Here is a 72089-nt window from a genome sequence, read left to right on the forward strand (position 1 = left end):
CAATGCAGGAGAGCTGGGTTTGATCTCTGGGTTGGGAAGATCCCCTGGAGAAGGGATGGCTACCCACTCCAGTATTCTTTCCTGGAGAATTCCATGAATAGAGGAGGCTGGCAGGCTGTAGCGCTACATTACATTTAATTAATGTAAAAGTTAGTTAATTTTTAAAATCAAAGGCAAGGTGCTGGTCATATTATTATTTCTATCTCCATGCCTCTGCTGTTGTGGTTTACCTTTCCTGAAACACATGTTCATTTTCTCTCTATTCCTCAATCATACCTGTCCTTAAAATCCTAGACTAAACCTTACCTCTACCACTGATCCTTTAACTACTGTATCACTCATGGCCTGCAAGACCCAGATTAATATTTTAATACTTACTGGCTAGTATTATTAATTGTTTTCTGAGTGTTACTTCCCTAACTAAATAAATTATAAGCCACTGGAGATAAAGAAGAATTCTTATACTCTAATACTCCACGTGTCCTTGGACAACATATTCAATCTCTTGACCTCAGTATCTGCCCATGTAAGATGTCATTATGCCAACTCACAGAGCTGTTGTGAGGGATTTTTTTTTTTTTTTAAAGAGCAGAATTTTGTCAATAAGTAGCAAACAACCTAATTTCTTTTCTAAAAAATGGTGCAAAATGTAAACAGTTACTTCAGAAAAGAAGATATCAAAAAAGCCAGTGAAAAGGTGCTGAATCTCATTAGAGTACCAGGTAAGTGAAGGTTAAACCACAGTGAAAACCACTCACACATGCCAATGTCTGAGATTAAAAAGTGATGATATCAAGAGCATGCAAAAAGACAGAGCAACTAGAATTCTCACATCAGTAGCAGGAGAATAAATAAATATAACAATCATTTTGGAGAACTGTAGGGCAATACTGACTAAAGCTGAACATACGCAAACCGTCTGGCCAAGTAATTCCATCCCAAGTATACAACTGAACAGAAATGTACCAAAAGACAAATTCAAAAGTATTCACAGTAGCATCATTTATAACAGCCCCAAAGAGAAGATAAACCAAAGATCCACCAACTAAGAATGAACCAGTAATTTGCACTATATTCACATAAAGGACTTTTATACAGTGAGAACAGTAAAAGAACTACAGCCAGTAATGCGCAACATAGTGACTATAGTTAATAATACAGTATTGTACATTTGAAAGTTGCTTAGATAGTATATCTTAAAAGTTCTCATCACAAGAAAAAATTTTGTAATTATGTGTGGTGATGGGACTTATGGTGATCAGTTCAGTTCAGTTCAGTCACTCAGTCGTGTCCAACTCTTTGCGACCCCATGAACCGCAGCATGCCAGGCCTTCCTGTCCATCACCAACTCGTAGAGTCCACCCAAACCCATGTCCATTGAGTTGGTGATGCCATCCAACCATCTCATCCTCTGTCATCCCCTTCTCCTCCTGCCCTCAACCTTTCCCAGCATCAGGGTCTTTTCAAATGAGTCAGCTCTTCGCAACAGGTGGCCAAAATATTGGAGTTTCAGCTTCAACATCAGTCCTTCCAATGAACACCCAGGGCTGATCTCCTTCAGAATGGACTGGTTGGATATCCTTGCAGTCCAAGGGACTCTCAAGAGTCTTCTCCAACACCACAGTTCAAAAGCATCAATTCTTCGGCACTCAGCTTTCTTTATAGTCCAACTCTCACATCCATACACAACCACTGGAAAACCCATAGCCTTGACTAGACGAACCTTTGTTGACAAAATAATATCTCCGCTTTTTAATATGCTGTCTAGGTTGGTCATAACTTTCCTTCCAAGGAGTAAGCGTCTTTTAATTTCATGGCTGCAATCACCATCTGCAGTGATTTTGGAGCCCAGAAAAATAAAGTCAGACACTGTTTCCCCTTTTATTTGCCATGAAGTGATGGGACCAGATGCCATAACCTTAGTTTTCTGAATGTTGAGCTTTAAGCCAGCTTTTTAACTCTCCTCTTTCAATTTCATCAAGAGTCTCTTTAGTTCTTCTTCACTTTCTGCCATAAGAGTGGTGTCATCTGCATATCTGAGGTTATTGATATTTCTCCCAGCAATCTTGATTCCAGCTTGTGCTTCCTCCAGCCCAGCGTTTCTCATGATGTACTCTGCATATAAGTTAAATAAGCAGGGTGACAATATACAGCCTTGACGTACTCCTTTTCCTATTTGGAACCAGTCTGTTGTTCCATGTCCAGTTCTAACTGTTGCTTCCTGACCTGCATACAGGTTTCTCAAGAGGCAGGTCATTTTACAATATACAAATATCAAGTCATTATATATATATAAAACTAATATAATGCTATGTATCAATTATTCCTCAACAACAAAAAATTATTGCAACAGAATTTCTTAAGTTTGGTAATTTTTAATTATATATTTTATTGAAGTACAGTTGATTAACAATGTTTCAGGTGTACAGCAAAGTGAGTCAGTTATACATACACACATATATTATTTTTCAGATTATTTTCCATTATAGGTTACTACAAGATATTGAATACAATCCCCCATGCTATACAGTAAGCCCATGTTGCTTGTTGTGTATCTATTTTATATTTAGTAGTATTTATCTGTTAATCCCATACTCCTAATTTATCTCTATCCACTCTTTCCCCTTTGGTAGCCATAAGGTTGCTTTCTATGTTAGTAAGTCTATTTCTGTTTTATAAATAAGTTCCCTTGTATCATTACTTTAGATTCCACATGTAAGTGATATCATATGCTATTTATCTTTCTCTGTGGGACTTACTTCACTCAGTATGATCTCTAGGTCTATTCATGTTGCTGCAAATCACATTATTTCATTCTTTTTATTGCTAAGTAATATTGCATTATATATATATATATATATATATATATATATACACACACACACACATCATCTTCTGTATCCATTCATCTGTCCATGGACATCTAGGTTGCTTCCATGTTTTGGCTAAATAGTGCTGCAATGAACATTGGGATGCATGTATTTTTTTGAATTAGTTTTGGTCTTTTTCTGAATACATGCCCAGGAATGGGGTTGCTGGATCACATGTCACTGTATTTTCAGTTTTTAAAGGAACCTCCATATGGTTCTCCATAGTGGCTACACCAATTTATATTCCCTCCAATAGTGTATGAGGATTCCCAAGCATAGAAGAATTTTATAAGCATGATGTCAAGTAAATTAAGGCCAGACACAAAAAATTCATACTAAATGACTGTATTTACATAAAGTTCAAATAGTAGGAAAACTAATCTAAGGTACTAGAAGTCAGGATAATGGTACTACTAGAGAGGAGGGAGGGGCTGAATATGGGCAAGAGAGTAACTTCTAGGGCACTGTGTGTGCTCAATCACAGTTGTGTCCAACTCTTTGTGGCCCCATGGCTACAACCCACAAGGCTCATCTGTCCATGGAACTTTCTAGTCAAGAATATTGGATTGGCTGCCACTTCCAACTCCAGTCTAAGGCATTGGTTATGCTCTATTTCTTGATTTGGGTGGTGGTTACATGGGAGTGTCTACTTGTGATAATTCATCAAGTACACACTTATGACTTAGATGTTATACTTCAGTGAGAAGGTTTGTTTGAAAAGCATAAATGGAATAATATGCATGAAAGTGCCCAGCAAACCACCTGCCATTAGTAAGTACTCAATACATGTGTGTTAGTTACTATTTGTCATTGGATTCACAGTAGTCCAAATCCATAGGAGGCACTTTGTTCATCTGTGAAGTCTATAATTAATCACCTACTGAACTATGTATACAGGGTACAGAATGATGAGCAAAACAGACATAATTCTTGACCTCAGAGAGTGTAGAGTCTGACAGAGGAAGAGAGTCATTTTAAAAATTGACACAAAACAATGCATAATTACAAACTGCAATGAGTGCTATAAGAAAAAAATCAATAGGGAGAAGTACTTTAAATTGAGGGGTCTCTGAGAGAGTGGCATACCTTCATGAGTGATTACTGAATCCTAGGACAGCAAGTCTTCCCCACAAAGCACTTGAAAATGTCTCTATACCAATCAAGGTGCATTACTCCTACTAGTTATTATGGGAAAGGTCAATAAAAATCCACACTTCTTCCTCAAAATACCAGGAAAAAAGTATCTAAGAAGTGAGGAAAGTGAAAGTGAAAGAAGCTCAGTCGTGTCCAACCCTTTGTGACCCCATGGACTATACAGTCCATGGAATTCTCCAGGCCAGAATACTAGAGTGGGTAGCCTTTCCCTTCCCCAGGGGATATTATCAACCCAGGGTTCGAACCCAGGTCTCCCGCACTGCAGGCTGATTCTTTGCCAGCTGAGCCACAAGGGAGCCCAAAAATACTGGAGTGGGTAGCCTATCCCTTCTCCAGTGGATCTTCCTGACCCAGGAATCGAACTGGGGTCTCCTGCATTGAAGGCAGATTCTTTACCAACTGAGCAATCAGGGAAGCTCAAGAAGTGAGAAAATGAAGGATAAAGGCAGAAAGGCATGTGGTTAAGAATATGGACTCAGGAGTCAGACTATGTCCAGGTAACAATCAACCCTAGGTCTGCCACTTACTTACAGTGTGTTCTTGGGCAAGTTACTTAACCACTCCATGCTTCTGTTTATGCCTCTGTTAAAAATGTTGCATAGGGACTTCCCTAGTGGTCCCAAGGCTAAGACTCTGGGCTCTCAACACTCTGGGGCCTGGGTTCAATCCCTGGTCAGGGAACTAGATCCCACATGCAATAACTGAGAGTTGGCATGCTGGAACTAAAGATCCCACATGCTGCAACCAAGAACTGGTGCAGCAAAATAAATTTTTTTTAAGTTGCATAAAATATCAGGAAGTTCACCAACTAGTCCTGCACACAGGTTAGGAACTCCTTTCTAGGGATTCCTTACCCTCAGACAAAAAGGTCAGCTCATAGTCTGTAGAAAGGTTGAGTGAGACCAAGCAAAGTATAATGACTTTTCCAAGGTCACTTAGCTCCTGTTAGGAAAGGCAATCTTGGCCACACAGTCTTTCAACCTCCACTCAGCTACACAAGAACAGACCTTGGGCCTTGAAACACTTCATTACCAAGAGATAAACAGCCCACAAGCCTGTGCTGGACTTATTATCCTGTGTGGGACCATCTTCCCCTGTTTCAGACTCAATGCATACTCCTTGGTTCTGCTTAAGTATGTTCATCATATGATATCTGGCCCACTGCTATATCTGTCCCCTGCAAGGACAGATACAAGGTTCTTCATTCTGTGGCACAGGAGGGGTACATGTGGACCAATGGCCCTATGTCAGCTGCCACTGGCTTCCTGACCTCCCACTCTGAGCTCCTCCCAAATCTGTGATTTTGGCTCCCTAGGCATAGAATCCTGCCTCCTGAGAAATGTGTATGCAGGTCAAGAAAAATAGAACTGGACATGGAACAACAGACTGGTTCCAAATTGGGAAAGAAGTACGTCAAGGCTATATATTGTCACCCTGCTTTTTTAACTTATATGCAGAGTACCTCATGAGAAATGCCAGGCTGGATGAAGCACAAGCTGGAATCAAGATTGCCGGGAGAAATATCAATAACCTCAGATACGCAGATGACACCACCCTTATGGCAGAAAGCAAAAAGCCTCTTGATGAAAATAAAAGAGGAGAGTGAAAAAGTTGGCTTAAAACTCAACATTCAGAAAACTAAGATCATGGCATGCCATAGTCCCATCACTTCAAGGCAAATAGATAGGGAAACAATGGAAACAGTGACAGACTTACTCTGGGAGGCCAAAATCACTGCAGATGGTGACTGCAGCCAAGAAATTGAAAGATGCTTGCTCCTTGGAAGAAAAGCTATGACCAGCCTAAACAGCATATTAAAAAGCAGAGACATTACTTTCCCAACAAAGGTCCGTCTAGTCAAAGCTACAGTTTTTCCAGTAGTCATGTATGGATATGAGAGTTGGACTATAAAGAAAGCTGAGCACCAAAGAATTGATGCTTTGGAACAGTGATGTTGGACAAGACTCTTGAGAATCCCATGGACTGCAAGGAGATCAAACCAGTCAATGTTAAAGAAAATCAGTCCTGAATATTCATTGGAAGGACTGATGCTGAGGCTAAAACTCCAATACTTTGACCACCTGATGTGAAGAACTGACTCACTGGAAAAGACCCTGATGCTGGGAAAGATTGAAGGCAGGAGGAGAAGGGGACGACAGAGGATGAGATGGTTGGATGGCATCACTGACTCGATGGACATGAGTTTGAGCGAGCTCTGGTAGTTGGTAAAGGACAGGGAAGCCTGGCGTGCTGCAGTCCATGGGGTCGCAGAGAGTCAGACATGACTGAGCAACTGAACTGATGAGGCACAGAATACATCAACTTACTTCATTGTTAAATCCCTGGGAGACCATTCAGGTCTGAATCCATAAATCTAAATGGTACACAAATCAAAACACAGAGTAACCTAAAGATTCAGCACCACCCCAGGACACACCGTGCTGAGTCATGACTGCACCTAGGTGCTGCCAGGAATTGAGGATCCACTGAAGGTGCCCAAGCCTTGAATAGTGGTCCGGAACAAAGCCTTCAATAGAGAAGAAGGGCCAGTTTCCCAAAACCAGTCAGAATCACCTTGTAATTAAGTCTAATACCCATTCTACTTGTCCCACTGATCCACAGGAAAGTGCAAGCTGCCTTCAGTCATCCTGACACTGATGACAGACTGCAGTAGCTCAAGGATTCTACTAATTAAGAGAAAAGTGCCCTTATAGACCATCTCCCTGTAGAAATGTGTGGTCTTTATCCAGGTGAGAAGATGGCTTTGGCACCTTGTTTTATGGTAACATCATCCTGCCTGACATCTGTCCTCTGGTTTGTAGTATGAAGCTCCACCACTCTTAGCGTTGCCAAGAACCAGCGTGCTGGGCTCATCCAGGACACTCCTGCCAGCAATGATGTTGGCAGATAATTGTGTTATTGTTCAGTCACTCAGTTGTGTCCGACTCTTTGAGACCCCATGGACTGAAGCATGCCAGGCTTCCCTGTCCTTCACTATCTCCCAGAGTTTGTTCAAACTCATGTCCATTGAGTCAGTGATTTCATCTAACCCATCTCATCCTCTGTTCTCCCTTTCTCCTCCTGCCCTCAATCTTTCCCAGCATCAGAATCTTTTCCAATGAATTGGCTCTTTGCATCAGGCAGCCAAAGTATTGGAGCTTCAGCTTCAACATCAGTCCTTCCCATGAATATTCAGTATTGATTTCCTTTAGAATGGACTGGTTGGATCTCCTTACAGCCCAAGGGACTCTCAAGAGTCTTCTCCAGCACTACAGTTCAAAAGCATCAATTCTTCAGTGCTCAGCCTTCTTTATGGTCAATTGTGAAGCACTAATTCCCACTCCTCAATTAGCACAAATTCTACCCCTGGCCTAAGGTAAATCTCACAAAGGCCATATAAGGAAACCACATTCATCTATGCTTCAGAATTGCCCTCACTGAGTTATGTTTTAAAGTCACATGCCCAATTTTTTAATACCCATCAAATAATAACTCCCACTCACATCCTCAATTTTGGTCAAAACTGCAAGAAACAGACACGTGGGGGGAAAAAAATCACTGCTTTGGCTGTCAAAACGCAGTTGAGAATTTTGTCCATTTCATCATGAAGTGAACACCTTTATAAAGTCCCACATGAGATGTATTTTTTTTAGAATTTAAATCTAAGAAATGCTTTATTTTCTCATAAAATGAATGACAGTTTTTGACAGTGGATGACAGTTTACAATCATGAGGACCATATTTTGAAACTGACACCAGAAAGCCTCAAGTATAATAACAGCAATTGCACTGTTGGTGTCTTTGAATTCTTCTTCTTCTTTAGTTCTAATTTTCTACCTTAAAAAATTACTAGTTTATTCTTTATGTGTTTTATTACAAACAGCTTTAAATCTGTCTGAGGAAACAGTGGAAACAGTGTCAGACTTTATTTTTGGGGGCTCCAAAATCACTGCAGATGGTGATTGCAGCCATGAAATTAAAAGACGCTTACTCCTTGGAAGGAAAGTTATGACCAACCTAGATAACATATTCAAAAGCAGAAACATTACTTTGCCAACAAAGGTCCGTCTAGTCAAGGCTATGGTTTTTCCAGTGGTCATGTATAGATGTGAGAGTTGGACTGTGAAGAAAGCTGAGCGCCAATGAATTGATGCTTTTGAACTGTGGTGTTGGAGAAGACTCTTGAGAGTCCCTTGGACTGCAAGGAGATCCAACCAGTCCATCCTAAAGGAGATCAGTCCTGGGTGTTCATTGGAAGGACTGACACTGAAGCTGAAACTCCCGTACTTTGGCCACCTCATGCAAAGAGTTGACTCATTGGAAAAGACCCTGATGCTGGGAGGGACTTGGGGCAGGAGGAGAAGGGGATGACAGAGGATGAGATGGCTGGATGGCATCACCAACTCAATGAACATGGGTTTGGGTGAACTCCAGGAGTTGGTGATGGACAGGGAGGCCTGGCATGCTGAGATTCATGGGGTCACAAAGAGTCAGACACGACTGAGTGACTGAACTGAACTAAAGAGGTTACACAAAAATAAATACACTTAAAAGGGAAGAATAATTTTCTCTCAAAGATTATAAATAGAGAAAAAAGACATACTCATACATATATATATAGTGATATATATTTCCAATTTTACAACCACTCAGTAACAGGAATATGTTAATCAAAACTTAGATTAGGATGGAGGAAGGAAGATCCAATGACACTGAGACATCAGTCAAAGATGTCACCCTGCTTCAAGCAGGAGCCTGGATTTCACATAAAGGACCCAAATGCAACTTCCAACAGCTAAATCCATTCTGTTCTTAGGGTCAATTCAACCCTAGATGGGGAAACAGTGGGAACAGTGTCAGACTTTATTTTTTTTTTGCATGGCATCACCGACTTGATGGAGATGAGTTTGGGTGAACTCTGGGAGTTGGTGATGGACAGGGAGGCCTGGTATGCTGCAATTCATGGGGTCGCAAAGAGTCGGACTGAGCGACTGAACTGAACCCCACCAGGAGCTGCAATCCTGATCAGTCAGTCAATAAGCAGTTGTTGACTACACACTATGGCTCTGCATTCAACAACTTTCAATCCTTTTGTGGAACAAGAGTATGGAAAAACAAATGAATAATTAGTGAGGGAATTCAACACCATTTCAAGTGTTGAGTCATTAAAAACAACAAAATTTGGCTTCTAAACCCAAGAAGCTGACAATATAATTCAGGAGATAAGATGTACTCAGGAAACAGCTAGAAAATACGCAGTGATGAAGGTCCAGATAAGGCACCATCATTCAAGTTTTGCCAAGTGCCTTAGCACAGGCCTGGCTACACACAACACAGACAGTTGGTATAGACATCATTAACAAGGGCAAGATCATGATACTTAAAAGCACTGCCATAGTTAGATTTGCCTCATGTAATCAGAAACCCCTAGCCATATTTTTTCTATTTAACCCAGATTTTTAGATCTCACATGGCACTGATTTTTACATAATAATGTCTTTAATAAGAAGGAAAAAAAATCACTAATTTAGTCATTCAATAAATATCTGCTGCATGTGTCTACAACCAGTAGGCACTTTCTAGGTGTTGGGAATAGAGCAATGAGCAAAACAGACCAAGTCATGCCCTCACGGAGCCTATATTCTAGGCAGAAAAATAGAAAATAAATAAGCAACTATATAGTACGTTAGATGGGATCAGTGTTAGGGAGAGTAGAGAGCAGAGTGGGGGAGTGGGCAGGAAAAATGAGAGTGTTGTCATAAGCACGGGGTTGGGGGGCGGGAGTTGTAGGAGGTGAGGAAGGGAAGCAGGCTATGGTCACTAGGGGAACAGAATGCCAGTGGAGGGAACAGTGCATGCTAAGGCCCTGAGATGGGCTTGCCTAGCATGTTCAAGGAGCAACAAGGAAAGCAATTTGGCAGGAAGAGGGAGCAATACTAGACACAGTGGAAGATGAGGCCAAAGGCAGTGCAGTCTCAATCAACCATATCACCAGGGAATGGTCCCAGGGAGAAAATGGAGTTCAGGCAGAAGGAAAGTCAGCTCATGCTCTCAGGTCAAAGGGAGCACTGTGAACAAAGGCTGGGAGGCAGGGAAGAGCGCAGGGAGCATGTGTAGCCCTGAGAGCCTCGTGTGTGAAGTCAGTCAGATTCCAGATGTGATGTGTAAAGTATATGGCTAGTGGTAAGCTGCTATATAGGACAGGGAGCTCAGCTTGGTGCTCTGTGATGACCTAAAGGGGTGGGATGGAGAGGGTGGGAGGAAGGCTCAAGAGGGAGGGAATATATGTATACACACAGCTTCCCTGGTGGCTCAGATGGTAAAGAATCTGCCTGCAATGTGGGAGACCTGGGTTTGATCCCTGGGTTGGGAAGTTTCCCCAGGAGGAGGGCATGGCAACCCACTCCAGTGTTCTTGCCTGGAAAATATCTTGATTTCTTGGGCTTCCCTGGTAGCTCAGATGGTAAAGAATCTGCCTGCAATGTGGGAGACCTGGGTTCAATCCCTGGTTTGGGAAGTTTCCCCAGGAGGAGGGCATGGCAACCCACTCCAATGTTCTTGCCTGGAAAATATTTTGATTTCTTGGGCTTCCCTGGTAGCTCAGATGATAAAGAATCTGCCTGCAATGCAAGAAACCCAAGTTCGATCCCTGGGTCGGAAAATTCCCTGGAGAAGAAAATGGCAACTCACTCTAGTATTCTTGCCTAGAGAATTCCATGGATGGAGGAGCCTGAGAGGCTACAGTCCATAGGGTTGCAAAGAGTCAGACACGACTGAGCAACTAACACACACATAGCCAATTCACTTTGTTGTACAGCAGAAACTAATACAACATTGTAAAGCAATTATGGTGGTGGTTTAGTTGCTAAGTCATGTCCAACTCTTGCAACCCCATGGCCTGTAGCCTGCCAGGCTCCTCTGTCCATGGGATTCTCCAGGCAAGAATACTGGATTAAACTCCAATTAAAAAATTAAATTTTAAAAGTTTTCAGATGCAAGTAAACATGAGAGAAGTTTGAATGGTGGGCAGGGGCCTGTGATGAGAACCAGACTCAAGCCTTATTTCTCGGGAGCTTTTCAGAAAGCACACAGGCAGGAGTAGCAGCCCCAGCAGTCATCTCCACTGGGACCCGAGAGGGGCTCCTCTCCAGGCACTGCTTGGGAAAAGAAAAAAAAGTAGAAAGAATACAGAATGGTTTGATGAAAAGACAGAATTCTTCCATATGTGTTTGGTGGCACATATTGCCTATAGGAGCAATGAGGGTCCCAAAAAATGTTAAGGCTGTTCCTGAAACTTCCAGGAAACATCACAAAGATTTTCCTCTGCTCTCTATAAACCACGAAGGAGAAACTGAGGAAGGCTTCAGAGCCCAAGCTGAGATTAGCTGACTAGGTGCTACCACCTCTAAAGGGACAACTCCTTCCGGGAAAGCAGAACACGGGAACACCGAGAGGCAGGGACAGTGTGGCATAGGGCAGGTGAAGAGGCAACACAAAGGCTCTTTTCATCACAATGCTTCAGTTCTTTGAAGAGAGTCTGAATATATGTTAATTCCTTTGGATTAAGCTTAAAGCTTTAAGTATTGTCAAAATCCAGGAGAGAATAGTTCAGTTTCCCACTGGGTGAGGAGCAGTAGTTTTGAAACAGAGAACCTGATCTGTTCCTAACTTTGTAACTAACTCTACTGCAGTAAAACGCCATATAATCATTTCTCTCAAACAATAAGATTTTAGTTAACTATTCCTCACCAACACACACATACACACACACACACACAACCGTATAGGCTTGCAGGGAGGGGGAGTCAGATCAAACAGAAGATATCGTTTCTGGTTCAAGAAGCATACAATCTGCTTCAGGAGACAAGGCTAAACCATAGGGGGAAATATGTGGAGACCTGTATCCACATCCTTCTTGGTTTCCTCTATCCATAAAGATGAACAGGCAAATATATATATATGAAAGAAAAACACCAAACTGATCACAGTTTTTACCCCTGAGAAGGGAGAAATAGGGCCAGGAGGAATAGTACTTTCAAATAAGTCTTAGAATGAATAAGTAATGTTTTCAAGAATCAAGAATTTATACATTGTGTTTAAATAAAAATTACTTTGAGCCTTCTACCATGTGAGGACACAGCAAGAAGATGGGCATCCAAAAACCAGGAAGCAGGTCCTCACCAGACACCAAATCTGCCCATGCCTTGATCTTAAGACTTCCCAGTCTCTAGAACTGTCAGAAATAAACTTACGTTGTTTATGAACAAATACATTTACTTTTAGATCTGCAATGACATCAACATGTTTAAACCATGAAAAAGAAAATCATACCCCTTACTGATTTGTTTTAAAATCCTTAACAATCATAGTTTCAGAAATAGGTCCTCAAATATAAGAAGGGTATCAAAAAGCAGAGACATCACTTTGCCAAAGGTCTGTATAATCAAAGCTATGGTTTTTCCAGTAGTCATGTACAGATGTGAGAGTTGGATCATAAAGAAGGCTGAGCACTGAAGAAGTGACGCTTTCAAATTGTGCTGCTGGAGAAGATTCTTGAGAGTCCCTTGGACTACAAGGAGATCAAACCAGTCAGTCCTAAAGGAAATCGACCCTGAATATTCACTGGAAGGACTGATGTTGAAGCTGAAATTCCAGTACTTTGGCCACCTGATGGGAAGAGCTGACTCATTGGAAAAGACCCTAATTCTGGGAAGGACTGAAGGCAAAAGAAGAAGGGGACAACAGAGGATGAGATGGTTAGACAGTATCACCGACTCAGTGGACATGAATTTGAGCAAACTCTGGGGGATAGTGGAGAACAGAGGAGTCTGGCATGCTGTCATCCACGAGGCTGCAAAGAGTCAGAAACGACTTAGCGACTGAACAACAACATAAGGAAAGTCAGTTAAATGTACCTATTGTTTGGTCACTGAGTTTATGATCTTCTATCAAGAAAGACCCAAGGATAAGGATTTTCTGGCTTTTCCATTTTCTGATCAAGAAAAGTTTGTCTCAGCTGAGCAAGGGCACATCAGGAATCTCGGCACCCCCCTCATTCTCCCAGTTCATTCCTAATTGTGAACATGTTTGGGGAAGTCTGAAATTCTGTAATTACTGGCCCAAGTGTATTTAAAGGAGCCTCATTTAGATGGAACAAAAGCTTGACATTTCATCATGCCAAACCCCATATTTAACATAATAACTGGGATTTGTATGAGCTTTTCCTCAGAGGAGCTTAAACCACACCACAATACAGCATTCCCTTGAGCCGCAAGGTACCCTGGGGACACACCCAGGAAGTGATGACCACTTGATCTTGCTGCTGAGCTTCAGAGAGATTTCCTAAGTTGTCAGACATAGCATAGCAGGCAAGGTTAGAATGGGACCTAGGGTCTCAGGAGGCATTTAGAGACCTCAGTGGCAGGGGGCATGACCATATCGCCATAAGTTTGTCACAGGAAGAGCTATGCTTACATTGGACCATGGACTCTGGGTCAAAAAATGTTGTCTCCATAGAGGCAGGGTGGGGTAGAATGGAGGAGCACGGACCCTGGCAGGAAGTAGTCCTGGGCTGAAGACCAGCTCCCCTGCTGTGTGACGGGCTGTCTCCCCCTGGGCACTCAGTAAACGTCACTGTCCTTTCTGATAGCAAGAACCAGATATGTCAGTTAACATGTGCTTTGCTTTTATTTTCCCTGATAGAAAATAATAAATTTTTGATCAAGAGGATGAAAGAGAAGACCAACATGAATGGAGATTTCAAATATTCTGGAATGAATAGGGTGGGAATGGGGAGATGGAAGAGACAGAAGATAAATAAGGAAAGGAGAAACAACAACAACAACAAAAAAAAAAAACAGAAAAAGATTGAAAGGTTGAAAGGAGGGGAAGCCAAAAGGAAGACAGAAAAGAGACCATCAGAGTATGAGAAAGATGGAGAAAGGAGGAAAGCAAGAAGACTCCAGGCAGGGACTTCCTTGATGGCCCAGTGATTAAGAATCTGCCGCCCACAGTACACTCTTTGACATAAATCACAGCAAGATTCTCTCTGACCCACTTCCTAGATTAATGGAAATAAAAACAAAAATAAACAAAAGGGACATAATAAAACTTAAAAGCTTTAGCACAGCAAACTATAAACAAAATGAAAAGACAACCCTCAGAATGGGAGAAAATAATTGCAAGTGAAGCAACTGGCAAACGGTTACTCTCCAAAATATAAAAGCAGTTCATACATCTCAATATGAGAAAAACAAACAATCTAATCAAAAAATGGGCAGAAGGCCTAAACAGACACTTCTGTAAAGAAAACATACAGATGGTAAATAAACACACGAAAAGATGCTCAACATCACTAATTATTAGAGAAATGCAAATCAAAACTACAATGAGGTATCACCTCACAGCCAACATCAAAAAATCTACAAACAATAAGTGCTGGAGAGGATGTGGAGAAAAGAGGGAACCTTCTTACACTGTTGGTGGGAATGTAAACTGATACAGCCCTTATTGAAAACAGTACGGAGATTCCTTTAAAAACTAGGAATAAATCTACCACATGACTCAGCAATCCCACTACTGAGCATATACCCTGAAAAGTGTTAGTCACTCAGTCATGTCCGACTCTTTGTGATCCCATGGACTGTAGCCAGCCAGGCTTATCTGACCATGGAATTCTCCAGCAAGAATATTGGAGTGGGTAGTCATTTCCTTCTCTAAAGGATCTTCCTGACACAGAGCCTAAAACTGGATCTTCCCACGTGGCAGGCAGATTCTATACCATCTGAGCCACCAGGGAAGCCCTGAGGAAACCACAATTCTAAAAGGCACACGTATACTATTGTTCATTGCAGCAATATTTACAATAGCCAGGGCATGGAAGCAACTTAGATGTCCATCGACAGATGAATGGATAAAGAAGTTGTGATACATATATACAATGGAATACTACTCAGCCATAAAAAGGAACTAGTTTGAGCCAGTTGTAGTGAGATGGATGAACACAGAGCCTCTTAGAGTGAAACAAGTCAGAAAGAGAAAAAACAAATATAGTATATTAACACATATATATGGAATCTAGAAAAATGGTACTAATGAAGCTAGTAGAGAACAGATTTGTGGACACAGCAAGGGAAGATGAGGGTGGAACAAATTGAGAAAGTGGCATTGACATATATACACTACCATGTGTAAAATAGTTAGTGGGAAGTTGCTCAATAACATAGGGAGCCCAGCCTGGCACACTGTGACCTAAAGGGGGAGGATAGAGGGAGGGGAAAGAGGTTCAGGAGGGAAGAGTGTATATATATAATTATGACTGATTTTCTCATTGTTGTAGGACAGAAACCACTGTGAACTTGTAAAGCAATTTTCCACCAATTAAAAAAATAAAAATTTTTTTTGAAATAAATAAAATCTGTCTTCCAATGCATGGAACAGGGTTTTTATCCCTGGTCAGGGCACAGCCAATAAATAAATGAATCCACTTCCCAGAATTTCCATTAAAAAAAGAGAGAAAGACAACCCCAGGCATAAGATAATCCAAACTCAGAAGCGAAGGCGGTTAGAGCACATGCAGCAGCACCAGCAGCCCCAAGACCACACACAAAACCCAGAGGCAGATGCTGGATGCTTGGGGCTGGTGCGCTGGGAAGGCCCAGGGGGATGGTATGGGGAGGTTGGGAGGGAGGAGGGTTCAGGATGGGGAGCATGAAAAAAATAAAAAATAAAATAAAAAAATAAAAAAAACCCAGAGGCAGCATGCCTGGCTGCCGAAGGCTGACTTGCCAAGAGGGTGGGAAGATGTTTACACAAGGAAGTTCCTTCAAGCGCAAGAAATATTTGTATTACTGTTATTAATCACCTCAACAATGGTAACTCACGGCCACAGGAAGCACGCTCAGCAGATCCCTGCCCTTTACACACACAGGGTCAGCAGCTTCTCCACAGTCATGTGGGGAACATGGCCTGTGTGAGACTGGGGGGTCCAGCCACCCCCTCATCCACCTTCAGTAGCCAGGAAACACCTAGCCCATACCTGGGAGCCCTCTGAATATGGGCATAATGTAGTTTTCTACACACATTCAAAAATAATGAAATATTATTGAGTCAAGTATCTGGAATGCCTCTTTACAAAAACCTTGTTTGCTTTATTTTGCTTTAATTAAAAAATATACTTTCAGCATTCCCAGAAATAAATTGCCCAGTATGTGCATGCTTAGTCACTCAGTCAAGTCTGATGCTTTGCAACCCTATGGACTATAGCCTGCCAGGCTCCTCTGCCCATGGATTCTCCAGGCAAGAATACTGGAGTGGGTTGCCCTGCCCTCCTGCAGGGGATCTTCTTAATCCAGAGATCAAACCCACATCTCTTTATGTCTCCTGCGTTGGCAGGTGGGTTCTTTACCGCTAATGCCACCTGGGAAATCCCTGAGCCATGAGGGAAGCCCCTAAATTGCCCAGGGCTGCAGGCATATTCACCTGCAAGGAGATCAAACTAGTCAATCCTAAAGGAAATCAGTGCTGAATATTCATTGGAAGGACTGATGCTGAAGCTGAAGCTCCAGTACCTTGGCCACCGACTCATTAGAAAAGACCCTGATGCCTGATGCTGGGAAAGATTGAAGGCAGGAGGATGAGATGGTTGGATGTCATCACTGACTCAATGGACATGAGTTTGAGCAAGCTCCAAGAGTCAGTGCTAGACAGGGAAGCCTGGCATGCTGCAGTCCATGGGGTCACAAAGAGTCGAACATAACTGAGCAACTGATCTAAATTGAACAGGCATATTCAAGGGAGAAGCTGAGTAGAATTGACATTTCATGTTTTTGCTACAGACTTTGTGAAAAAACTCAAAATGTCTTTATTACACACAACACAGGAAGTCACGTAAGGGACTTAAACAAACCAAATTGCAGGTTAAACAATTTAGGGTCTAAGCCTGTGATTCATTATGTTACTGTGGAAAACAACACACAACCTCTTGTGTTCTCAGTATGTCCTTCTGTGAAATGGAGATGAAAGTGCTCTTGGAGCTATTCTCACCATCAGTGTAGCTAGCAAAAAGGGAACTATTATGTTCACCGGAAAATACATTCACCTGTACTTACTTTAACTGATTTTATAGTTCTTATCAGCCTGTCATATCCACAAGATGGAGGTTTCTTTAATGCAGTTTACCTTGTGGTTGCTGGGCTTCCCAGGTGGCTAAGTAGTAAAGAATCCATCTTCCAATGCAGGAGCCGCAGGAGATACAAGTTCAGTCCCTAGGTTGGGAAGATCCTCTGGAGGAGAAAATGGCAACCCACTCCAGTATTCTTGCCAGGATAATCCCTTGGACAGAGGAGACTGGTGGGCTACAGTCCATGGGGTCACAAAGAGTTGGGAATGACTGAGCACACACACACACACACATACACACACACACACACACACACACACACACACACAAACACACACACACACCCTGTAGCTGTTAAGACTAATGAGGACTAGCTGTTTCTAAGAGAAGTCTACACAATTTCTGCAATAAAGATAAGCAGAAATTCTTTTTATTGTCATAAAAGATTCTATGAGAGGACATCCACCTACACATAATTTCTTTAGAAACTAAGGAGCAATTTGTAAGCTGGTGAAATTGAAAATAGTTTTTAATAATAATGAAAAAAATCCTTCCTTCCAGCTTATGATCGTTAAAGTGAATGAGTGAGTGTTTTGTGCTCAGTAGTATCCAGCTCTTTGAGACCCCATGGACTGTAGCCTGCCAGACTCCTCTGTTCATAGGATTTTCCAGGCAAGAACACTGGAGTGGGTTGCCATTTGCTTCTCCAAGTTAAAGTGAATAGAACCTAAAGAAAAGGGTCCCAGGTTTGCAAAATTCCATAAAAGCAGTGAAAGCACAACAGACCACCAACACTGTAGCTCACAGATTCTCTCCTGGGTCCAACATTATGCTGCTATGATCATCAAAAATAAGTGTATTCTCTTCAGTCCACCTTATGCTTTGATGGCAGATGAACACAGAGGGAGGGGTCATGAGGAGCAGAGTCAGCAGCATAGGGAACAGGCCAGGTGGCAGTTCAGACAGACAGTATTTGTGTTTATCACCACATGGCAGCAAGCATTGAATGTAATCGGACACTTCAGTCTCAACAAAGCCAAATCAAATGTACTGTTGCAAACTGTGCAAGAGGCCTTATTTGGGATTGAAATGGTTCAGATTAAGAATGCATGTATTTTATTTCATCAGGAGATGAAGCCACTGTTGACTCACAGGATTTTTCTGGAGACCAGTTCAGCACATTGACAGCACATTCTGATGAGGCTATGGTCACACAGTGGGTGTGAGATGGAGCTGTCCCTCAGGGGCCAGGCTATACAGAGAGAGAATGCAAAACAGGAGTGGTGTTCAAGGAAATGCTGAGATAAAAGGCCTGCTGGAGAAGAAACAGGTGGAATGGGGTTTGGTTGGCCATGAATCAGTCCATTATACACCTGGGGCATTGTCTGCAAAAGACATCTAGCTAAAAGGTGCGATTAAAAACCCCTATATAAGCACTGGGATCCCTAAACCCAGTATCACAAGCTCTCAGCCTGAGTCCTCCACTTCTCTTGGCAACTCAGGTAAGTCCTTCAAGAAAATAATCTATTTCTGTTTTTCTAAGAGTTTGCTTTTCTTTGTACTCTCACATAGACAAACTGTGCTGTTGTAGTTTTGCCTTTCTGGAGAATTCTATGACACTGCCAACAAAGACATGTTCTTATTAGAATGAGAGGGACAAAATCTTAGTGTACGCTGCAAAAAAGCTAATATTTTGAGACTATTTCTCTATTGTCTTCAAGAAGGGTGACATCTGATGGACAGTACCTATCTTGGTCTCCAACCACTGCTTGGTGCCCACTATTGGGCTTGAATGTGACAACCCTGTATCTCCTCTTCTAGCTACTGTGTCCCTTGAGAAAAGAAACTGTTTCTTATTAATCTCACATTTCTAGAAAACACCACAGCAGTGGCACAAAATAAACAGTTAACAAATGCTTGTTGAAATGCTTAATTCATCACTATCGATATCATAAAATCTTCTGGCTGCCAAAGGACCTCAGAGGTCAGGTAGTCATTGACTCTTGAAGTTGCATCAGAGTCAGCCAGGAACAGTTTAAACGTAGACTCCAGGGTCCCACTACTTACCTACTGAGTCACTATTTTTGGAGGGAAGACCTGGAGTCTTTATGTCTCTAAAGATCCCCCCTGATGATGGTTTCTTTTAAATTTGACTGTGTCGGGTCTTAGCTATGGGATCTAGTTCCCTGACCAGGGATCCAACCCCAGTTCCCTGCACTGGGAGTTTGGAGTCATAGCCACTGGACCAGCAGGAAAGTCCCTCCTATTGGTGAATTTAAAGTACAGCAAAGTGTAGGAACCATAGACCTAGTCCAACAAATGCCTTAAACTAGGAATTATTCATCTGTTTATATATTCATTCATAGAACACTTATTGAACTTCTACTATATTCTGTGGTTGTTGTTCAGTTGCTAAGTCATATCTGACTCTTTACAACCCCAAGGACTGCAGCACACCAAGCTCTCCTGTCCTTCACTGTCTCCTGGAATATTCCTAGATTCATGTCCGTTGAGTCAGTGATGCTATCTAACTGTCTCATCTTCTGCTACTCACTTCTCCTTTTGCCTTCAATCTTTCCCAGCATCAGGGTCTTTCCCAGTGAGTCAGCTTTTCACATCAGGTGGCCAAAATATTGGAGCTTCAGCTTCAGCATAAGTTTGTCCAGTGAATATTCAGGACTGATTCCTTTAGGATTGAGTGGTTAAATCTCCTTGCTGTCCAAGGGACTTTCAAGACTCTTCTCTAGCACCACAATTCAAAGGCATCAAATCTTTAGCACTCAGCCTTATTTGCGGTCCTATTCTCACATCCGTACGTGACTACTGGAAAAACCATAGCTTTGACTATATAGACCTCTGTTGGCAAAGTGATGCCTCTGCTTTTTAATACTCTATGTTTGTCACAGCTTTTCTGCCAAGGAGCAAGCATCTTCTAATTTCATGGCTGCAGTCACCGTCCGCAGTGATATTGTAAGTGAAAGTGTTAGTCGATCAGTAATGTCTGACTCTACCACCCCATGGACTGTAGCCCACCAGTTTCCTCTGTCCGTAGAATTCTCCAGGCAAGAATACTGGGGTGGGTTGCTATTCCCTTCTCCGGGGAATCTTCCTGACCCAGGTATCAAACCTAGGTCTCCTGCATTGCAGGCTGATTCTTTACCATCTGAGCCATCAGGGAAGCCTAGAACTTTTGGAGCCCAAGAAAATAACTGTCACTGCCTCCACTTTTTCCCCTTCTATCTGCCATGAAGTGATGGGCCTGGATGCCATGATCTTAGTTTTTTGAATGTTGAGTTTTAAGCCTCTCTTCTTTAACCCTCATCAAGAGGCTCTTTAGTTCCTCTTCACTTTCTGACATTAGACTGATATGATGTGCATATTTGAGTTTGTTCATATTTCTCCCAGCAATCTTGATTCCAGCTTGTGATCCGTCCAGCCTATCATTTTGCATGATGTACTCCACATATAAGTTAAATGAGCAGAGTGACAGTATACTGCTTTGTACTCCTTTCCAATTTTGAACCAGTCATTTGTTCCAAGTCTGGTTCTGTTACTTCTTGACCAGCATACAGGTTTCTCAGAAGACAGGTAAGGTAGTCTGGTATTCCCATCTTTTTAAGAATTTTCCAGTTTGTTGTGATCCACACAGTCAAAAGCTTTAGTGTAGTCAATGAAGCCAATGCGGATGTTTTTCTGAAACTCCCTTGCTTTCTCCTTGAGCCAACAAATGTTGGCAATTTGATCTCTGGTTCTTCTGACTCTTCGAAACCCAGCTTGTACACCTGGAAGTTCTTGGTCCATGCATTGCTGAAGTCTAGCTTGAAGGATTTTGAGCATTACCTTGCTAGCATATGAAATGAGCCCAATTGTACCACAGTTTGAAATTCTTTGGCATTGCCCTTCTTTGGGATTGGAGTGAAAACGGACCTTTTCCAGTCCTGTGGCCACTGCTGAATTTTTGCTGGCATATTGAGTACAGCACTTCAACAGCATCATCTTTTAGGATTTGAAACTGGAATTCCATCACCTCCACTAGCTTTGTTTGTAGGAACGCTTTCTAAGGCCCACTAGACTTCACATTCCAGGATGTCTGGCTCTAGGTGAGTGGACATATTTTTCCCTTTCTTCCTTGCCTTTCACTTCTCTTCTTTCCTCAGCTATTTGTGAAGCCTCCTCAATTTCTTTTTCTTGAGGATGGTTTTGGCCACCACCTCCTGTACAATGTTATAAACCTCCGTCCACAGTTCTTCAGGCAATCTGTCTACCAGATCTAATCCCTTGAATCTATTTTTCACTTCCACTGTAAAATCATAAGGGATTTGATTTAGGTCATACCTGAATGATCTAATGGTTTTCCCTACTTTCTTCAATTTAAGCCTGAATTTTGCAATAAGGAGCTCATGATCTGAGCCACAATCAGCTCCAAGTCTTGTTTTTGCTGACTCTATAGAGCTTCTTCATCTTTGGCTACAAATATAATCAATCTGATTTCAGTATTAACCATCTGGTGATGTCCATGTGTAGAGCCATCACTTGTGTTGTTGGAAAAGGATGTTTGCTATCACCAGTGTGTTCTCTTGACAAAACTCTGTTAGCCTGTGCCCTGCTTCATTTTGCACTCCAAGGCCAAACTTGCCTGTTATTCCAGGTATCTCTTGACTTCCTACTTTTTGTATTCCAATCCCCTATGATGAAAAGGACATCATTTTTTGGTGTTAGCTCTAGAAGGCCTAGAAGGTCTTGTAAGTCTTCAAAGAGCCATTCAACTTCAGCTTCTTCAGCATCAGTGGTTGGGGCACAGATTTGGATTATTTCGATGTTGAATGGTTTGCCTTGGAAACAAACTGAGATCACTCTGTCATTTTTGAGATTGCACTCAAGTACTGCATTTCAAACTCTTGCTAACTCTGAGGGCTACTCCATATTTTCTAAGAGATTCTTCCTATGCACTATTGTTCTTTACAGCATTAGACTTTACTTTCACCACCAGATACATCCACAACTGAGCGTCATTTCCACTTTGGCCCAGTCACTTCATTCTTTCTGGAGCTTTTAGTGACTGCCGTCCACTCTTCCCCAGCAGCATATTAAACACCTTCTGACCTGGGGGCTCATCTTCCATATCTTTTTGTTTTTCATATTGTTCATGGGGTTCTTGCAGCAAGAATACTGGAATGGTTTTCCATTCCCTCCTCCGATGGACCACATTTTGTCAGAACAAATAATGTGTCCATCTTGGGTGGCCTGGCTAATAGCTTCACTGAGTTACACAAGCCCCTTCACTATGACAAGGCTGTGATGCATGAAGGGGTATATATTCTAGGCACTAAGATAAATATAAAGTAGATATGATATGGTCCTGGTGCTCACAGACCCCAATTTCTTCAGGAGTGAGATAAGAAACAGCAATTAATATACAATGTGATATGTATTATAATAGGATTAAGTACAAAGAAATAGATAATTTAATGCAGATGATTCTCTTGATCTGCTTTTTACTTCCTGGGTCAGGCAGTACAGTGTTGACAGCCCTTCCCATTAGCACTATCCACAGGGGATGGAAGCAGAAGCTGTAGATCTTCATTCCAGGTGACTTCTATGCAGTTTGGCTACAGAGCCAAGGGATCCTGTTCAGTTTCTGTCCTCTTCTGTTTAGGGATCATAGTAAAAACAGCAAGTGAAATACTGGGTTGGCAAAAAAGTTTGTTTGGGTTTTTCTGTAACATCCTATGTAATAATCCAAATGAACTTTTTGACCAAACCAATACAAACTAAAAATGCCAAATTTTACAAATTCCCAAAGCCAGCTATACATCTGAAATTACAAATAGGTCAGATCTTTACATTGTAATCTTCCTCCAAGATATAGAGGAAGAAGAGATTATAGCAATTCAAGACTATGAAACAAGTTGGGAATTCTTTATCCTATTCCAGGTGCACTCCAGTTGGCTAAACAAGATGACTCACCGTCTTCTGAGAAGCATCATCAGTATCATTGATGCTTTCCTCCCTAATGCAAAGAGTGATGGAGACTGTCAGAGCCTGAACAAGACAGAACTTAAGAAACTTCTCCAAGAAGAGTTTGGAAATGCTCTGGAGGTAAGGACCGTCTACACTGTTACTTGAGACTGTTTTATTGGATCCAATGGCATTATCCTCTCTTGGTTTTCCTCCTACTGGTCCAGCTATTTCCTCTAAGGATTACTTCAAGTTCCTCTTCCTCTGTCCATTACTTAAGGCTTGATATTCTCTGGGATTCTCTTCTCACTTTATGCATTCCCCTCAGTAATTTCACTAACACTCTGTTTCAACCACTGTCTGTATATTGAAGATTTCAGTCACTTCATCAGTTCAGATCTCTCTCCTGAGCTTCTGATACATTGAGCATCTCCCTTGGATATTGCATAAGCATTTAAATTCAACCTTTGCAAAACTCAAGATTTGATCCTGGTCAAACCAGGCAATTTCTTCTACCTGTGATATATCACAGAGATGTCACCAAAGCAGTTGGATGTATAAGTATGGAGCTCAGAAGAGAGATCTGGTCCAAGGACAAAAATCTGATTCTCATTTTCTTATTGATGGTATGAAACCACAGGAATGCATGATAATGTTAAAAACAGGGTAAGAACAATGTCCACAACTAAATTCTGAGCAACTCTAATACTTAGAGATGAAGTAGAAAAGGAGAAATGAAAATAGGAAATGGAAAGGGAGGTTAGAGATATAGGAGGAAGATCAGGAGAGTAGAATGGTCATGGAATCCAAGAGAAGAGAATGTTTCTAAAGGGAAAATTAATTATTTGTGCTAATTGAAGCTGAGGGGTCAAATAAAATGTGGGTTGAAAAGTGTCCATTGTGTTTGGCATTAAGGAAGAAACTTGGTGTGGTGGTAAATGTGGATACAAGAATGACATGGATTAAAGGGTGAATGAAGGGCAAAGAAGTGGAGATATTTGCAGATAACTTTCATGAAGCTTGGAGATAAATGATAAGAAAAGATAATGGATGGTAGACAGAGAGAGATGTGAAATGTGGTATATAAGAAGATTTTTTAATATGGCAGCTAATAAAGCATACTGTTATAGTATGATAACCAGTGAAGACTAAAAATTTAAAAGTCAAGAGAAAGACGGATTATGAGAAGCAATTCAGACTTCTAGAAAATAAAGGGAATTAACTCCAGAGCACACATAGATGGATTTGTCTTTGACTGAAACTTCCTCTATTGTCTTAGGAAAATGATGAGAGAGTTCTACTTTGGTGACTTGTACCTACTTTTGAATATGAAAGAGTCTTCAGTAAGAGCTGGAGAAAGAGAGAGGCATTAGTGATAAATATATAATAAATATATAAATACATAATAAAAAATATATATTTAAATCTTATGCTTTTGTAATACATGTTAGGAATATATACTCTATTCACTGTGATTCCAAATTATGAAACTATACATAATACTGTCATGGAAAATATTATTAAATGAGGTAACTAATAAAAAGAACAAAAAAGTAGAAAACAGAATGTTTATGTGTCCCTTAAGAAATTTTCTAGGTAACAAAGAAGGAATAAGAAAAAAAAATTAATAACAAATGATGAACATACTACCTCTTTTCTTGTTTTTCCTTCTTTTTCTTGTTTTCTTGTGTTTTTTTTTTTTTTTTTTTCTCTCTCATAGGAATCAAATAATTCTGAGACAACAGGAAAAATCCTCCAGCAGCTGGATCAAGATGGTGACCAAACAATTGATTTCAGTGAATTAATTTTGCTCATGTTTGCAGTGACAACAGCCTACTATGCCCACATAAAACCTCTTCTCTATCCCAAATTAAAAGAAAGGGACAGAAGATCTGCAATTCAAGAAAAACAAGCAACAGAACTAGAAGGCAAGCAACTGCAAAAAGAAAAATTCCAAGAGAGAGATCAGGGTGAAGAGTCCCAGGATGTGGAGAGACATAAAGTGAGAGACCAGAGACCAACGCCTAGTGATGAAAAGAGTCACAGAGTGAGAGACCAAAGCCTAGAATTACAGGATATTGGAAGACACCAAGAGAGAGACCAGAGTCCAGAACCAAAGGATGTTGGAAGGGATCAAGTGAGACAACACAGCCCAGATTTCCAGTATAATGCAAGACGAAAAAGTAGGGAGTGGACACCAACACCAAAATCTGGAGGGCGCCATCAAGTAAGGAATCAAAACCCAGAACGAAGCAACAGTGGGACACAGATTGGAGAACATAAATCTTCACCCAGAAGGGATGAGACACAAGAAGTTAATGATCAGACCTCAGCACCAAGAAATGATGAGAGAAGACACCCGCAGGGAGAACTAAGTCCACAAGCCAGACGCAATAAAGTACAACAAAATGGAGAACTAAGACCAGACATGAAAGAAGATGGGAGACAACAGATGAGTCCTAAGATCTCAGCACCAACAGATGAAGAGAGACATTCAGGGAGAGGGTTGAGCTCAGATATTGAAAATAGTGTAAGACAGCAAATTAGAGAACAGAGACCAGCTCTGAGAGAGGATGAGGTTCTGAGAGTTAGTGACGAAACTCCAATACCACAGGAAAATGGGAAATACAAAGTGAGAATTCAGACCCCAGTGACACACAGTGATGAGAAACAAGTGAGAGACCTGAATCCAGAGCCCAGGATTACGGAGAGAAATCATGTTAGTAACCAGAGCCCAGAACCTAGAAGTGATGATAAACAACAAGTAAGAGATCTAGGTCCAGAAAATGGGAGAACTGAATTTAAAGAGCAGAAATCAGCTTCAAGAAAATACGAAGAACGGATCCAAAGTAGAGACCAGATCCCCTTATTAAGGGATGAGGAGAGAAAACCAGTGAGAGAGCTGAGTCCTGAACCCCAGATGGATGAGAGACACCGCCTTAGGGAGCAAAGACCGGGACCCAGGGGTGATGACAGAAGACAAATTAGGGACCAGAGACCAACTGCAATAGAAGCTGAGAGACCTGGAGTGAGAGACCAAACCCTAACACGAATGGATGAGAGGAGACTTCAAGTAAGCGATGGGAGACCTGAACTTGGAAATGATGAGAGACACCAAGACAGGGAACAGAGACCAGCTCCAAGACAGGAAGAACGGATCGAACAGAGAGACCAGATCCCTTTATCAAGGGATGAGGAGAGAAACCCAGTGAGAGAGCTGAGTCCTGAACCCCAGATTGATGAGAGACACCGCCTTCGGGAGCAAGGACCGGAACCCAGGGGTGATGACAGAAGACAAATTAGGGACCAGAGACCAACTGCAATAGAAGCTGAGAGACCTGGAGTGAGAGACCAAACCCTAAGAGCAAGGCATGAGAGGAGACTCCAAGTAAGAGATGTGAGACCAGAAATTGGAGATGATGAGAGAAGCCAAGACAGGGAGCAGAGGCCAGCTCCAAGACAGGAAGAACGGATCCAACGTAGAGACCAGATCCCCTTATCAAGGGATGAGGAGAGAAACCCAGTGAGAGAGCTGAGTCCTGAACCCCAGATTGATGAGAGACACCGCCTTCGGGAGCAAGGACCGGAACCCAGGGGTGATGACAGAAGACAAATTAGGGACCAGAGACCAACTTCAACAGAAGATGAGAGACTTGGAGTCAGAGACCAAACCCTAAGAGCAAGGGATGAGAGGAGACTCCAAGTAAGAGATGTGAGACCAGAAATTGGAGATGATGAGAGAAGCCAAGACAGGGAGCAGAGGCCAGCTCCAAGACAGGAAGAACGGATCCAACGTAGAGACCAGATCCCCTTATCAAGGGATGAGGAGAGAAACCCAGTGAGAGAGCTGAGTCCTGAACCCCAGATTGATGAGAGACACCGCCTTCGGGAGCAAGGACCGGAACCCAGGGGTGATGACAGAAGACAAATTAGGGACCAGAGACCAACTTCAACAGAAGATGAGAGACTTGGAGTCAGAGACCAAACCCTAAGAGCAAGGGATGAGAGGAGACTCCAAGTAAGAGATGTGAGACCAGAAATTGGAGATGATGAGAGAAGCCAAGACAGGGAGCAGAGGCCAGCTCCAAGACAGGAAGAACGGATCCAACGTAGAGACCAGATCCCCTTATCAAGGGATGAGGAGAGAAACCCAGTGAGAGAGCTGAGTCCTGAACCCCAGATTGATGAGAGACACCGCCTTCGGGAGCAAGGACCGGAACCCAGGGGTGATGACAGAAGACAAATTAGGGACCAGAGACCAACTTCAACAGAAGATGAGAGACTTGGAGTCAGAGACCAAACCCTAAGAGCAAGGGATGAGAGGAGACTCCAAGTAAGAGATGTGAGACCAGAAATTGGAGATGATGAGAGAAGCCAAGACAGGGAGCAGAGGCCAGCTCCAAGACAGGAAGAACGGATCCAACGTAGAGACCAGATCCCCTTATCAAGGGATGAGGAGAGAAACCCAGTGAGAGAGCTGAGTCCTGAACCCCAGATTGATGAGAGACACCGCCTTCGGGAGCAAGGACCGGAACCCAGGGGTGATGACAGAAGACAAATTAGGGACCAGAGACCAACTTCAACAGAAGATGAGAGACTTGGAGTCAGAGACCAAACCCTAAGAGCAAGGGATGAGAGGAGACTCCAAGTAAGAGATGTGAGACCAGAAATTGGAGATGATGAGAGAAGCCAAGACAGGGAGCAGAGGCCAGCTCCAAGACAGGAAGAACGGATCCAACGTAGAGACCAGATCCCCTTATCAAGGGATGAGGAGAGAAACCCAGTGAGAGAGCTGAGTCCTGAACCCCAGATTGATGAGAGACACCGCCTTCGGGAGCAAGGACCGGAACCCAGGGGTGATGACAGAAGACAAATTAGGGACCAGAGACCAACTTCAACAGAAGATGAGAGACTTGGAGTCAGAGACCAAACCCTAAGAGCAAGGGATGAGAGGAGACTCCAAGTAAGAGATGTGAGACCAGAAATTGGAGATGATGAGAGAAGCCAAGACAGGGAGCAGAGGCCAGCTCCAAGACAGGAAGAACGGATCCAACGTAGAGACCAGATCCCCTTATCAAGGGATGAGGAGAGAAACCCAGTGAGAGAGCTGAGTCCTGAACCCCAGATTGATGAGAGACACCGCCTTCGGGAGCAAGGACCGGAACCCAGGGGTGATGACAGAAGACAAATTAGGGACCAGAGACCAACTTCAACAGAAGATGAGAGACTTGGAGTCAGAGACCAAACCCTAAGAGCAAGGGATGAGAGGAGACTCCAAGTAAGAGATGTGAGACCAGAAATTGGAGATGATGAGAGAAGCCAAGACAGGGAGCAGAGGCCAGCTCCAAGACAGGAAGAACGGATCCAACGTAGAGACCAGATCCCCTTATCAAGGGATGAGGAGAGAAACCCAGTGAGAGAGCTGAGTCCTGAACCCCAGATTGATGAGAGACACCGCCTTCGGGAGCAAGGACCGGAACCCAGGGGTGATGACAGAAGACAAATTAGGGACCAGAGACCAACTTCAACAGAAGATGAGAGACTTGGAGTCAGAGACCAAACCCTAAGAGCAAGGGATGAGAGGAGACTCCAAGTAAGAGATGTGAGACCAGAAATTGGAGATGATGAGAGAAGCCAAGACAGGGAGCAGAGGCCAGCTCCAAGACAGGAAGAACGGATCCAACGTAGAGACCAGATCCCCTTATCAAGGGATGAGGAGAGAAACCCAGTGAGAGAGCTGAGTCCTGAACCCCAGATTGATGAGAGACACCGCCTTCGGGAGCAAGGACCGGAACCCAGGGGTGATGACAGAAGACAAATTAGGGACCAGAGACCAACTTCAGCAGAAGATGAGAGACTTGGAGTCAGAGACCAAACCCTAAGAGCAAGGGATGAGAGGAGACTCCAAGTAAGAGATGTGAGACCAGAAATTGGAGATGATGAGAGAAGCCAAGACAGGGAGCAGAGGCCAGCTCCAAGACAGGAAGAACGGATCCAACGTAGAGACCAGATCCCCTTATCAAGGGATGAGGAGAGAAACCCAGTGAGAGAGCTGAGTCCTGAACCCCAGATTGATGAGAGACACCGCCTTCGGGAGCAGAGACCGGAACCCAGGGGTGATGACAGAAGACAAATTAGGGACCAGAGACCAACTTCAACAGAAGATGAGAGACTTGGAGTCAGAGACCAAACCCTAAGAGCAAGGGATGAGAGGAGACTCCAAGTAAGAGATGTGAGACCAGAAATTGGAGATGATGAGAGAAGCCAAGACAGGGAGCAGAGGCCAGCTCCAAGACAGGAAGAACGGATCCAACGTAGAGACCAGATCCCCTTATCAAGGGATGAGGAGAGAAACCCAGTGAGAGAGCTGAGTCCTGAACCCCAGATTGATGAGAGACACCGCCTTCGGGAGCAAGGACCGGAACCCAGGGGTGATGACAGAAGACAAATTAGGGACCAGAGACCAACTTCAACAGAAGATGAGAGACTTGGAGTCAGAGACCAAACCCTAAGAGCAAGGGATGAGAGGAGACTCCAAGTAAGAGATGTGAGACCAGAAATTGGAGATGATGAGAGAAGCCAAGACAGGGAGCAGAGGCCAGCTCCAAGACAGGAAGAACGGATCCAACGTAGAGACCAGATCCCCTTATCAAGGGATGAGGAGAGAAACCCAGTGAGAGAGCTGAGTCCTGAACCCCAGATTGATGAGAGACACCGCCTTCGGGAGCAAGGACCGGAACCCAGGGGTGATGACAGAAGACAAATTAGGGACCAGAGACCAACTTCAACAGAAGATGAGAGACTTGGAGTCAGAGACCAAACCCTAAGAGCAAGGGATGAGAGGAGACTCCAAGTAAGAGATGTGAGACCAGAAATTGGAGATGATGAGAGAAGCCAAGACAGGGAGCAGAGGCCAGCTCCAAGACAGGAAGAACGGATCCAACGTAGAGACCAGATCCCCTTATCAAGGGATGAGGAGAGAAACCCAGTGAGAGAGCTGAGTCCTGAACCCCAGATTGATGAGAGACACCGCCTTCGGGAGCAAGGACCGGAACCCAGGGGTGATGACAGAAGACAAATTAGGGACCAGAGACCAACTTCAACAGAAGATGAGAGACTTGGAGTCAGAGACCAAACCCTAAGAGCAAGGGATGAGAGGAGACTCCAAGTAAGAGATGTGAGACCAGAAATTGGAGATGATGAGAGAAGCCAAGACAGGGAGCAGAGGCCAGCTCCAAGACAGGAAGAACGGATCCAACGTAGAGACCAGATCCCCTTATCAAGGGATGAGGAGAGAAACCCAGTGAGAGAGCTGAGTCCTGAACCCCAGATTGATGAGAGACACCGCCTTCGGGAGCAAGGACCGGAACCCAGGGGTGATGACAGAAGACAAATTAGGGACCAGAGACCAACTTCAACAGAAGATGAGAGACTTGGAGTCAGAGACCAAACCCTAAGAGCAAGGGATGAGAGGAGACTCCAAGTAAGAGATGTGAGACCAGAAATTGGAGATGATGAGAGAAGCCAAGACAGGGAGCAGAGGCCAGCTCCAAGACAGGAAGAACGGATCCAACGTAGAGACCAGATCCCCTTATCAAGGGATGAGGAGAGAAACCCAGTGAGAGAGCTGAGTCCTGAACCCCAGATTGATGAGAGACACCGCCTTCGGGAGCAAGGACCGGAACCCAGGGGTGATGACAGAAGACAAATTAGGGACCAGAGACCAACTTCAACAGAAGATGAGAGACTTGGAGTCAGAGACCAAACCCTAAGAGCAAGGGATGAGAGGAGACTCCAAGTAAGAGATGTGAGACCAGAAATTGGAGATGATGAGAGAAGCCAAGACAGGGAGCAGAGGCCAGCTCCAAGACAGGAAGAACGGATCCAACGTAGAGACCAGATCCCCTTATCAAGGGATGAGGAGAGAAACCCAGTGAGAGAGCTGAGTCCTGAACCCCAGATTGATGAGAGACACCGCCTTCGGGAGCAGAGACCGGAACCCAGGGGTGATGACAGAAGACAAATTAGGGACCAGAGACCAACTTCAACAGAAGATGAGAGACTTGGAGTCAGAGACCAAACCCTAAGAGCAAGGGATGAGAGGAGACTCCAAGTAAGAGATGTGAGACCAGAAATTGGAGATGATGAGAGAAGCCAAGACAGGGAGCAGAGGCCAGCTCCAAGACAGGAAGAACGGATCCAACGTAGAGACCAGATCCCCTTATCAAGGGATGAGGAGAGAAACCCAGTGAGAGAGCTGAGTCCTGAACCCCAGATTGATGAGAGACACCGCCTTCGGGAGCAAGGACCGGAACCCAGGGGTGATGACAGAAGACAAATTAGGGACCAGAGACCAACTTCAACAGAAGATGAGAGACTTGGAGTCAGAGACCAAACCCTAAGAGCAAGGGATGAGAGGAGACTCCAAGTAAGAGATGTGAGACCAGAAATTGGAGATGATGAGAGAAGCCAAGACAGGGAGCAGAGGCCAGCTCCAAGACAGGAAGAACGGATCCAACGTAGAGACCAGATCCCCTTATCAAGGGATGAGGAGAGAAACCCAGTGAGAGAGCTGAGTCCTGAACCCCAGATTGATGAGAGACACTGCCTTCGGGAGCAAGGACCGGAACCCAGGGGTGATGACAGAAGACAAATTAGGGACCAGAGACCAACTTCAACAGAAGATGAGAGACTTGGAGTCAGAGACCAAACCCTAAGAGCAAGGGATGAGAAGAGACTCCAAGTAAGAGATGTGAGACCAGAAATTGGAGATGATGAGAGAAGCCAAGACAGGGAGCAGAGGCCAGCTCCAAGACAGGAAGAACGGATCCAACGTAGAGACCAGATCCCCTTATCAAGGGATGAGGAGAGAAACCCAGTGAGAGAGCTGAGTCCTGAACCCCAGATTGATGAGAGACACCGCCTTCGGGAGCAAGGACCGGAACCCAGGGGTGATGACAGAAGACAAATTAGGGACCAGAGACCAACTTCAACAGAAGATGAGAGACTTGGAGTCAGAGACCAAACCCTAAGAGCAAGGGATGAGAGGAGACTCCAAGTAAGAGATGTGAGACCAGAAATTGGAGATGATGAGAGAAGCCAAGACAGGGAGCAGAGGCCAGCTCCAAGACAGGAAGAACGGATCCAACGTAGAGACCAGATCCCCTTATCAAGGGATGAGGAGAGAAACCCAGTGAGAGAGCTGAGTCCTGAACCCCAGATTGATGAGAGACACCGCCTTCGGGAGCAAGGACCGGAACCCAGGGGTGATGACAGAAGACAAATTAGGGACCAGAGACCAACTTCAACAGAAGATGAGAGACTTGGAGTCAGAGACCAAACCCTAAGAGCAAGGGATGAGAGGAGACTCCAAGTAAGAGATGTGAGACCAGAAATTGGAGATGATGAGAGAAGCCAAGACAGGGAGCAGAGGCCAGCTCCAAGACAGGAAGAACGGATCCAACGTAGAGACCAGATCCCCTTATCAAGGGATGAGGAGAGAAACCCAGTGAGAGAGCTGAGTCCTGAACCCCAGATTGATGAGAGACACCGCCTTCGGGAGCAAGGACCGGAACCCAGGGGTGATGACAGAAGACAAATTAGGGACCAGAGACCAACTTCAACAGAAGATGAGAGACCTGGAGTGAGAGACCAAACCCTAAGAGCAAGGGATGAGAAGAGACTCCAAGTAAGAGATGTGAGACCAGAAATTGGAGATGATGAGAGAAGCCAAGACAGGGAGCAGAGGCCAGCTCCAAGACAGGAAGAACGGATCCAATGTAGAGACCAGATCCCCTTATCAAGGGATGAGGAGAGAAACCCAGTGAGAGAGCTGAGTCCTGAACCCCAGATTGATGAGAGACACCGCCTTCGGGAGCAAGGACCGGAACCCAGGGGTGATGACAGAAGACAAATTAGGGACCAGAGACCAACTTCAACAGAAGATGAGAGACTTGGAGTGAAAGAGCAAACCCTAAGAGCAAGGGATGAGAGGAGACTCCAAGTAAGAGATGTGAGACCAGAAATTGGAGATGATGAGAGAAGCCAAGACAGGGAGCAGAGGCCAGCTCCAAGACAGGAAGAACGGATCCAACGTAGAGACCAGATCCCCTTATCAAGGGATGAGGAGAGAAACCCAGTGAGAGAGCTGAGTCCTGAACCCCAGATGGATGAGAGACACCGCCTTCGGGAGCAAGGACCGGAACCCAGGGGTGATGACAGAAGACAAAGTAGGGACCAGAGACTGACTTCAACAGAAGATGAGAGACTTGGAGTGAGGGACCAAGCCCCAGCACCAAGGGATGATAGGAGACTCCAAGTGAGAGATGTGAGACCAGATTCTGGGAATAATGGAAGAAGCCAAGATGGGGAGCAGAATCCACCTGCAAGACTGTATGCAAGAGGGCAACAAAGAGACAATATCCCCACATCAATGGATGATGGAAGACATCGAGAGAGAAGCCTGAGCCCAGAACCCAGTAATGATGGAAGACGGGAAGTAAGACCAGAACCCAGGAATGGTGGGAGAGAAGAGGTTAGAGAGCAAAGGCCACCTTCAAGAAGGGATGAGAGTCATCTCAGAGGCAACAATGAGAGCAGCTCTGGAAGAAGGCTATCTGTTAGGGAATCCAACTATGAGACAGAAGAGAAATTAGGGAAAGTACAAGATCAAAAGCATTTCCCCAAGCAGGAAAAAGCTGATGTTGAAGATCTAGATCTTCAGGAGTCTGCATTCACCAGAAAAATTGGGCCGATTACCTGTGAGGTATACTTTTTTTCCAAACAGCAAGGTAACTGGTTATGCTACTGTTTGCATGATCCATCAGGAATAGGCAATGCAGGAAAGAGGTTCACTTATCCAGATTTGGGGATGTTTAAGGATCACAGGAGTGGAGGAAGCTATGTCAACTCCCCAACCTGGGATCCAGAAGAACAGTTGTACCAAAACAAGGAAGAAAGACAGGAAGGTAGTGATGATGACCAGCAGAACAAATCTGGCAGTCACAAGTCTGAGAAGAGCCCTGAGGTCCCAAGTGAGTCTAGCTCCTCTGAAGATTCATCTTGAAGTCACTTCCAGATGTTCCAAGAAATTCTCCCTTTCCAGTTGATTGAGCTGGTTGATTTGGGATTCTTGGCTTTTTCTTTCTCCATGTATCTCAGACATCTAGCTGTAATGTGTATTGGTGGAACTGCTCAACTTTTGGTTTCTGGGACTCTAACATCTTTAAGGAATTGCTTATAGTGGAAAGAAGAATTAAATGTTTTACAATATCTTCCAATAACTCTTACGATTTTAACTTTAATGAATCATAACTCTCAGAGCTAATCTGAAGGGACTGCCTATTCAAATTATAAACCTTGTGAAAATTAACAATAAATAATTAGCAAGCATTCATTTCTCCTTGGGTTTCTTCTATGTTTTTGGAAATTCGTCACTCTCAGGTTGAAACTGAGATGAAGTATGATAACCACAGCATCTAGAACAGGATTTATTTTTCACTCAGAAAACATGTGTTCTTTCTTCAATTCATTCAGTAATATCCATTATAATATTCATACTCAACTACTGCTGCTGCTGCTGCTAAGTCACTTCAGTCGTTTCCGACTCTGTGTGACCCCATAGACGGCAGCCCACCAGGCTTCCCCCTCCCTGGGATTCTCCAGGCAAGAACACTGGAGTGGGTTGCCATTTCCTTCTCCAATGCATGGAAGTGAAAAGTGAAAGTGAAGTCGCTCAGTCATGTCCGACTCTTAGCGACCCCATGGACTGCAGCCTACCAGGCTCCTCCATCCATGGGATTTTCCAGGCAAGAGTACTGGAATGGGGTGCCATTGCCTTCTCCAACTCACCTACTAGAGCCCCTAAAAAAGCAAAAACAAGTCCTGCTCTATGCTTCTATGAAAGAAACCTCTAAAACAAACTAAACACTCCAAACACGCAGTCTAAATGTTAAAGGAGGAACAAAATAGATTGTGTAAATGAGAACAAATGAAGCAAAGGTCACAGTATTAAAGTCAGATCAATACAATTTAACATGAAAAGCAACATACGGGGGCTTCCTGGGTGGCTCAGTGGTAAAGAATCCACCTACCAAGGCAGGAGCCACGAGTTCAATCCCTAGGCTAGGAAGATACAACATGCCATGGAGCAACCAAGCCCATGTGCCACAACTACTGAAGCCTGTGCACCTTAGAACCTGTGCTCCGCAACAAGAGAAGCCACCGCAATGAGAAGCCCAGCACACCACAGCTGCGTAACAGTCCCCACTCACTGCAACTAGAGAAAAACCCATGCAGCAACAAAGACCCAGCATGGCCAAAAGCAAATTAATTAATTAATTAATTAAATTATTTTTAAAAGCGATAGATGAATCCATTTTTATTGTTGAAGGGTACAATCTACCATGAAAACGTGATTATCATTCAATCGACAGCTATTTTATTGAGAAACTACTATGTGTCAGGTACTATCCTGGTATTAAAGATAAGCTGAAAAGCTGAAAGTGTTAGTTGCTCAGTCATGTCCACTCTGTGCGACCTCATGGACTGTAGCCCACCAGGCTCCTCTGTCCATGGAATTCTCTAGGCAAGAAGACCGGAATGGCTAGCCATTCCCCTCTCCAGGAGATCTTCCCAACCCAGGGATCAAACCCAGGTCCACCACATTGCAGGAAGATTCTTTATCATTTGAGCCACCAGGGAAGCCCCAAGATAACTGAAAATAAGAAAAAACCTCTAGTCATGGAGCTAACATTCTAGTGAGGGAAATCTTGTGTCAAATGTGTCAAATAACATGACATCCAAATAAAAAGAAGCTGGAAATACAAGGCAGAACAGACAGAAAAACAATAGGAGTACAGACATATCTTTCTTTATCTTTAGCAGAAAAACAGAAAATAAAAAGTTCATAGAAAATTTGTTTGAAGTAGTAGTGAAGAGCATGAACTCTGTAGATAAGCCAATCTGGGCTTAATTTCTGACTCCATCATACTAGCTTTATGATGTTGGACAATGAAACCTCTTTAAGTCTTAGTTTCCTCATCTGTAAAACCAATTTCATAAAAATAATATTATACAGGAAACACAAAAAGGGTGTATAAACTCGAACCCAAGACAATAAAGTAAATGGCAATGTGATCATACTTATCAATAATTACCTTAAACGTAAATGGGTTGAATGCCCCAACCAAAAAACAAAGACTGGCTGAATGGATACAAAAACAAGACCCCTACATATGTTGTCTACAAGAGACCCATCTCAAAACAGGGGACACATACAGACTGAAAGTGAAGGGCTGGAAAAAGATTTTCCATGCAAATAGGGACCAAAAGAAAGCAGGAGTAGCAATACTCATATCAGACAAAATAGACTTTAAAACAAAGGCTGTGAAAAGAGACAAAGAAGGACACTACATAATGATCAAAGGATCAATCCAAGAAGAAGATATAACGATCATAAATATATATGCACCCAACATAGGAGCACCGTAATATGTAAGACTAATGCTAACAAGTATGAAAGGGGGAATTAACAATAACACAAAAATAGTGGGACACTTTAATACCCCACTCACACCTATAGATAGATCAACTAATCAGAAAATTAACAAGGAAATACAAACTTTAAATGATACAATAGACCAGTTATACCTAACTGATATCTAGAGGACATTTCACCCCAAAACAATGAATTTTACCTTTTTCTCAAGTGCACACGGAACCTTCTCCAGGATAGATCACATCCTGAGCCATAAATCTAGCCTTGGTAAATTCAACAAAACTGAAATCATTCCAAGCATCTTTTCTGACCACAATGCAGTAAGATTAGATCTCAGTTATAGGAGAAAACTGTATTAAAAATTCCAACATATGGAGGCTGAACAACACGCTGCTGAATAACCAACAAATCACAGAAGAAATCAAAATATGCATAGAAAGGAATGAAAATGAAAACACAATAACCCAAAACCTGTGGGACACTGTAAAAGCAGTGCTAAGGGGAAAGTTCATAGCAATACAGGCATACCTCAAGAAACAAGAAAAAAATTAAATAAATAATCTAACTCTACACCTAAAGCAACTAGAAAAGGAAGAAATGAAGAACCTCAGGGTTAGTAGAAGGAAAGAAATCCTAAAAATTAGGGCAGAAATAAATGCAAAAGAAACAAAAGAGACCATAGCAAAAATCAACAAAGCCAAAAGCTGGTTCTTTGAAAGGATAAATAAAATTGACAAACCATTAGCCAGACTCATCAAGAAACAAAGGGAGAAAAAGCAAATCAATAAAATTAGAAATGAAAATGGAGAGATCACAACAGACAACACAGAAATACAAAGGATCATAAGAGACTACTATCAGCAATTATATGCCAATAAAATGAACAACGTGGAAGAAATGGACAAATTCTTAGAAAAGTACAGCTTTCCAAAACTGGACCAGGAAGAAATAGAAAATCTTAACAGACCCATCACAAGCACAGAAATTGAAACTGTAATCAAAAATCTTCCAGCAAACAAAAGGCCAGGTCCAGACGGCTTCACAGCTGAATTCTACCAAAAATTTAGAGAAGAGCTAACACCTATCCTACTCAAACTCTTCCAGAAAATTGCAGAGGAAGGTAAACTTACAAACTCATTCTGTGAGGCCACCATCACCCTAATACCAAAACCTGACAAAGATGCCACAAAAAAAGAAAATTACAGGCCAATATCACTGATGAACATAGATGCAAAAATCCTTAACAAAATTCTAGCAATCAGAATCCAACAACACATTAAAAAGATCATACACCATGACCAAGTGGGCTTCATCCCAGGGATGCAAGGATTCTTCAATATCCGCAAATCAATCAATGTAATACACCACATTAACAAATTGAAAAATAAAGCCATATGATTATCTCAATAGATGCAGAGAAAGCCTTTGACAAAATTCAACATCCACTTATAATAAAAATCCTCCAGAAAGCAGGAGTAGAAGGAACATACCTCAACATAATAAAAGCTATATATGACAAACCCACAGCAAACATTATCCTCAATGGTGAAAAATTGAAAGCATTTCCCCTAAAGTCAGGAACAAGACAAGGGTGCCCACTTTCACCACAACTATTCAACATAGTTTTGGAAGTTTTGGCCACAGCAATCAAAGCAAATAAAAGAAATAAAATAAAATAAGAAATAGAAATAAAAGGAATCCAAATTGGAAAAGAAGAAGTAAAACTCTCACTGTTTGCAGATGACATGATCCTCTACATAGAAAACCCTAAAGACTCCACCAGAAAATTACTAGAGCTCATCAATGAATATAGTAAAGTTGCAGGATATAAAATCAACACACAGAAATCCCTTGCATTCCTATACACTAATAATGAGAAAATAGAAAGAGAAATTAAGGAAACAATTCCATTCACCATTGCAACGAAAAGAATAAAATACTTAGGAATATATCTACCTAAAGAAACTAAAGACCTATATATAGAAAACTATAAAACACTGGTGAAAGAAATCAAAGAGGACACTAATAGATGGAGAAATATACCATGTTCATGGATTGGAAGACTCAATATAGTGAAAATGAGTATACTACCCAAAGCAATCTATAGATTCAATGCAATCCCTATCAAGCTACCAATGGTATTTTTCACAGAGCTAGAACAAATAATTTCACAATTTGTATGGAAATACAAAAAACCTCGAATAGCCAAAGCAATCTTAAGAAAGAAGAATGGGACTGGAGGAATCAACCTGCCTGACTTCAGGCTCTACTACAAAGCCACAGTCATCAAGACAGTATGGTACTGGCACAAAGACAGAAATATAGATCAATGGAACAAAATAGAAAGCCCAGACACACACCTATGGACACCTTATCTTTGACAAAGGAGGCAAGAATATATAATGGATTAAAGACAATCTCTTTAACAAGTGGTGCTGGGAAAACTGGTCAACCACTTGTAAAAGAATGAAACTAGAACACTTTCTAACACCATACACAAAAATAAACTCAAAATGGATTAAAGATCTAAATGTAAGACCAGAAACTATAAAACTCCTAGAGGAGAACATAGGCAAAACACTCTCCGACATACATCACAGCAGGATCCTCTATGACCCACCTCCCAGAATATTGGAAATAAAAGCAAAAATAAACAAATGGGACCTAATTAAACTTAAAAGCTTCTGCACAACAAAGGAAACTATAAGCAAGGTGAAAAGACAGCCTTCAGAATGGGAGAAAATAATAGCAAATGAAGCAACTGACAAACAACTAATCTCAAAAATATACAAGCACCTCCTACAGCTCAATTCCAGAAAAATAAATGACCCAATCAAAAAATGGGCCAAAGAACTAAATAGACATTTCTCCAAAGAAGACATACAGATGGCTAACAAACACATGAAAAGATGCTCAACATCACTCATTATCAGAGAAATGCAAATCAAAACCACAATGAGGTACCATCTCACGCAGGTCAGAATGGCTGCTATCCAAAAGTCTACAAGCAATAAAGCTGGAGAGGTTGGTGGGCGGATGGTGGGCGGATGGTGGGAGGGTGGTGGGCGGGGGCTGGGAGGGTGCTGGGAGGGTGCTGGGTGGATGGTGGGAGGGTGCTGGGAGGGTCCTGGGAGGGAGCTGGGAGGGTGGTGGGCGGGTGGTGGGAGGGTGGTGGGCGGGTGGTGGGAGAAAGGGGAACCCTCTTACACTGTTGGTGGGAATGCAAACTAGTACAGCCACTATAGGGGACTGGAATGCAAAAGTAGGAAGTCAAGAAACACCTGGAGTAATAGGCAAATTTGGCCTTGGAATACGGAATGAAGCAGGGCAAAGGCTAATAGAGTTTTGCCAAAAAAATGCACTGGTCATAACAAACACCATCTTCCAACAACACAAGAGAAGACTCTATACATGGACATCACCAGATGGTCAACACCGAAATCAGATTGATTATATTCTTTGCAGCCAAAGATGGAGAAGCTCTATACAGTCAGCAAAAACAAGACCAGGAGCTGACTGTGGCTCAGATCATGAACTCCTTATTGCCAAATTCAGACTTAAATTGAAGAAAGTAGGGAAAACCACTAGACCATTCAGGTATGACCTAAATCAAATCCCTTATGATTATACAGTGGAACTGAGAAATAGATTTAAGGGCCTAGATCTGATAGATGGAGTGCCTGATGAACTATGGACTGAGGTTCGTGACATTGTACAGGAGACAGGGATCAAGACCATTCCCATGGAAAAGAAATGCAAAAAAGCAAAATGGCTGTCTGGGGAGGCCTTACAAGTAGCTGTGAAAAGAAGAGAAGTGAAAAGCAAAGGAGAAAAGGAAAGTTATAAGCATCTGAATGCAGAGTTCCAAAGAATAGCAAGAAGAGATAAGAAAACCTTCTTCAGGGATCAATGCAAAGAAATAGAGGAAAACAACAGAATGGGAAAGACTAGAGATCTCTTCAAGAAAATTAGAGATACCAAGGGAACATTCCATGCAAAGATGGGCTCAATAAAGGACAGAAATGGTATGGACCTAACAGAAGCAGAAGATATTAAGAAGAGATGGCAATAACACACAGAAGAACTGTACAAAAAAGATCTTCACGACTCAGATAATCACAATGGTGTGATCATTGACCTAGATAGAGCCTGACATCCTGGAATGTGAAGTCAAGTGGGCCTTAGAAAGCATCACTACGAACAAAGCTAGTGGAGGTGATGGAATTCCAGTTGAGCTATTTCAAATCCTGAAAGATGATGCTGTGAAAGTGCTGCACTCAATATGCCAGCAAATTTGGAAAAGTCACCAGTGGCCACAGGACTGGAAAAGGTCCATTTTCATTCCAATCCCAAAGAAAGGCAATGCCAAAGAATGCTCAAACTACCGCACAATTGCCCTCATCTCACACGCTAGTAAAGTAATGCTCAAAAGTCTCCAAGCCAGGCTTCAGCAATATGTGAACCGTGAACTTCCTGATGTTCAAGCTGGTTTTAGAAAAGGCAGAGGAACCAGAGATCAAATTGCCAACATCCACTGGATCATGGAAAAAGCAAGAGAGTTCCAGAAAAACATCTAGTTCTGCTTTATTGACTATGCCAAAGCCTTTGACTGTGTGGATCACAATAAACTGTGGAAAATTCTAAAAGAGATGGGAATACCAGACCACCTGACCTGCCTCTTGAGAAATCTGTATGCAGGTCAGGAAGCAACAGTTAGAACTGGACATGGAACAACAGACTGGTTCCAAATGGGAAAAGGAGTATGTCAAGGCTGTATATTGTCACCCTGCTTATTTAACGTATATGCAGAGTACATCATGAGAAACACTGGAATGGAAGAAGCACAAGCTGGAATCAAGATTGCTGGGAGAAATATCAATAACCTCAGATATGCAGATGACACCACTTTTATGTCAGAAAGTGAAGAGGAACTAAAGAACCTCTTGATGAAAGTGAAAGTGGAGAGTGAAAAAGTTGGCTTAAAGCTCAACATTCAGAAAACGAAGATCATGGCATCCGGTCCCATCACTTCATGGGAAATAGATGGGGAAACAGTGGAAACAGTGGCAGAATTTATTTTTCTAGGCTCCAAAATCACTGCAGATGGTGACTTCGACCATGAAATGAAAAGATGCTTACTCCTTGGAAGGAAGGTTATGACCAACCTAGATAGCATATTCAAAAGCAGAGACATTACTTTGCCAACAAAGGTTCATCTAGTCAAGGCTATGGTTTTTCCTGTGGTCATGTATGGATGTGAGAGTTGGATTGTGAAGAAGGCTGAGTGCCGAAGAATTGATGCTTTTGAACTATGGTGTTGGAGAAGACTCTTGAGAGTCCCTTGGACTGCAAGGAGATCCAACCAGTCCATTCTGAAGGAGATCAGCCCTGGGATTTCTTTGGAAGGGATGATGCTAAAGCTGAAACTCCAGTACTTTGGCCACCTCATGCAAGGAGTTGACTCATTGGAAAAGACTCTGATGCTGGGAGGGATTGGGGGCAGGAGAAGGGGATGACAGAGGATGAGATGGCTGGATGGTGTCACCGACTCGATGGACGTGAGTCTGAGTGAACTCCGGGAGCTGGTAATGGACAGGGAGGCCTGGCGTGCTGCGATTCATGGGGTCACAAAGAGTTGGACACGACTGAGCGACTGAACTGAACTGAACTGAACAGCCACTATAGAGAACAGTGTGGAGATTCCTTAAAAAACTGGAAATAGAACTGCCTTATGACCCAGCAATCCCACTGCTGGGCATACACACCAAGGAAACCAGAATCGAAAGAGACATGTGTACCCCAATGTTCATCGCAGCACTGTTTATAATAGCCTGAACATGGAAGCAACCTAGATGTCCATCAGCAGACGAATGGATAAGACAGCTGTGGTACATATACACAATGGAGTATTACTCAGCCATTAAAAAGAATACATTTGAATCAGTTCTAACGAGGTGGATGAAACTGGAGCCTATTATACAGAGTGAAGTAAGCCAGAAAGAAAAACACCAATACAGTATCAGATCAGATCAGATCAGATCAGTCGCTCAGTCATGTCCGACTCTTTGTGACCCCATGAATCACAGCACACCAGGCCTCCCTGTCCATCACCAACTCCAGGAGTTCACCCAGACTCATGTCCATCGAGCCGGTGATGCCATCCAGCCATCTCATCCTCTGATGTCCCCTTCTCCTCTTGCTCCCAATCCCTCCTAGCATCAGAGTCTTTTCCAATGAGTCAACTCCTTGCATGAGGTGGCCAAAGTACTGGAGTTTCAGCTTTAGCATCATTCCTTCCAAAGAAATCCCAGGGCTGATCTCCTTCAGAATGGACTGGTTGGATCTCCTTGCAGTCCAGGAGTCTTCTCCAACACCACAGTTCAAAAGCATCAATTCTTTGGCACTCAGCCTTCTTCACAATCCAACTCTCACATCCATACATGACCACAGGAAAAACCATAGCCTTGACTAGATGAACCTTTGTTGGCAAAGTAATGTCTCTGCTTTTGAATATGCTATCTAGGTTAGTCATAACCTTCCTTCCAAGGAGTAAGCATCTTTTCATTTCATGGTCGAAGTCACCATCTGCAGTGATTTTGGAGCCTAGAAAAATAAATTCTGCCACTGTTTCCACTGTTTCCCCATCTATTTCCCATGAAGTGATGGGACCGGATGCCATGATCTTCGTTTTCTGAATGTTGAGCTTTAAGCCAACTTTTTCACTCTCCACTTTCACTTTCATCAAGAGGTTCTTTAGTTCCTCTTCACTTTCTGACATAAAAGTGGTGTCATCTGCATATCTGAGGTTATTGATATTTCTCCCGGCCATCTTGATTCCAGCTTGTGTTTCTTCCAGTCCAGCGTTTCTCATGATGTACTCTGCATGTAAGTTAAATAAGCAGGGTGACAATATACAGCCTTGACATACTCCTTTTCCCATTTGGAACCAGTCTGTTGTTCCATGTCCAGTTCTAACTGTTGCTTCCTGACCTGCATACAGATTTCTCAAGAGGCAGGTCAGGTGGTCTGGTATTCCCATCTCTTTCAGAATTTTCCACAGTTTATTGTGATCCACACAGTCAAAGGCTTTGGCATAGTCAATAAAGCAGAACTAGATGTTTTTCTGGAACTCTCTTGCTTTTTCCATGATCCAGTGGATGTTGGCAATTTGATCTCTGGTTCCTCTGCCTTTTCTAAAACCAGCTTGAACATCAGGAAGTTCACGGTTCACATGTTGCTGAAGCCTGTGGAATTTAGAAAGATGGTAATGATAACCTTGTATGTGAGACAGCAAAAGAGACACAGATGTATAGAACAGTCTTTTGGACTCTGTGGGAGACGGATAGGGTGGGATGATTTGGGAGAATGACATTAAAACATGTATAATATCATATATGAAACAAATCGCCAGTCCAGGTTCAGTGCATGATACTAGATGCTTAGGGCTTGTGCATTGGGATGACCCAGAGGGATGGTACAGGGAGGGAGGTGGGAGGGGGGTTTCAGGATGGGGAACACGTGTATACCCATGGCGGATTCATATTGATGTATGGCAAAACCAATACAATATTGTAAAGTAATTAACCTCCAATTAAAATAAATAAATTTATATTAAAAAAAATAATATTATGTGTTAAATGTACCTAAATGCTTCATACATTGCCTGACATATAGAAAGTGCTTGATAGATTGAGCAATACTTTTTTTTTTTTTTTTTTTTTTACTGTTTTTGATCTAATAGGTATATGTGAACTCTATACACTTTGGAAAATACACATATTTTAAGCACCTACAAAATATTTATAAAAGCTAACCAAAGATAATTAAAACTGTAATAGACACACCTTTGATGATAATGCTATAGAGCTAGAAATTGATAATAGATGATTATGTCAAAGATATTTGAGATTTTTTAAGCACTCAAAATAATTCAGTTTAAGAAAAAAACATGTAACTACAATTAAGATTACATTTAAAAATAACAATAAAAAGACAACAAATATTAAAATCTATAGCTACAGCCTTAAGCACTTTATTTACTTAACAATAAAAAATGAATAAACTAACCATTTAATTCAATAAACTAAAAAATTAAGATACAAAACAGACCAAAAAAGCAGGAAGAAGGAAAATACAAAGAAATAAGTAGAAATCCATGACTAGAAGACAGAATACCTAATTAATTAATAAGTGAAAGAATCCAAGATATTTGGAAGATCATTACAATAATTAAGAAAGAAAAAAGATAATATACATTTGACGAAATCAAAAACATTGGTACAAATACAGAAGAAGAGAGATGAGTTGTAACAACTTTATTCTTAAAAAGATAGAATAAGAAAAGAAAGGAGAGAGAGAGGGAAGAAAGGGAAAGAAAGCCTGGGTGGGGGTGGGGGGTGGTGGATGATTTCTCTGGGAAAACTGATTCCCAAAGAGGTATAACCATAGAAAAAAATTAGAAGATTGTCAAATAATCACACTCTCAGAAGCTCCAGGCAAAACTGTTTTTCAGGTGAATATTTTCAAACAATCATGGAATAACAATTCCCACATGATTTAAACCATATCAGAGAATACAAACATGAAGGGCACTTTATAATTTTTTTCAAAGGTAGCATAACCCCAAAAACAAAACCCCAAAGCCCCCTGAAAACTACAAATTTATAAATACAAAAATTTCTGAATAAAATTCTAGCCAAGAGCAGTTTTCCTTTGCACTTGGATGCCATGAAAGAATAATACACGCCGTCAGGTAAAATTCACTTCAGGAAGGCACATATGTGATGGGATATTATATATATTAATATTAACATATACCTTAATATACATATGTTAAGGTTTCTACCTAGGAAATTTAAGAGAATGGACTGAAAAACCATTAGATCTAAAGTTTAGTAACACATTACAGAGTAAACATACCAAAAAAAACCCATCAACTTTATAATAACAATAACATGATACCCTTAGGGGTAAATCATGTGAAATGTGTCTGTAATATAAAACTGTCCTAAAGCAGATAAACTCCAATACATGAAGATTTGTTTTGTTCTTGGATGGGAGGCCTCATTGTTAAAAGATACCAATTATCTCCTTATAAGTTTAAACCTTGAAAAGGAACTGTACAAAAATAATATAATATACTTTTAGAACTATATAAAAGTGAGTTAATATTTGTCAGGAAATAGAGAGGCAAATCAAACCAGTGAATCTGAAAGGAGTTTAACACTGAATATTCATTGGAAGGAATGCCGCTGAAGCTCCAATACTTCGGCCACCTGACGTGAAGAGCCGCCTCATTGGAAAAGACCCTGATGCTGGAAAAGATTGAGAGCAGGAGGAGAAGGGGGTGAAAGAGGATGAGATGGTTGGATGACATCACAAGTTCAAGGGACATGAGTTTGAGCAAACTGAGGGAGACAGTGAAGGACGGGGAAGCTTGGTGTTCTGCAGTCCATGGGGTCACAAAGAGTCAGACACGACCGAGCAACTTAACAATAACTAGACCAGAGCTTCCACAGGGGTGAGGACTGTCCCTATCTTATTCTTTACCCATACCCACCTAGGCAATTACAGACACTCATTCAGTATCATTACTCTAATGAATGAACTCGAACTTCTCTCCCTATTCCTGCTGCCCAAACCCTCCTCCAGCTGCTCCATGGAGTCTTTGCTTTCACCCAGCTCAACCTGCTCACCCATGATATATTGCTAGTCAGCAGCTCAGCAGCAGCTCCTTAAACGGAGAAGGCAATGGCAACCCACTCCAGTACTCTTGCCTGGAAAATCCCATGGACGGAGGAGCCTGGTAGGCTGCAGTCCATGGGGTCGCTTAGAGTCGGACACGACTGAAGCGACTTGCAGCAGCAGCAGCTCCTTAAAAGCCTTCTAGAAAGGACCCCATCTGGGAGGCGTGTGGGCCTCAAATTTTCAAGCCTGGGGCTTGTGCGCCACCCAGTGGTGACTGACTGCAATGTTGCGAGTATCATCATCAATCAATAGGAAATGCAGAAAGGACCTCTCGCTTCACAGCCCTGGCCCTGGGCTGGCAGGGAGAGATGACATCGTGTGTCCCTTATTGGAATTGCAAACAGACAAAAGATTCTCACTTTCCATTCACCTGTAACTGAGGTTGTAGGCCAGACAGTGCTTCATGGTTCTTAAACACAGATCCTTTAAGGATAAGTATTCCTACTACATTCCTTTATTCTAAGATATTGTGGGTTCTAAGAGGCACCACTGGTTTAAAAGCAGCATTTTTGTTGGGGGTTAGGGGGAGCATTATATTAAATGTGCATTTCAATTCTAAAACACGTGAATTTCAGCGATATTGTAACATATGAATAAATGTAGAATGTGGCAGACATCTACAATATCTCTTGATAGGAAGAGTGGTGTCCACTACAGGCTTTGTGTTCATTTCAGCATCTAGGATTCTGTTCATGATCACAGCCAGCTCTGGAGGGCAAGTGTTTCAAAAATCACTACCCAGAGGAGTCCCCCTGTCAGCCATCTGTTGAAAAATGAAGAAAACTATATGGAAGGACAGACCAAGACAGAACTACAAAAATGACTTCTGCCAGTGGAGTTGTGCAGTGCTAACTGACAGTTACTCATCTGTTAAGGACCACAGCTGCAGACTGAGAACTGCCTTACCAACTCCCATCCTGCAACTTGCTGAGCCCTGCAACTTGTTAAGCAGGTAAGTTTAGAGCTAGAAATGAACACCCCACCCCATCCCACCCTCTGGGTGGGTACAGGCTCAGGAATGTGAGTTAAAAAGGAGGGAGTGTTACTATAATATCAAAATATCTCTTTGAAGTAGAGTTGTTGAGAAAAATGTCTTGACATGAGTTCAGGATGGAAGGCGAGTTCTAGAGGGTCCACCTAAGTGATAAAAGATGACTGATAAACTGATGGTCATGAAAAGAGAAATCTGGGTTTTTTCCAAGAGGGAAGCAGAAAAGATGGAGGAGCCCACAGGTGTGAGGTGTGATATATCCTTTTTCAGGACCCCCAAATTTAAACAAAATCACAGATGCTGGTGTGGATGGTTTTTTGGTGCAAATGTAAAAAGAGGTTGAATTATCTGTGTCAAAGAAGCAGAAAGCCAATAAAGGTAGGAGGCAGCCATGAGAATACAAGCTGTGGGGATACAAAGAGGTCACCCGGAAGACCTGGAATTTCTGCTGGCCAAAGTTTAGTGTGGGGATGGTTCTAGTTAATTTCATTCAGTCCTGAGAGTCAGACCATTTCTAGCTGACCTATGGGCAATACAAGTCAAGGGCTTCTGCAAACCTTCTCTGTCCTCAACTCTGTATCTTTAAGCCAAGCTGACCTTCCCATTGACCTAGTCACCGACAGCACCAAGAAAACACAGAACAGCACCCCTGAAATTAATTAATAGGCATGGCTAGAACCCCCTCAGGCTTCACAGGTGACGCTAGTGGTAAACAACCCACCTGCCAATGCAGGAAATGTAAGAGATGCGGGTTCAATTCCTGGGTCAGGAAGATCCCCCAGAGGGGGACATGGCAACGCACTCCAGTATTCTTGTCTGGAGAATCCCATAGACAGAGGAGTCTGGCGGGCTACAGTTCACAGGGTCACAAAGAGTTGGATACGACTGAAGCAACTTAGCATGCACACACAGAACCCCCTCACTGCTTCCATTCTGATCCAGGAACCCGTGTCTGTTGCACTTCAGCTTGATATCCTAATTTCAAACCTGCCCCTGTCGCTTAGTCTCGGTGTAGTATGTTTCTCAGCTATGACTCCTACCAACCCAAATTCAACCCTCTGATTCATTCTCTAGTATAGCTGATTCATATCTAGTGTAGCTTAAACCACTTTACCTTGAGGGAAATCTAACCCCCAAGACTCCCATGAAGTGGAGAAGGGAGTTATGACTGCACATGTTATTCCAGTAGGTCACACCAAAGATTCTCATGTGGGATCTGGGACCACCTACATCCTAAGCCCCTAACTGATAAGTGAGACTTCTTAAGATGCTTAAGATGCAGACTCATGACCTCCTGAATTAGAATCTCTGAATGTGCAGCCCAAGTATCTGAATCATCAGCAAGCTCCAAAGGTAAGTCTTATGTACACTGAAGTCTGAGAACCACCCTCCCAAACAAATGTTATATACTTAAGTGGAGACACTGTCACAGTTGTGAATGCTCTTGGCTAGCTAGACACTCCAATCAAATAGACTCCAGTTACACCATGCAGCCATTAGAAATGAGGAGGCAGATTATTCAGTGATATGAAAAGGTATTTACAATGTCATTGCTGCTGTTCAGTCGCCAAGTCAAGTCTGACTCTTTGTGACCTCATGGACTATAGCATGCCAGGCTCCCCTGTCCTTCATTATCTCCCCAAGTTTGCTCAGATTCGTGTCCATTGAGTCGGTGATGCTATCTAATCATCTCTTCCTCTGCTGTGCCCCTTTCCTTTTGCCTTCCATCTTTCCTAGCATCAAGGTCTTTTCCAGTGAGTAGACTCTTCACATTAGGTCGCCAAAGTATTAGAGCTTCAGCTTCAGCATCAGACCTTCCAATGAATATTCAGGGTTGATTTCCTTTAGGATTCACTGGCTTGATCTCCTTGCAGTCCAAGGGACTCTCAAGAGTCATCTCCAGCACCACAATTCAAAAGCATCAATTGTTCAATGCTCAGCTTTCTTTATGATCCAACTCTCATATCCGTAAATGACTATTGGAAAAACCAGAGCTTTGACTATACAGACTTCTGTCAGCAAAGTGATGTCTCTACTTTTAATACTCTATCTAGGTTTGTCATAGCTTTCTTTTCAAGGAGCAAGCATCTTTGAAGTACATGGCTACAGTCACCATCCACAGTGATTTTGGAGCTCAAGAAAATAAATGTCACTGCTTCCACTTTTTACCCTTCTATCTGCCATGAAGTGATGGGATAGATGCCATGATCTTAGTTTTCTGTATATTGAGCATCAAGCCAGCTTTGTCACTCTCCTCTTTCACGTTCATCAAGAGGCTCTTTTGTTGCTTTTCACTTTCTGCCATTAGAGTGGTATCATCTGCATATCTGAGGTTATTGATATCTTTCCCAGCAATCTTGATGCCAGCTTGTGATCCATCCAGCCTGGCCATTTCACATGATATACTCTGCATATAGGGCTTCCCTAGTGGCTCAGTGGTAAAGAATCTGCCTGCCACTGTAGAAGACACAGGTTCAATTCCTGGGTCAGGAAGATCCCCTGGAGAAGGAAATGGCAACCCACTTCAGTATTCTTGCTGGAGAATCCCATGGACAGAGGAGCCTGGCAGGCTGCAGTCTATGGGGTTGCAAAGAGTTGGACACAACTTAGTGACTGAACAACAATAACACTCTACATATAAGTTAAATAAGCAGGGAGACAATATACAGCCTTGTCATACTCCTTTCCCAATTTGGAACCAGTCAGTTGTTCCATGTCTGGTTCTAACTGTAGCTTCTTGACCCGCATACAGATTTCTCAGGACACAGGTAAGGTAGTCTGGCCCTTCCATTTCTAAGAATTTTCCACAGTTTGTTGTGATCCACACAGTCACGGGCTTTAGCGTAGTCAATGAAGCAGAGGTAGATGTTTTTCTGGAGCTCTCTTGCTTTCTCTATGAGCCAACGAATGCTGGCAATTTGATCTCTGGTTCCTTTGACACTTCAAAATCCAGGTTGTACATCTAGAAATTCTCAGTTCACATACTACTGAGGCCTAGCCTGAAGGATTTTAAGCATAACTTTGTTAGCATATGAAATGAGAACAGTTATACAGTAGTTTGAACATTCGTTGACACTCCCTTTCTTTGGCATTGGAATGAAAAAACCTTTTCCAGTCCTGTGGCCACTGCTGAGTTTCCCAAATTTGCTGACATATTGAGCGCAGCACTTTAACAGCATCATCTTTTAGGATTTTTAAGTAGCTCAACTGGAATTCCATCACCTCTACTACCTTTTTTGGTAGTAATGCTTCTTAAGCCCACTTGACTTTATACTCAGGATGTCTGGCTCTACATGAGTGATCACATAATCGTGGTTATCCAGGTCATTAAGACCTTTTCTGTATAGTTGTTCTGTGTATTCTTGCTACCTTTTCTTAATATCTTCTGCTTCTGTTAGGTCCTTACCATTTCTGCCCTTTACGGTGCCCATTCTTGCATAATATGGTCTCCTAATCTCCAATTTTCTTGAAAAGGTCTCTAGTCTTTCTCATTCTATTGCTTTCCTCTATTTCTTTGCATTGTTCTATTTCTTTGCCTTCTTATCTCTGCTTGCTATCTCTGGAACTCTGCATTCAGTTGGGTATATCTTTCCCTTTCTCCCCTGCCTTTCACTTATTTCTCAGCAATTTGTAAAGCTTCCTCAAACAACCACTTTGCATTCTTGCATTTCTTTTTCTTGGGGATGGTTTCATCACTGCCTCTTATATAATGTTACAAAACTCCATCCATAGTTCTTCAGGCACTCTGTCTACCAGATCTAATCCCTTGAATCCATTCATCACCTCCACTGTATAATTATAAGGGATTTGATTTAGGTCATACCTGAATGACCTAGTGATTTTCCCTACTTTCCTCAATTTAAACCTGAATTTTTCAATAAGGAGCTCATGATCTGAGCCAGTCAGCTCCAAGTCTTATCTTCACTGACTATATAGAGCTTCTCCATCTTTGGCTGCTAAGAACATAATCTGATTTCAGTGGTGACCATCTGGTGATGTCCATGTGTAGAGCCATCTCTTGTGTTGCTGGAAAAGGGTGTTTGCTATGGTCAGAGTGTTCTCTTGACAAAATTCTGTTATCCTTTGCCCTGCTTCATGTTGTACTCCAAGGCCAAACTTGTCTGTTATTCTGGGTATCTTTTGACTTCCTATTTTTGCATTCCAATCCCCTATGATGAAAAGGACAACTTTTTTTTGATGTGCAGATGGTGACTGTAGCCATGAAATTAAAAGATGCTTGCTCCTTAGAAGAAAAGCTATGAACAACATAGAGAGCATATTAAAAAACAGAGACATTATTTTGCCGACAAAAGTCTGACAAGTCAAAGCTATGGCTTTTCCAGTAGTCGTGTACGGATGTGAGAGTTGGACTATAAAGAAAGCTGAGCACTGAAGAATTGATGCTTTTGCACTGTGGTGTTGGAGAAGACTTTTGAGAGTCCCTTGGACTGCAAGGAGATCAAACCACTCAATCCTAAAGGAAAACAATCCTGAATGCTCATTGGAAGGACTGATGTTGAAGCTGAAGCACCAATACTTTGGCCACCTGATGCGAAGAACTGACTCATTGGAAAAGACCCTAATGTTGGGAAAGATTGAAGGCGGGAGGAGAAGGGGATGACAGAGGATGAGATGGTTGGATGATATCACTGACTCGATGGATATGAGCAAGCTCTGGGAGTTGGTGATGGACAGGGAAGCCTGGCGTGCTGCAGTCCATGGGGTCACAAAGAGTCAGACACAACTGAGCAACTGAACAGAACTAGATGGTGTTGTAGATCTTCGTAAGACAGGTTAACTTCAGCTTCTTCAGCATCAGTGGTTGAGGCACAGACTTCAATTACTGTGATGTTGAATGGTTTGCCTTGAAAACGAACCAAGATCACCCTGTCATTTTTAAGGTTGCACTCAAATACTGCATTTTGAACTCTTTTGTTGACTATGAGGGCTACTCCATTTCTTTTAAGGGATTCTTGCCCACCATAGTAGATGTAACGGTCATCTGAATTAAATTCACCCATTTCCTGTCCTTTTTACTTCCCTTTCACTGATTCTTAAGATGTCAATGTTCAATCTTGCCATCTCCTGCATTTACCTTGATTCACAGAATTAACATTCCAGATTCCTATGCACTATTGTTCTTCACAGCATCAGACTTTACTTTTACCACCAGACACATCCACAACTGAGTGTCATTTCCACTTCTGCCTAGCCACTTCATTCTTTCTGGAGCTATTAGTAATTGCCCTTCACTCTTCCCCAGTACCACACTGGACACCTTCTGACCTCGGGGACTCATCTTCCAATGTCATATCTTTTTGCCTTTTCATACTGTCCATGGATCCCCTTCATGGATCACAGCCTTGTCATGGCAAAGGGGTTTGTGTAACTCAAGCTGTGAGCCATGCCATGCAGGGCCACTCAAGACAGATGGGTCATAGAGAAGAGTTCTAACAAACATGATCCACTGGAGGAGGAAATGCCAACCCGTTCCAGTATTCTTGCCTAGAGAACTCCATGGACTATATTTACAATGCATAGTCACATTAAAACAATCAAGTGTTATCCCACATCTGTGTGAAATAGCAATGTTTGCATGTTATGCATAGAACACAAGTTGAGAAGAATACACACTGAAAAATTAACCTGGATGACAGAATTGTATGTGTTTCCTCTCTCACTCACTCCTTCACTCCCTCTTTCTTTTTTTTTGCTATCTGCAATTTCAATATTTTTGCAACAGGTACCAAAGTACACATGCATAATGAGATCTCTGTGAGAACAGGAACTTTGTTTTGTTCCCTGTAAATCTCTGTGCCCTAGAAAAGACTCTGGCATGGGAAGGTCCTTGATATGTACGTGCTGAATAAATAAGTAATAAAGAGAAATTAACTTTTAAAGAAATTCCAAATATGACCTAACTTAATCAACCTTGAATACAGATATGATTTCTGATACCAAGTTCAGTTCAGTCAGTTCAGTCGCTCAGTCATGTCCAACTCTTTGCAACCCCATGAATTGCAGCACACCAGGCCTCCCTGTCCATCACCATCTCCCGGAGTTCACTCAAACTCACGTCCGTCGAGTCGGTGATGCCATCCAGCCATCTCATCCTCTGTCATCCCCTTCTCCTCCTGCCCACAATCCCTCCGATACCAGGTTACTATACTATAAATAAATGGCTTTGTCTGAGGGTGTTTGCTGTGTGCTGGGTGAATTCACAATTAAACAGTGATGTTGCTTTATATTTGTAGTTGACACTTTGAATGAACACATATTCCATTTATGAAGTAGTGTGGATAGCATTTGTCATTTAAGAGAACAGATCCACAATGTCACATGCCTCAATGGGCAGGCCACGTGAAACAAGCACAGAAACAGGCCCGCGGGATTTGGTCATTGGAAGGCCTTTTTCAAAAAGTACAGTAGCATGATGATAACAAAGCCAAATTTCATAAATTTGAGAAAATGAATGGAGCTGAGAGAGAGCAGATATTGCATGAAAACCACTCACATACGGACATGTAATCAAGAAATAAAGAGAAGAGAGTAGGGACGCCAGTTATTAAGTTGGTGTCTGTTGACATCAAAACTATTCTTCTGCACACTTTGGGGAGTCAGGCCTGGGTCTCTACTTTGCAGCTGAATCCCAGTTACCTCTGCCAACGGAGATCTTAGAAGGAGACCAGAGGAGGAGAGGAACTTACTTCTATCCGTGGTTTCCGGGTCCCCATAGCATTATGCCAGCTTCATTTCTTCACCTGGCAGGATGGTTTCCCCACAAAGGAACTCCATATTTGCAACTGAGAAGCCCTGCAGAAGGAATATGAACTAGTTTGGGTGTTGTTCCCCAAAGGCAGCTGAATCCAGTGTGCAGTTTTTCCAACCTCACAGAACCAGCAAGAAGCACCCCTTCTCAGAGGCTTAAGTCTCAGAGCCCCTCCTCCAACCTTCTGATATTTTCAACCTCTCCCCTTGGAAGTTAGCTGTGGGGGTAACTAGTTGCTGGTTCCTGAAACTGCTACTCTCATATACCCTAGAGTTCTCTTTACCCTTTAAGTTACCTAGTTAATGAGTCTCTCTGTTGAATTCTTTCTGTTAAAATAACTGATATGTAACAAACAATCCAATCAAAAAATGAGCAGAACTAAATAAACACTTTTCCAAAGAAGACATACAGATGGCCAAGAACACATAAAAAGATGCTCAACATCATCAATTATTAGAGAAATGCTGATCAAAACTACAATGTATCACCTCATACCAGTCAGAATGGCCACCATGAAAAAGTCAACAAATAATAAGTGCTAGAGAGGTTATGGAGAACAGGGAACCCTCCTACACTGTTGGTGGGAATGTAAATTGGTACAGCCAGTATGGGGAACAGTATGGGAGTTTCTTAAAAAGCTAAAAATAGAGTTACCATATGACCCAGCAATCCCATTCTTGGATATATACCCAGAAAAGATGAAAACTCTAATTCAAAAAGATACATGCACCCCAGTGTTCATAGCAGCACTATTTACAATGGCCAAGACAAAGAAACAACCTAAGAATTCACTGACAGATGAATGGATAAAGAAGATGCGGTACAAATACACAATGGGATACTACTCAGTCATACAAAGAATGAAATAATGCAGCAATATGGATGGACCTAGAAATTATCACACTAGGTGAAGTAAGTCAGACACAGAAAGACAAATATCATATGATATCACTTGTGCGTAGAATCTTTAAAAATAACACAAGTGAACTTTTTTGCAAAACAGAACAGACTCACAAATATATGGTTACCAAAGAAGAAGGGGGGTTGATAAATTAGGAGTTTGGGATTGACAGATAATACAACAAGGACCTACTATATATCACAAAAAACTATATTCAAATCTTATAATAACCTATAATGGAAAAAAAATCTGCTGTATACCTGAAATTACCACAACATTATAAATCAACTGCACTTCAATTAAAAAAAAATAGTAGCAGGTGTATTTTTATCTGCTGCCTGATACATAGGAGATAATGGTTTTGTAATATATACTGACAAAGCTAGAGTATATGTATAGACTATGATAATGGAGCCTGTAGGGAGAGGAATCAAAGACACAGAAAAGAGGAGAAAACTATGGCCAAAGAGAGTATACTAAAGAGGCAGGGTCAATCAAGGGCAGGAGGGGTGCTAGCCTAGAAGTGAAGAGGGGTAAAGAGGTGAGGTTGGGTGTGGAGGAAGATATGTTTGTGGATGGCAGAAGTGGAGGAAACTGTGCCTAAGAGCCTTGTTTTTCTCCCAGAATTAGGAGGAAAACCCCTCTGCAGGGGTGGGAGGATGAGAGGAGAGAAGCATCATCAAATGTGGAGACGTCCCTGAGGATAATGAGGAAATTTACTAATCAAAGACAAGCAAAGTGATTGATACGAATACAGACTGAAGTGGGAAGAACAGGACCCATGACTCCTTGCCCTTCCTCACTGTGCCCAGCCACGGCTGAGGGGGTGCAACGAGGATACGATGAAGGTCATGAGGGTGCTGTGGGACAGACAACCACTTCAAGACACAACTGAAGCTGAGACTTCCCTGGTGGTCCAGGGGCTAAGACTCTGCATTCCCAATGCAGGGATCCTGGGTTCAATCCTTGGTCGGGGAACTAGATCACACAAGCCACTACTGAGAGTTTGCATGTCACAGCTAAAGATCCCGCTTGCTGCAGCTAAGACCCAGTGCAGCCAAATAAATACATATTAAAGTAAAAAACAAAACAAACACATGACTGAATGGAAACGAGACTGGCGTTGACTGAATTGCTCAGGTAGTCCATGGAGTTGGCCTGGGAGGTCAGGAAAAGAGGCCTAAATGTATTTGACAGACAAGAGAGGTGAGAGGGTCAGGGACTCCATGAGACAAAAGCAGATAAGGAGGTGAGGCCCATCTCAGCTCTCGTAAGACCACGGTGTTGGCATCTGAACTAATGACACTTGCCACCCTGGAAAGAGGACCATTTCTCCTCTACATACATGGTTGATTTCTTCCCCAACAAAACCTCCAGATACTGGGAGAATAAAAGGAAATTATGTCAGACAAATACTGGGTTTTGTTGTAAGCTCTAAAAGAAACGTACACTTTACATTTTGACTTTCCTTTTCAGCAGCTCTATTTGCAAAGATTTCTTATTCTTTCCTAGAGTTCTTCTAAAGAACAAAGGGAAGACTGAATGACTTTTTTTTTTAAATAAAACTCATTGTGTCTTCTAATTACCATATGGGTCCATTGGACTATTTTAGAAATTAAGCTATATTTTGGATTCCCAGGTGGTTCAGTGGTAAAGAATGCACTTGCCAATTCTGGAGACACAGGAGACACAGGTTCGATTCCTGGGTTAGGAAGATCCCCTGGAGGAGGAAATGGCAACCCACTCCAGTATTCTTGCTAGGAAAATCCCATGGACAGAAGGGCCTGGCAGGCTACAGTCTGGTTGGACATGACTGAGCACACACGCATAAGCTACATTTTGAGGTCTTAGTGATCACATTTTTTCTCTATCATGAAACATCTCAAGATATGAGAAAACAGGAATGACAGGAACACTAAGAAAATACCACAAGGGTGAAACAAATCATTGTGACAGCATCTGTAACAAACTTCAGTTTTCACAGGCAGTACCCAAAGCATTGCATCATCTCCCAAAAAGTTATTTTTGAAAGTTTCTCTGTATGCTGTTATTTTTGAAAGTTATTTTTGAAAGTTTCTCTGTATGCTGTTTCTCTGTATGCTCTGTATGTTGTTTTTAGCTTTTCTTGAGCACAGCTGAAAAGTTAGAATTTTTCATTTTGTTCACCTAGTGGCAAAGAGGAGAAAATTGGCAAAAGAACAAGTCTCACAACTATCACATGAATTAAAAAATAAATGTGAAGACACCCACAGCAAACTCTCTAATGACCACAGCAAAATTGATCGTATAAGTGATCGCATAAATTGATCATATAAACTGATCACAATCAATTTTTTACTGTAATTGATCATAATCTCAGACTTTGCATCTTCAGATGACAATATTCCCCATGAATTTACTCAAGCTCAGGGATCAATGCCTGGGAGAGCAAGATATGGTCTTATTGAGATACTGTTACCTCACTGGTTACCAGGATTTATTCTGCTGCTCTGGCTGGATAGTGGGGTGCTGCTTGGCAGACATCTTGGTGTCTGCCTCTCCCAAAGCTGAATGTTGGGTAGTGGAAGATGGCATTCCCTGAGAGTAAAGACCATTATTTCATAAAAGGAATACAAGTAGCAATCCTTCCTCCAAATAAGCTTGCAGGAATCAATAAGTGAAGAACGTTTCTAAGAGCAAAGAGAAATATAGTATTTTCATCCAGCTAGTTACTCAACAGGAAGAACTGTGTCACACAATATTATGCATGAACCTTACTCAACCATTTTACTAAAAAGACATGTGACATTACCCTTTCACCTCATATTTATGCACTAAAATTTACTTGATATATTTTCCATATTGATGCTGAAGGCAGGTGCATATACCAAGGCAACTGGAAAGAAATAGTTGATACAGGAATAAAAAACATTCATTGGATTGATCATTTGGTATTTACAGATATAAAAATGAAAATATTTTGCAATTATGGAATAAAAATGATATATATATGTGCCTACGTATGTGTGTGCAAATGTATACACACATCAAACATATACACACATACAAATATATATGTGTATCTTCAAATCCAGGAAAATAGGGAATAAATGAGTTTGCTGTATCTAATAAAGTTATTTTTACTATTTTCTTATTCTTCTATAAATTATAAAATGATTCAAAAGATAGACAGATAGACCACTCTGGACCCAGATGGTAAATGGTGGTAATTATTTCTCCTGGTATACTACAGGTTTAAGGCCTCATGTGATTCCTATATAGACAGCTTCTAGTTGAAACCTGTAATGAATTAGGTGTGTCCATGAAATGAATTAGGTATGTCTGCCCCACCCTCCCATCACTAGCTCTGCAACCCAGGGTAACTCCAGCCCCGGCGTCCCGCCCTGCAGTCACAGGGCTGCCACCTTCTGAGACTGTGAACAATGAAGGCGGATGGACAGCATGAGGTACCACACCAGCATTTCTTTCTGGCAACGTCTGGGGCAGGACTTCCTGGCATTTTTATAGCCTCCAAGTATTTGTGACAACAGGTGGTACTCACATCTCTAAATTATTACCGTTCTGGCTACCAAGGTGTCCCAAGTCAGGAAATCAAGTGGAGCCTGACAGAGCCCAACACCCCAACGTCTGGGACCACTGAGCCCATTGCTGCCCCACTCAGGGCCACCCCACCCCCCACCACCCAACCCCCATCCACCCACAAGCTCTCCAGAGAGAGAAAGAAAACTGCAACTCAGACATTACATGCTCCTGAGTCACTTCCTGGGTAGCGGCTCTGGGCCTCTCTCCTGCCCCAGGCCCCAAATCCTGCATGAGCAAAAGTAATTTTTTCCACTCGGACCATCGAAACCACCACAGTTTCCGGTTCACGGCTAGACCTCTTACTGATCAGCTTGGCTTCGAAGGGAGAGACACAGCAGCAGGTCTCCTCCGTAGAGAATAAAATCAGGAGACAGAGTGCTCCTCTCAGCTCCTGATTTATGGGACCAGAACAGGAGGCGCTCGCAGGCACTCGGCCCGGCTTTGCCCAACCCCCCTCGCTTCCTCCCGCCCCTTCCCCACCCCGCGCCTACTCTGTTCTTTGCTGCACGTACCTAGCACAGGGTATAGGCTCAATAAATATTTACTGACTAAACAATCTTTCCATCCCCACAATCTGAGCCTGTTTAACAGAGTTTCTTTCCTGTTTTAAGTTTGCCACTGAAAAATGCATGCTGCCTTGCTCTAAAAGAACATATGCTTTTCTTTCTTCCTCTAAGGGGCACCCACCAAACCACAAGGAGAGGCCACACTCTGGATCATAGCTGGGAAATCACAGATCTTCATAGCAGCAGGGACTTGACTAAGAAACTGGTAATTCCTGTTCCTGAGGCTGACTGATATTTTTGCCTTGGCTTCTGATCAGGGGCTGACTAAGCAACAGAGGAGGATTTCGCCAAGAGCCAATTCTCTCACTGTGGAGCAAAGGGAGTTCTCTAGGCTGGGCTGGAAATGAGGAAAGGATGGCTGAAGGAAGTCAGCCAGAACCAAAGCAACATTACCAGCGGGCTCCAGAAATGCCTTACATCAAGGAAGAAACACAAGAATGCACCCCTGCAGTTAACCCCTTGGGTTCCATTTCATGTTTTATGTCTCAACTGACTTGCTGATCCCCAGACCTAAGAAGTGACTTGCTTTCTCTATCAAAAACTACTAACCCAAGAAGGACAGTTTTGCAACATCTGTCAAAAATGTAAATGCTCCTATCCAGGAAATCAGTGATACTACGTCCAAGAATTTCTCCTCAGTCATGCCTGTATGTGTACAGGATTTCTGGACATTTAAGGAAAAAATGAAACCAGCTAACTGTCTTTCAGGCTTCCCTGGTAGCTCAGATGGTAAAGAATCCACCTGCAATGTGAGAGACCTGGGTTCGATCCCTAGGTTGGGAAGATCCCCTGGAGGAGGCCATGGCAACCCATTCCAGTATTCTTGCCTAGACAATCTCCATGGGCAGAGGAGCCTGGGGGTCTATAGTCCATGGGGTCGCAAAGAGTTGGACACAACTGAGCGACTAACCACATGCACAAACCATCTTTCAGTAAAAGTCCACTACTAGACATTTGATATTATATCTGTATTATAGAATGCTATGCAATCATTAAGAAGAATAAGATGGAAATATATGCACTGATATGAAAAGATGTCCAAAATAGACCATTAAGTGAAAACAAAGTAGTGAATGATTATATATAGTGTGACACCTTATATGTAAATCAAACAAAATAATTAATGGAAAAAACCTCAAGAAACAAATTACAGGGGATACTGGGTGTAGAAGGAACAACCAGCTTTTGCTTTTCACTCCAAAGCATTATTGTAATTTTTAATAATATGCCTGTATTTCTTTTTCTAATAATAACAATGAGTTTTAAGAGAAAAGATTAAGATGCACATATATAGACATATACACAATGTCTAAGGAAAATATCATAAAGTGTTGAAGCACTTGATCTGACAAGTTTATAGAGGGCTGGATTCACTATCACACAAGAAAAATATAAGATATGCTGACACTATATGCACTCATCTGCTCATTTACATATTCAAGGCCAAAACTGAACTAAATGCTAATTAAAAAAAACCAGCAACAATTAAGATACGGCCTCCTCTTCAAGGACCTTATAATCTCAACAGGAAGAGATGTACATGTAGATAAATAACTGCCTGCAACCATCAAGGACATCAGGGTACTGTGGAGGCAGTGGTCAGCTCTACTGGATGGGGAGAGGCAGGAGGAACCAGCAGGAGTACCTTCAGAAAGAAAGGGCTGCTCTGTTGAGTCCTAAGATGAGCCAAGTATTTTCAGTAAAGCCAGAAGACCTATTTCTAAGCCTGCCTCTCTCCTCACCAGTCCCTGCAACCCCTCTGAGCTTCATGGTCTTCAGCTCTAATGGAGACAGCTCCGAGATTCTAACCCAGAGAAAATCATTCATTCACCCAACAAATACTTACTGAATATGGTTCAAATAACAGAAACCTTTTAAATAATAAGAACCCAGAGGGACCAAAGTCATAGGGATGTCCCATCTTATAATTCAGGCAGCAACCGAAGTTACCTACACATTTGATCAGTGGAGAAGAAAAAGGAGAAATTCTCTCCTTTGGAATCTAGAAGTTGTTCTCTTTCTGCCCAAGGATCAGATGTTCTGCCCAAGTTCAACTGTTACCAGGTTGCAGGGCAAAGGAGGTGCAGAGAAAGGAAAGCCAGTTCCAAGAACAAGCCACTTTAGTAGACACTGCAAAATACACTCAACAGAGAGGCTACACCTCCTATATTTCAGCAGTGTTCAAGTCTGCAACGGCAAATTAGTTGGTGAAGATAGTGTTTGAAGTCTGAACTTTAAGAAATTGTCAACACATTCTAAGATTTCACAGTAAGAGCTTTGAATATCAGAGAGGGATCGATGTGGATCACATGATGGGGGCAGTAAGGCAAAGAGCAGGTACATAAAAGTTCAGGGAAATAAGCAAACTCAAGATTACAAAGTAGAAGATCAAGACAGCAAGTATTCCTTTAACCACATCTACTTAAGTTTAGTCAGATTCCTAAGAGAAACAGAATTTGTTACCATCAAAATCACCATATTACTCTATTACTTATATATTTATGATTGAGTTAACATTACAAAAACTGTATATGTAAAGGAAAATATAGACAGAATACTCTTTGACATAAATTGCAGCAAGATCTTTTTTGACCCACCTCCTAGAGCAATGAAAATAAAAACAAAAATAAACAAATGAGACCTAATTAAACTTAAAAGCTTTGCACAGCAAAGGAAATCAGAAACAAGATGAAAAGATAACTCTCATAATGAAAATATTTGCAAATTAAGCAACTGACAAAGTATTAATCTCCAAAACATAGAAGCAGCTCAACCAGCTCAATATCAAAAAAACAAACAACTCACAAAAAATGGGTGGAAGACCTAAATAAACATTTCTCCAAAGACATACAGATAGCCAATAAACATATGAAAAGATGATCAATAGCAGTAATTATTAAACGCAAATCAAAATTACAATGAATTTTGTAATTTTCACTCATGTGAATCACCTCACACAAGTCAGAATGGCCATTATCAAAAAAAACCTACAAGCAATAAATGCTTAAGAGGGTATGGAGAAAAGGGAACCCCTCATGTACTGTCGGTGGGAGTGTAAATTAATACAGCCACTATGGAAAACAGTATGGACGTTCCTTAAAAAACTAAATATAGAACTACCACATGACCCAGCAATCTCACTACTGGGCATATCCTCAGAGAAAACCATAATTCAAAAAGATACATGCACTCCAATGTTCACAGCAGCACTACTTACAATAGTCAGGACATGGAAGTAACTTAATGTCCATCGACAGACGATTGGATAAAGAAGATGTGGTATATACACACAATGAAATATTACTCAACTATAAAAAGTGACGAAATTGGGTCATTTGTACAGATGTGGATGGACCTAGAGAGTATCATACAGAGAGAAGTAACTTAGAAAGAGAAAAACAAATATCATATATTAACCCATATAAGGGGAATCTCGAAAGATGGTATACATGATCTTATTTACAAAGCAGAAATAGAGACACAGATGTAAAGAGCAAATATACAGACACCAAAGGGGAAAGGGCAGGTGAGAGGAAGTGGTAGATTGGGATTGACACATATGCACTATTGATACTATGTATAACTTATTCAGAGAATTAAGGAGAGCATACACTGTACAGCACAGGGAACTCTACTTAATGCACTGAGGTGACCTGAGTGGAAAGGAAGTCCAAAAGGGGGGGATATATGTATATGAATGGCTGGTTCATTCTGCTGTACAGCAGAGACTAACACAACATTGTAAAGCAAATATACTCCAATAAAAATTAACTTTAAAAAGCTGAATATAGGGTTTTTAAAGTGTGAGTTCAGTCATTCTCATCTTCAGTTAAAGCAAATAAATAAGTTCCTGTGGGGAATATTTACTTGAGTTGAGTGCGCCCTTCTGACAGCAACTTAAGACCCTGGTTCCTAGAACAAGAAAAACAGGTAAGAAGATTCCTTAGTAAGGCTTACTCCTTCCAGAATGGGCCACATTTTAAATAAAGATAATAGATAGCCATCTATCTATTATAGATGCAGCAAGATCTTTTTTGGGAATAGATATTCATCATGATGATTTTCCTTAGATCCTGAACATCCCAATTACAATCAGCCATCTTCCACTGCAATTTCTTGAGGGAGATGGGCAAAGTCCCTGTTATAAAGCATGAACCCCCAAATCCCATATAGAAATCCCAGAGAGTGAATAAGTTGAGCTAAACAATAAATTTCCTTTCAGACTTTAAATCTTTCCTCACTTTAAGCCTTGTCCTTGATATCTAACCAATTCATCAAGAAAAAGAGTGAGACACCAGAGAAAGCACTAAGGAAATACTATTGTTTCTACAGTGCACCCCAGTTCCTGCTGTCTATTGCTGATAACAAACAACTCCAAAACGGCGGCTTATAAAACTGCCCTCCTCTGCTTTACACGGTGTTAGCGAGGCAGTCTGACTGAGGCGAGAGGATCCATTTCCAAGATAACTCACTCACACGCTGGCTACTTAGTGCTGGCTGGTGGGTCCTCTGAACATGGGTCTGTCCAGGAGGCAGCCTGGGCTTCTTCGCAGTACGGTGCCTGGGTTTCTCGAGTGAGCATCCCGAAACAGAAGCAGGTGAACGCCATGTCACCTTTTTTTTTTTTTTTTTTAATTAATTTTATTCTATTCTCAAACTTTACATAATTGTAACATCAAGTCTTAGAAGTCAAAGAAGCTCAAGCACCAAAGAAACAATGCTTTCAAACTGTGGTGCTGGAGAAGACTCTTGAGAGTCCCTTGGACAGCAAGGAGCTCAAACCAAGATTCCTGAAGGAAACCAACCCTAACTATTCTTTGGAAGGACTGAAGCTGAAGCTCCAATACTTTGGCCACCTGGCGAGAAGAGCTGAATCATTGGGAAAGACCCTGATGCTGGGAAAGATTGAAGGCAAAAAGAAGAAAGGGTGGCAGAGGATGAGATGGTTGGATGGCATCACTGACTCAATGGACATGTGTTTGAGCAAACTTAGGGAGACAGCAAAGGACAGGGAAGCCTAGTGTGCTGCAGTTCATGGGGTTGCAAAGAATTGGACATGACTTAGCTACTGAACAACAAAACTCAGAAATCTATAGAGTCACTTCCAAAGTAGTCACCACACACTCTCCCAGGTTCAAGGAGAGAAAATATAGATTCTACCAGTTTTTTTTTAATTTATTTTTTAATTGAAGGAAAATTGCTTTACAATGTTGTGTTGGTTTCTGCCATATAACAACAAAAATCAGCCACAATTATATCTCCTCCCTCTTGAGCTTCCCTCCCCACCCCATTCCCAGGTCATCACAGAATGCCAGGGGAACTACAGAGAAAAAGGAAAAGATCCTACCTCTTGATGGGAGGACTGTGAGTCACATTGTAAGAAGAGCTTGTGGGAGGGCAGATAGTGTTATGGCCATTTTTGGAAAATACAATCTCCCAACACAGCCACACAAAACCCATTCCATCCCCAAACAATTTGTCTCAGCTAAGTGAGGTAATTCCATCCCTTTGGCCATCTATTTGTACAGGGATAGACAGGCCTAACCCATTTGGGGCAATGAGATTTAAGAGAGCCCTGTGCAGAGTTTCTGGAAAAGAGAAACAAGTTTCTTCCTGAGGTGTGAACAAGGAAATGCATACCCTGTATGTTTCACCTAGGATTACAATAATAATAAGGTGGATCACGGGGTAAAAAAATAGAAGAATCTTATCCCCTCTTACATCACTAAGCTGTTGAATCAGTTAGCCCTGCAGCCTCTTCTGCTCCAGGGACCTCCTGTTATCAAGACAAAAAATAATTTCATGGTTCTTTAAACTGTCTTAAGTCAACTTCCTGTTGTCTTCACCCCTAAAGCACCCTAACTCATATATTTTCTCTCTAAAGCCTGGGAACAGAGCTGAACTAACCTGCCCACTCTTAGGCCTTCCAAGAGCCGGAGGGTAGGAGTATGGGATTCAGGGAAAGATGAAACAGAAGGAAGTCTCACTATACAAAAATGTCGAACCATTGAATGCAGACCACAAGAACTGTAAATTCTTCATTTGTCACATAAAAGTCCCCCTGCCTACTACTAACCCATCACACCATGTCCTAGACCCAGAGTATTAGTAGGGGAAGGACTCACTGCCATTTAGGGTGAGCGGGTTGTGCCCCCCCACAATGGAATTATAGTAGACCTGGTCCTCAAGAAGTCGACAGTGTAACAGGGAAAAAAATGTGGCACATACTTAAATAGCTATAATTTAAGATAGGCTGTAACATATGCCACAGAAAAGTGCAGATAAAGGGCTGTGGTAGATCAATGAAGAGACAGATCCTTTTTAGTTGGAAGATATAAGTAAAAGGCTTCCTGGAGAAGGTTCTTTATGAGTTAAGTCTTCATACAGGTATTTGGACATAAGACAAGGAAAACATTCCAGACTAAAGGAGAGAACACAAGAAAAAAAATCATTAAGTGGAAAATTGTGGGGCTCCTAAAGACTGGAAGATATTCACACTGTGACTGAACACTGACCAATCAGGACAGTGGCCAGGCTACCAGGATGGAGCGAGTCCCAGAGACCCTCACTACTCCATCTATTAATTCTTAAGTTACTTGATTATGGGAATCATGTGGCCCAGGAGAGGGACAAGTTGCTGGGGCTTCAGGTGAATGGCACTCAGGCATTCAGGCAAGAAGAGAGGACATTCAGCAACTGGTAGAGACGAACACCAATATTTTAACAACTAGTGTGAATGAACCAGTGAGAAATGATTAGAGAATCAACCCTGCCTACAGACAACAGTGAAAGTTGCCACTTGACCAGAGTTTGCAGTGAATGAAAGGAAATAATGAAAAAAAAACAACTGGAATTAGAATTTCATCTTGAATTCAAGATGAAAAGTTTGGACGAAAAACTGAATGATACAGATTCACTGAGACTATTTTGATGACACATTCAGATCACAATGGGTCAGACATGGATCTGATATGGTGTGGCCTCCTGGGAGTAGAAATATCACATACATGCAACAACTTGCTGTGGGACGTTGTGAAAGAGGAAATCTCTCACGTCTGCTAACAGCAGTTGTGTTGCAGGAAGGGGGGCCCCTTCCAGGGCCCGAAACTGGGCTCTTGTCTAACACTTGGAAATGAATTGTCTGAGGAGACACATGTGCTGACAAAGCAAGAGATTTTATTGGGAAAGGGTACCCGGGTGGAGAGCAGCAGGGTAAGGGAACCCAGGAGAACAGCTCTGCCACGTGGCTCAGTCTTGGGTTTTATGGTGATGGGCCTAGTTTCCGGGTTGTATTTAGCCAATCGTTCCGACTCAGAGTCCTTCCTGATGGTGCATGCCTTGTTCAGCCAAGATGGATGCCAGAGAGAAGGATTCTGGGAGGTGGTCAGACATGTGGTGTCTCCTTTTGACCTTTCCCGAACTCTTCCGGTTGGTGGTGGCGTATTAGTTCCATGTTCCTTACCAGGATCTCCTGTCGTAAAACAACGCATGCAAATGGTTACTATGGTGCCTGGCCAGGGTGGGCGGTTTCAGTCAGTGTGCTTCCCCTAACAGTTGGAGACTAAAAGCAACTCTGTGGAGGACTTCAGTGGTTTCCAGCCACCATTCTAGAAGAATGTGGAGGAAAGCGTAGATGTGTGCAGACAATGGAGGAAGGCAGTGAACTTCCACCAGCTTGCACAGAACTCCATGTCTGCTCTGATGATGCCATTTCAGCAGTACAAGTGAGGGAGTTACTGAGGGCCAGCAATCAGAGGCAACAGGAAGTGAGAAGAGGGAAGGGCTTGAGTGATAACAATAGTAACACCCAAGATCTGCAAAGCAGAGCCTAGAAGCACATTTTCATTTACTCCACGTAGCAATTAACACTGGTATAACACAATACCATTTGAAGAGTCCTTTAATATTTATTATCGCCATAATTACTATCCACATTTTACATATGAGAAAACTGAAGCTCAGAAACAAGCAAACAAAAAGTTTATCTAGGGAGAGGGCTAAAACTCAAACTCAGGCCTTTAAATTCTTTGTCCAGCATTTCCATATACACCACAGTGGCCTCAGAGATTGTGGGGTCATTCCTTAATATTGTAAATGTGGCCTCAGTGCTCTGGGCAGGAGCTGTTGATTATGGGAGAAATCAACAGATCTCCCCTGACAGTTCTTACCTTCAAGAGGTAAATCTTCTAGCCTAGGACTTAAATTGGAAGCGCCTCATCCAAGAGACTGAGTGCACACGTTCTGATGCAGATGGCTCAGTTTTTGGAAGGATCCCACTCCTGTTTTATTAATCAAATTCAATATGAGGATCCTCAAAGGCAGGAGCCATGATTCTTTTTATCTTCGTATCCTCAGACCCTAGCAGAGGGCCTGGTATTCAATAATAATTTATATAAATTTAAGACCCTTAACAAAAATATCTAGAGATCCTTCTCCAGAAAGAAAAACAAAACAAAGAGTTAGTAATTCTTGGAACAATTATTTACCATTGTCCTGAATGTTAAATTACACAGAGTTGGCCACCTCATGAGAAGAGTTGACTCATTGGAAAAGACTCTGACGCTGGGAGGGATTGGGGGCAGGAGGAGAAGGGGACGATGGAGGATGAGATGGCTGGATGGCATCACTGACTCAATGGACGTGAGTCTGAGTGAACTGTGGGAGTTGGTGATGGACAGGGAGGCCTGGCATGCTGCGATTCATGGGGTCGCAAAGAGCTGGACACGACTGAGCAACTGAACTGAACTGAACTGAAATCAAACTCAGCCCCTACTCTGAAATCATACTATTCATTCAATCCCATGAACACTCACCAGTTGATACCACATGCAAATGGCTATGAATGACACAAGGATGAACATGATACATCCCTAATTGCAAGGAACACACATGCTATCAGGAAAAAAATCTATTAACATAAAACCCTTTAACATACAGCAGAATATTAAATTCCCCCACACACAAAAAAATAAATTACAAAATATTATGGGAGGATAAAAGTGAGTGGTTGAAATCAGAAAATCTTCATGAAGGAGGAGCTTCATTGAAGGAGCCTAGGATTTCATCAGAGAGAACTGAAACTAAGGATGTTTCAAAAGCAGAGAAAGCTTGAGCAACAGCCAAAGAAGAGGGCCTTTGGGTGGTAAACTGTGGTTCCACTTGCTAAAGCATAGAGCATATAAAGGAAAGTGGTAGGTGACACTCTGAGACCCTTTTCTACAGTCTATCAGTGTCCTATACCTGTTTCACGTCAGACGTCATAACTGGATTCACACCTTGCTCTCCACTGTAGCTCCTCTCGCCATCCTGGATGAGCTCAGCACTGACAGGGCTCATCCTCCCAGCCCCCTACCCTCCCAGCTTCTTGACCTTCTTCCTTCCTGCTCACTCCAAATACACTGCAGTCAGAATAAGGCCCTAAGCCACGCTTGGATTTTGCTATCATAAGAGCTCTACCCACAAATTACTAGACTCATCGGAAGGTAATTTTATACCAATAACTTCTTCCCAGATGGCTCAGTAGATAAAGAATCCACCTGCCATGCAGCAGACTCAGGAGATGCTGCTTGGATCCCTTGGTCAGTAAGATCCCCTGGAGGAGGGCATGGCAACCCACTCCAGTATTCTTGCCTGGAGAATCCTGTGGACAGAGAAGCCTCGCTGGCTACAGTCCATAGGGTCGCAAAGAGTCAGACACAACTGAGCACACACCCAATAACTTCTTACATCCCCAGCTATCTCCATCCCTCTTTTCCATGTAACTTATCCTTTGATTTTACGGAGAAATTTTTTGTGCCCACTGACCTTCCATGTCCTTGTTCCCATCTTTTTCTTCCTGTACTCAATGCCCAATCAAGTGGATTGTTTTCGCACCCACAGCCTCAACTCCTTCACTGCCTTATCCTTTTGTTACACCCATTCTGTAAAATTTTAACCCTAAATCCATTTCACAACCCTCTCTTGGATCCGATGACTAGAATTCTAAACACACCAGGAGAAAGCCATACAGCCACATAATCACAACCCTGGAGATTAGAGTCACTGCAAAATTATAACTTCCTAAGCTTTTGTCCCACTCTACCATCTGAGTCAGCTCCTGTTACCATTTCCCTCTGAGACCATTGAGAACCTCCTCAAGTCTCCTACTCAAGAACCTACTCAAAGATGTCCTATGGCCACTGTCAAGGAGGTCCTTATCCCCCACTTCATGTGCCAACAAGGTTATCCGGAAAGATATCCCTCTGCAGCCCTCCTAAAGTTATGGCCCTCCTATAGCCTCACTCCTCATTTGCCCCCTTTTCCACTCTGTGGAGTAATTCATCTGCCATAGCTCCTCTGAGCCCTTGCTCTATCATTCATATCCTCTCAACCTTGTACATCTGCCTTCTCACTCTGGCAACTCCTTCTGCACAGCCTGTGAACTCATTCAAGGTGTTTATGCTTTCAAATCCTCCTTTGGTTTGAGATCCCTTTTGACCACACTCCACTTCTCCTCCATTCATAGTCAACCTTCTCAAGTAAGTAATCCATACTCCCTGTCCCCACTCTTCATCTCCCATTCAGCCCACAGCACTTGCGTTTCCCCTCCCCCTACCCTAAAATTGCTCTGGCAAAGGTCTCCAAGGATATAAATGCACTGGACACATCTCAACCTTCATCATACTCTGTCTCTCTGAAGACTTTCACCTTGCTGACCACCCTCTCCATCTTGAAAGTCTCTCTTCCACGGACTTGATGACACCAGAGAAGGCTCTGAGTCGCCTCCCCAGTCATTTCTCTTTTCTGTCCTATGGTGGATCATCTTCCTCCTTATTCTGTAAGTATTGGTTAAATCACAAAAGCTCGGTTGAGCACCATCAGAACAGAGACTTCACCTGCCTTGTTCAGCACTATAGCGGCAGTGCTCAGGACAGCTCTGCACACTGTAAGTACTGACCCTCCTTACATAACTGCCTGATGCAGGTACTGAATGCCAGGAACACTGTAGTAAGTAGGATACTGGCTCTGCCCTCAAGTAGCTTGCTGTCTAGTGAGGAAATAAGTGAACAGAAAATGACAGCAGAGTATGGTAAGAATTATGACACAAGGAGCTAAGGGAGAACATAAAATGGATACAGAACATCTTGAATTCCTCCAGCTTTGAATTGTGACAACACATGTGAAGTTGTGTCCACGAGAGAATCTCAGCACTCAAGAGGTTTGCAGGAGGCTGGTCACACAGGCATACTCTGTCCGTGGGCGTGTCCAGATCTTTGTGACCCCATGGACTGTAGCCCGCCAGGCTCCTTTGTCCATGGAATTTTTCAGGCAAGCATACTGGAGTGGATTGCCATTTCCTACTCCAGAGGACCTTCCTGACCCAGGTATTCAACCACATCTCCTGCTCTCACTAGCGTGTACCAAAAAACTCAATACTCCCAGAAGGAAAGCAGATGCTTGGCATAAACTACATTGTTGGTACCAATAGTTTAGGCATAATGAGGAAACAGATGGAAACCCTCCTGAAATCCAAGTTCCAAGACACCAGCCAAAATCCAGCCTTGAAAGAAGGCCTTTCCAAGGACAGCAGTCTTGGGCTTTTTTGTTAGCTTTCTCTTTCTTTCTTTCTTTTTCCCATAGATACCTAGCACTCTGTTAGAGAAAGAGGAATGCTTAAAGAAGATGATTTCTAAGTTGTATGAAGGATAGATAATGCTATGGACTTAATTGTGTCTGTCCCCATACACAAAAAAAAATTCCATAGGTTAAAGCCCTAACCCCTAATTTGACTGTATTTAGAGACAGGGTCTTTAGGAGGTAATTACAGTCAAATGATTAAATGCTTAAATGTCATAAGAGGGGAACCCTAATTCAATAGGACTGTGGCCTTATAAGAAAATGAAGAGAGAGAACTCTCTCTCTCCACCATGTGAAGGCTCAGTGAGAAAGCAGCCATCTGCAAGCCAGGAAAAGAGTTGATCAGGAACTGAGTCAACTAGTACCTTGATCTGGGACTTCCAGCCTCCAGAACTGTGAGAAAATAAATTTCTGTTTAAGCCACTCAGTCTGTGGTAGTTTGTTGTCAACAAGCCAACTAAGGTAAGAAAAAGACTATTGCAGACAGATAGATGTGCAAAGTTCCCGAGGTGAGGCAGAGAGATTTGAAAAGCTGTAAGTAAATGTGACTGTTCCCAATCCTGTTCTCTCCTAGGGTGATTTCACCCCATTTCCACATCCAGGCAGAGGCCAAGTTCGATTGCCTTTGCCTTCCCAGTACCTGGCAATTCCCTGCCCATCTCCATGGCCATCTCGCCTTGATTACTGCATCTATATCCTTATATGTTTCTTGCCTCTAGTCTCTCTCCTCTCAGTAAGTTTTCTATACTTCCCAAAAGATGAAGTGGATCAAGTCACTATCCTGCTTTAACATCATCAGTGGTTCTTGATAGATAAACTTCAGGATACAATCCAAATTTCCAAGCATAGCCCTTAGTGATCTGACCCTTCTCTCTCCAGGCTCAATCCCACACCTCTGGCCTCACATTTACTATTGCCCCATACACATGATCCAAATGGTGTAACTCAGACATTAGTTCCTGCATATGTATTGCTGGTTTGATCATGATTGCATTTTTTATTGTGGTTTAATATATATAACTCAAAATTTACCATCTTAACTATTTTTTAGTACATGGTTCTACAGCAGTAAGCACAGGTGACCCTCAAACAATGTGGAGGTTAGGTTTCAACCCTCTATCAGTTGAAAATCTGAATATAACTTATTGGTCCCCTGTATCTGCACTTTCTCCTATATCCATGGCTCTACATTCAAGGATCCAGCCAACCACAGATCATGTAGTATTGAAGTATTTACTACTGAAAAGTCCCACATATAGGTGGATCTGCACAGTTGAAATCCTCATCGTTAGGTGATCTGTTGTAATTCATATTGT

General features: G+C 42.4%; 1 long non-coding RNA gene and 1 other non-coding gene across 2 annotated transcripts; one reads left to right on the top strand and one right to left on the bottom strand.

Annotated features, from left to right (window-relative positions):
• Window positions 1-22830: 22830 nt before the first annotated feature.
• On the top strand, window positions 22831-22910 carry MIR2284Z-4 (microRNA mir-2284z-4). Its single transcript, NR_107809.1, has one exon. It is a non-coding gene; the product is annotated as a microRNA mir-2284z-4 (primary transcript).
• A 22181-nt stretch (window positions 22911-45091) lies between these two features.
• On the bottom strand, window positions 45092-55627 carry LOC112445947 (uncharacterized). Its single transcript, XR_003033960.2, has 2 exons — window positions 54047-55627; window positions 45092-52203 (listed from the first exon to the last, which is right to left on the bottom strand). It is a non-coding gene; the product is annotated as an uncharacterized lncRNA (long non-coding RNA).
• Between the last annotated feature and the right edge of the window lie 16462 nt (window positions 55628-72089).

The sequence above is a fragment of the Bos taurus genome, chromosome 3, assembly GCF_002263795.3.
Source record: "Bos taurus isolate L1 Dominette 01449 registration number 42190680 breed Hereford chromosome 3, ARS-UCD2.0, whole genome shotgun sequence".
In the NCBI taxonomy this organism is placed as follows: Eukaryota; Metazoa; Chordata; class Mammalia; order Artiodactyla; family Bovidae; genus Bos; species Bos taurus.